At 37.9% G+C, this 72,089-nt stretch overlaps 2 protein-coding genes across 2 annotated transcripts in view; both read right to left on the reverse strand.

Moving 5' to 3' along the window:
• The window catches only part of MCM6 (minichromosome maintenance complex component 6), an 11,451-nt gene extending 5,074 nt beyond the window's left edge, over nucleotides 1-6,377 (reverse strand). Inside the window, exons 1-11 of the mRNA XM_065750292.1 lie at nucleotides 6,266-6,377; nucleotides 5,581-5,727; nucleotides 5,293-5,403; nucleotides 4,563-4,812; nucleotides 3,749-3,914; nucleotides 3,519-3,664; nucleotides 2,824-2,974; nucleotides 2,118-2,259; nucleotides 1,307-1,448; nucleotides 1,061-1,168; nucleotides 282-437 (exon numbers count right to left, since the gene is read on the reverse strand). Of these exons, the coding sequence (XP_065606364.1) occupies nucleotides 282-437; nucleotides 1,061-1,168; nucleotides 1,307-1,448; nucleotides 2,118-2,259; nucleotides 2,824-2,974; nucleotides 3,519-3,664; nucleotides 3,749-3,914; nucleotides 4,563-4,812; nucleotides 5,293-5,403; nucleotides 5,581-5,727; nucleotides 6,266-6,375 (1,629 nt within the window). The 5' untranslated portion in view covers nucleotides 6,376-6,377. The remainder of the gene's footprint in view (nucleotides 1-281; nucleotides 438-1,060; nucleotides 1,169-1,306; nucleotides 1,449-2,117; nucleotides 2,260-2,823; nucleotides 2,975-3,518; nucleotides 3,665-3,748; nucleotides 3,915-4,562; nucleotides 4,813-5,292; nucleotides 5,404-5,580; nucleotides 5,728-6,265) is intronic.
• Nucleotides 6,378-9,758: 3,381 nt separating this feature from the next.
• DARS1 (aspartyl-tRNA synthetase 1) lies at nucleotides 9,759-44,558 on the reverse strand. Its single transcript, XM_065751401.1, has 16 exons — nucleotides 44,475-44,558; nucleotides 43,279-43,336; nucleotides 38,718-38,810; nucleotides 33,744-33,846; nucleotides 26,748-26,850; nucleotides 25,499-25,579; nucleotides 24,986-25,045; nucleotides 18,239-18,350; nucleotides 16,591-16,725; nucleotides 15,326-15,473; nucleotides 14,188-14,334; nucleotides 13,829-13,871; nucleotides 13,082-13,162; nucleotides 12,319-12,430; nucleotides 11,697-11,768; nucleotides 9,759-10,511 (listed from the first exon to the last, which is right to left on the reverse strand). Exons 1-16 carry the CDS (start codon nucleotides 44,544-44,546, stop codon nucleotides 10,420-10,422), a joined length of 1,512 nt encoding a protein of 503 aa, XP_065607473.1. The 5' UTR covers nucleotides 44,547-44,558; the 3' UTR covers nucleotides 9,759-10,419.
• Nucleotides 44,559-72,089: the final 27,531 nt, after the last annotated feature.

Genomic DNA, 72,089 nt, shown 5'->3' on the forward strand with positions numbered 1-72,089 from the left:
TTATAGATGTGATGGAGTAAATTAGTTTTGGAAGTACCAAGTTAATATATAAGCAACTGACACAAACTGAAGTTATGATTAGATCTAACTCATATTTTAAGAAAGAACAACAAAAACCCCACTGTAGTTGTCACACACTACCGCAGTATCCTAAAGAGGCTGCAGAACGCTCAGAATTCACTAGGTAAAGGTCTTGACCACCTACTCCGAGCAAGGGCTTAGTCTAGAGACCTCCAAAGGTCTTTTCTGATATCAGTTATTCTACAGTTGCTCACAGTTACCTCATTACATTCATCCACGAGGATGAAGAAGAGATCAAACCGAGACATGATGGGAGCTGACAGGTTTATGTTCTGTTTCAATGACTTAGACCTGTCATAGCGCCCGCCAACTGGGTTTGCAGCAGCCAAAATAGAGGTCCTGGCATTCAGGGTAGCCTGACAAAGAAACAGAAAGAAAAAAGACATAAATCTGTGACCACTTGCTAAAACAACACACTGCAACTTGAAGAGATCAGCGTAACACCTTCTAGGGGGAATTGTAATTAGCATGTTACAACAAAAGTTCTTCTGAAGAGTCCAAACTCTTCTAACCAAACCTTTCTGATCAGCTCCAATATCATATCATCCTGCCCCGATACAGTTTTATGAACCAGTATTTTAACATCATCACACACCTTCCATAAATACTGAAATTATAAGCCCTCAAAATCACTATTCAAATCACCCTGCTTTCAAATAGTGCGTATGTATAAACAATGCTACAAACAAACAAACCTGTACCACTTTAGGGTTACTTCAAGGGTTAGGATTTTCTCACACTAGTTCCCATTTTCTCTTTCCTGCTCACTACTGTCGTTTTTTCCCTTTCAGTACAATTTCTGATTCTTTATGAGCACAAGACTCGTGAACTTTGCAGGTAAGTGATCTACCTCTCCCTGTCACAGTGAGGGAGCTGCAGAGCTGCCATGAAAATCTGACAGACAACACCAGATCAGTATGTACCATGCACACACTTAGGCAATCTTGTAGACTACAAAGCCAAAAGAATAGCAAAGTACCTTCACTCCAGCTTTAGTAATGGATATAGTCTGCTGCTCCATTGCTTCATGAATGGCTACTTGATCCCGCAAGTCCATTTTGTCAAATTCATCAATGCAACATACACCCTGCAGCAAAGAATACGAAACAAGTGACTCAGTTCAAAATCTTCTGGAGCAGAAGAATCTTTAAGACAGTTTGGGGCCTTTTGTCATTAATTACAACAATCCCAAGGATGCAGAAACTTCTCTAGGTCTTAGACTCACGTTATCTGCCAACATCAGCGCGCCAGCTTCAATGACAAATTCATGTGACTCTTCATCTTTTACAACAGCTGCTGTCAGACCAGCAGCACTGGAGGCTTTCCCACTGGTGTACACAGCACGAGGACTGAATTCATCCACGTGCCTATGAAGAAAAATAACAGTGAGGAACTGTGTTGTACAGACTTAAGCAGACAGACCAAAACCTGCAGAAACAAGGTAACTTGCATGAATCACTGCTTTTGACTCCACAGTCAGGACTCATTCCTTCCTTCAGGAAGCAATGACATTCAGGTAGGTCCTCCTATCTATAATGACTGAGCAAACCCTTGGGAACTAATCCTTGTCTAACTACAGTCTGGTTACACCAGCAGAAAAAGCAATCCAGACCCTCCTCCCACAAGTTTTCTGCTGATGTCACATGCCAACACAGCTCCTCATAGGTCAGGTAAAAGTCAGCAAAAAAAGAAGAGCACAAGGCTGCACAGCAAGAAGCAGCTAGGCTGAGCACCCACAGCCTGAAGCAGCTGTGCTGACCGCAGGCAGCTTAAAGAGCTTTTGGTGTCTTCATATTTCTGAGACGCAGTGTATGCTGCAGGGACCTCAGCCTCAAAGAGACTGCTTCAGTCCTATTCAAATGACTATATCCAAACAATTCCTGGGAAGCTTTCTCAGCTATTTTACTTCCCTTTCCTCTGTTCAATGTACACATTTATGTTCATTATATATGTACATATGTACGTACACAGTATACACTTACAGATCTGGTCACACTGGCCAGTATTTAAATATTGATTTTTAAAGAGATTCTTACTTTAGAAATTGACTCTTGGCTGTACTCGGATCACCAACAACACAAACATTGATGTCCCCACGCAGGGAAGTGCCTTCTGAAGTGGTCTTAGGAACTCCTCCAAAAAGCATCAGCAGGACACCACGTTTCACTTCATCATTACCTGCACCAGAAAAAACACTCAACTAAAAATCCACGGGCAACTCCACACTGTTCCTATTTTAAGGAAACTTCTAAATACATGGGCACATCCACTCAGAGTTTACATGTTTCCTAAGATTCTGTTAGAACTGCATTTATGAACTTAATACTGTTTCAGGGAGAAGGCAGCTGAATTCCTCATGCTACCACAGCTCAGAACATGAACAAAACTCCACTGATCAAACTTCAGACATGAGTCCTCAAACAAGTTCTGAGCCAGAAGCAACGGCAAATACATGCACATACATCCATGTACATCAATATGCAGATTAGGAACTCCTTCGTCTTTTGAAGAATGCAGAGTAAGGTTTTGAAGTAGATGAAACAATAGCAAACTCAATTATTCTGACTCTTCATGCAGGCCTGAATGATTTCATATAAGACTGCAGGAATTTGGTTCTGGAGGGAAGTGTTTGATTTAGGTGGTACTGAGCTTTCAAGAGTTCCCAAAATGATACCACACAGATATCAAAAAGAACTAGCATTTCACAACTGAAATATCTGAAGCTACAACTGAAGTTCTCACCATGGATAGTGGGGAAGAGGCTGGTACACAGGTTATGATAAAGATTTTTATCTTGGCTCATTTCAAACACCTTTTCCCACTCTTTCACCGTCATTTGGTTTTTAATGCTTTCTGCAGTCTGTTCTTCATCACGAAGCTCTTTTCCACCAAACTAAACAAGGGAAATTCAAAAGAATAAAAATAAAACCATGACAAACATGATCATCACTGAACACAAGTGCCTCACACAACGGCTTACACAAACTTGCCCTCTAACCTGAGTAGAAGAATGCACTTTTAAAGACTAATCCGAGACTAAGGAAGCTCATCATCTTATACTTTTAAAAAAACAAGGACAGGAACAATACAGGCAACTCCATAGAGGCAAATGGAGTCTAACCTCAGTCTGTGAGAATAAAGAGAGATGCTCATTCAGAAAGTAAAAATTGAGCAAAAAAAAAACCCAAAAAAGACAGTACAGCTTCCTTTGACTAAAACCTGCCTTCTAAGGTGTCCTTCATTAACCAGAAGAAAAGATCTCTAATTAAAAAGATCTGGAATGAGGCAAGAAATTTCTACATCCAGAAAACTGTGCATTGCACATGAGGTAGGTACACATACATATTTGAAAGATTTATACATCCTCACCATCTAATTTGAGGTAAGAACACGGAGCAGAAATCTTCAGTAATTTTATATCTACTTTCCAGACTCACCCGTGGATTTGTTGGTGCAACATAACAGGCTAGAAAGACCAGTTTGTAGGACAGCTCTCTGATTCCAAGAGCACGAAGTCCCCTGACTCCTTCAGCTTCATAGCCCTCCGTCCCACTAACCCGAGAGCCAGTTTCTGCACGCACACCTGCCACAAGAATAAGAGTCAGAACATCAGCAACCAGAACAAGCTGCATGGCTGGCATCGAGGTGATGAGCAATCACAACAAACCTGGTGTTGACAGCTGAGCCACATCAGGCACAACAATCAGTGATCCTGTGAAGTCACATTTGTCACCTGCCTGAGCAGATTCCACTGCTTCTGCACGCAAGATCACTTCCACACTTCGAGGAATGCTGCCTCGGGGCAGCTCAGCCTGTGTCTCTTGAATGCGAACCTGAGGAGGTACAGAACATTAAGCACTCATATGCCACCAAATCTGGAACTGTTTTTAAAGCTAAGCTGCTAACTAATCCAGTAGGTGGCATTTGCTTGCAATCATCTCGTTGCCAGATGAATCAGCTGTCCTGGGGAAGCTGAAGAGGGTACACAGGAGCCACAGTGACAAATCTGAGGTCAAGGAAGAACACTTAGGCAACTCAGAATCCACTTCATGTGACTGACTTTAACATGGGATGGAATGTGCTGAGGATCTGGCAGCGTAAATCCACGTGGAAGAATAAAACACTGCAGATACAAAAAGACACCCCTTTCATACTTGCATGAAACAATGCTAAGTGACCTATCTGTGACAGGAGACTCAGAAAGGATTAATTATGTGGGTTTTCAGTGGCTTGCTTACATAACAGATGTCACGTAATTAAACTGTTTAGATTCTATTTGTAATTTCCTATGCTAATGATAAGTTTTCATAGAAAGAAAGAAACAATTTGCAGAAACTCCAGTGCCTTCGAGAGATCTTTTCACGATGCTGACAGAACCAAAATCAACAGTCTTCAATGTGCAGCAGCAACAACACCTTTCAAACACCACAGGAACAACACATCATCATTTGTCATCCCCCCACTCAACCTCACCACTGTACCTTTTGGAAGTCAACGAATCTTGATTTGTTTGTGTCCAGCAGGAATCTCCTTCTGTTGGCACAGACTGGGTTTCTGCAGATGTTTGGCTGCGTATACTTAAATTGCTGTTCCACATCCTTAACCACTGTCTGGCAGTCGAGGCACAGGAAGGTTCCACTCACAAGCTCTGGATGAACAGGGTGGGTACGTACCACCTGTCCACTGATACGCATCAGCGAGCCAATTTTGGCTGACGTCAGTTCTCGGATCCTGCATAAAACAGAAATGAATTCCAGATTAAATTCCTAGTCCAGCTGACATTTTAGGCCCAGAGTACTACTCAAGTAGTAGCAATATCTTTTCATTCAATCAGTAACTGAAGAACAACTGTAACAGGGAAAAGAAACATTAAGAAAAGGTTAAGAAAAATATCTTCCCTTTTCATCATTTTACAGTCTTCTAGATTTACATTAAAGCAAAAATTACTTCATTCATACTTCAAAAACAATGTCATCTACATCAGATTTTAAAATAAAAAAAGTTACTTTCCCAGCATCTGCAGTCTCTTCCAGTCCAGCAGTTGTATGATCCAAAAATGAAAAACTGTTTCTTAAAATCGCGCAGCTTCTTCACAACTGTTCTAGTAAACTGTACATTTCATGCTGTATAATGACAACACTTTCAATATCCTTTGACATCCTTTTCCAGTAGTGAGAATATACAAGTTTCTAGTATTGATAATCATCTTACTTGTATCTGGTAGGCAGATCCTGAAATGCAACATAGAAGTCCTTGTTTGCTGGAACGTTTCCATGGTCTCTAGCAAAAGTCCTCACTGCTCGGCAAAGATAAGGATAAACCCTGAAATAGAGAAAATAAGTAACTATGAATTTATTAAGAAATATTCTTTGACGTAGTAAAAATTAATTTCTTAAACATGATGTTTTTCAGGATACAGAAAGAGCTAAATGTCAGGTAAGACCTTATGGGCCTGAGACTGCTGCATTGGTCAGCTCTCAGACAACCCATCCCCTTTACCTGTAAAATTCCTCCTGAATAGTGGTAGAGAGCTGCTGATTGAACTGCTCCAAATCCACAAAGCTCACAGTCAGAGTGTTCCGCTCTGGCCGGATCAGCTCTTCAGCATCACGCAGGTATTTGACCTCCCCATCACTGTTCTGGAATCTGAGAGTGAGCCAGGGAAATGAGAGACAGTTATACACCAGGTAGCAACCAAATACTTCTGGATTCAAGGGATAAGGACTGCATGTCAAAGAAAACAATGGCACAGCCACCGTTCCCTTGTAAATATCTCTCCCTGCGACATTTTCCCCCAAGCAACAACACATAGGACAAGAGGAAACAGCCTCACGTTGCAACAAGGAAGGCTAAGGGTAGATTATAGGAAATGTTTTTCACTGCAGGGGCTGAGAAGCACTGAAACAGACTTCAGGAAGCAGTTAAGCCATTATCCTTGGAGGTATTTAAGAACCGCACAGACGCGCTGTTTAAGCGCACGGTGGGCTTGGCAGTTGGACGCGATGACCTCAGGGGCATTTTCCAACATAAATGAGTCTACCTATGGTCTGGAACCACGCTTCCTCCCGCGGGCGGAAAGCCGGGCACAAAGCGCCTCGCGAGTAGGCCTGAGCTTTCCTGACGGGAAAAGAAGGGCCGCAGACGCTGACCGGACGGACCCTCCCCGCGGCCCGGCCGCACTCACTCCTCGAGGAAGTCCTGGAACAGCTTCTGGCACTTCTCAGCCACCTCATCCCGCACCTGCTGATGCTGCTGCACCGCACCCGCGCCGCCGACCGCCACCGCCAGATCCATCGCAGCCGCCTCGGCCCCAGCCCCGGCCCCGCCCCGCCCGCCACCCTTCGCGCCGCAGCCGCGCCGACCAATGGGCGGCGGCCGTTCCACAGAGCCCCGCCCTCCAGCCTCGCTTTTCCTCTTCCTTCTCGGGCGTTTTCGCGCCAAAAGTGATCGCTGCCTCAGAGCCGTGTGCAGCCGAGGCAGAAAATGGCTGCTCTGCTCCGATTTCCCCTGTCCACGTATTCACAGCCCCAACCGTGAATGAGAGCAGGTGTGAGCCAGCCAAAGCTCGGGCACTCGCCTGCGGGCTGGCGTGAGGCGGAGTCTGCCCAGCGACAGCACCGGTGCAGTGACAGCTGTTGGCAGCTACTGCCGCCAGGAACGGCGCTGATGCCCGTGAAGAGCTGCTCGGAAATGCGCTGCCACCTGCAAAGTCATTAATCTCTGCCTGAGTGGGAAGCGCTCCTGTAATTAAGGCAGCCGAGGGCTGATTTCACGGAATGAAGTTAAGCTCACTGTTCAGATGTGGCGGTGGGCAGGAGGATACCACCCCCTGCCTCAGTTGGAAAGGCTGTGGTGAGAAGCTTGCATCCTGACAGCAGCAGGGCAGCACTTGGCTGAAGCCAGCTGGTGTGCTCCCAGCCCATCTGCTCTCTTCCAGTTCTGCCTCTTTGGAAAGGCAGCACGGTAATGATGAAGGGAAACCACCCACGGCTGAAGCAAGAGACTGAAGGACTCCCCAAGTTTTATCTGGAAACTGAAACACAAAGGGCTCCATATCTTCCCTGGAAAAGATCGTGTGGGAGAAAGCCTGTTTCCTTTTGTTATCTGGAAAGCCTTGAGAGGCAAAAATGAGATGGTGAAGTTACTGGTACAATCAGTGTGTGAATGAAGCATTTTGCCCTCTACATAAAGGAATAGCTGATTACACTTATTACATTAATCCAAACCCTTTCAAGCTTCAGCAGATGTCTGCAAGATTATCAGTTGTTTCTTTATTCCCAAACAACTTGAAAGTAACTACAAAGTTTTATTTGTAGTGAAAACATGCATGATTTTGACTGAAGATTTAAGTACTCACAGATTAAGGAAATTGCATCTGTGTACGTATCTAAGGACAGGAAGCGTAGCAGCCGTTAATGCTGGATGTACTGGAGAGGATGGGGGATTTGCCATATTTTGCTTGGGAACTGGCTGGGCATTGATCTATCACTGGAAGATGGCAAGTGATTACCTTTGCATCCACTTCTTGTTCTCTCTTACTTTACTTCTTCATTTACTAAACCATTCTACAATGCAATATTGTTTTGCTTTACTCCTTTCCTCAGCCCCATCCCATTGGGGGCATGGTGCTTAGCTGCCTCCTGGGGTAAGCCCACAACAGCAGCGCTCAGCCACTGGGCATCAGTCTCACACTTTGCTTCCAGAAAACTGGACAGAGTCTTCTTTCCTGCTGGGCAGATGCAGGCAGCTCACTGAACACAGATGGGTTTTCACAAGAAAGTATTTCAGTTAAGCAGCAGAAATAAACCGAGGTTTTGCGGTGTTAGTTGTTAACAGATGACTCCCTGGCTATTCTGTTGTAGTAGGCATAGTGTTATAGTCCTACTACAACACTATTCCTTACTGGTAGCTTTTATAATTAGCTAAATATTTAAAAATGCACCAGAATAATTACCTTTATCTGTATATCATGAAAGAAAAAATAGTAATTTTAACTGATGAAAAAGCAACAGCAATTTGGACTCCAGACAGAATGCTAAACTTCTGCAAGAGGTGGTAGAAATCAAGGACTATGCAGGTCTTCCTAAACTATGAAACCTGAATTGCTAACTATCAAAACAAGATAAAGCTCTGAATTACTATTTGCTAGGTTTTAACCAAGTTCTAACAATGTGCAGCATACACTGAAGTATCCTCTTCAGATGACAGTCAGAACAAATGCATTTTGCATTTTGATTTACGATCATAATTATTTTTCAGTTCGATAAGAAAAACTGCATGAAAGGATAAGGTGTACATAGGGATAAGAAGGGACAGGGGCCTCCCAGCAGAATTGCAGTTCTTTTGCAGCGACTGAGAATAAATCAAACTAAAATATGAGTTCAAAGTAACTCTTAACATAATTGGGATACAATTGTTACAGGATTGTATGTGTAAAACCTGCTGCCACATTCTAGAGTAATGAACATAGATCTCAGAACTCTGTTTTTTTCTGTTGGCATGAAATGCAAGCCACTAATTTTGCATATTATTAGGAGGAAGCACTTCTGATGTGATGACACATTACCAGCTCTGTAAGAACAATAGAGATTAAATAAAACTCATGGCAGTCAGCTTAGCTGAATAAACAATTGTTTTGAAACTTGGACTCATCAGCAATAAATCTGGGTGGTAGGCTTATATTTTAGAGAGCTGCAGTAAAAATGAGTACGGGATAACATTTTAAATATGAATATATAATATAGGTAAGATTATATATTCAAATGAATTATTAAAGTCTCGTAAACAAAGCTGCAAAGTATGTTATCTTTGTATTGTGTGACTTCTAAACGAAGTTTTACTTTTTATTTTCCAGTGCTCTATCAAACTGACCTTTAATAGTCCTAAAATTATCGTTTTATAATGGAGAACTTGTCACAAAACAAGAAAATTAAGTCTTGTTCAATGGCAGCTGCAAAAGATGATTTGCCCTTTTGTGAAATTCTACGCAACTTAAACACAGCCTCCCTGACTGACCTTTTTGCAGCATAACCAATATGTGACTTCTCTGACATTTAAAAATCAAGGCAGCAACAGAAACAGACTGTCTAAACTATAGCTCTGACTGAAAGCTTTTAGTGTGTAAAATGTTAAACAAAAATTAAGCCAGGAATTAGAAGAGTGTATGAAAATTAGACTAACTCTATTGCAGGGCCAAAATATGGAATAGAATCTTATGTTCTTTGCCATCAACACTTAATGTTTTAAACTTGAAACACAACCATCAAATGTAGTATTTAAAAAGAAGTTTAAAAAACACTGGTTCCTCACAAAATGCAGAGCAAACTCACTGGCTTGGGAAGAGAAAGAGGTTTGTGTACCATTGCAAAATGAGGATCTTCAAGCAGCTGATTCATTTAAGAAAAAGGATGTCTAGAAAGGATTTCAGAAGTACTCTTTCTGACTTAAAACACCCAATTTCTCTAAGCATACAACACTCAGACAGTTGACAGCATCTTTAAATGAAGAAAACTCAATGCTTACAAAACTTTTCTTCCATTTGGAATAGATACATGACATCCTCACTGACATGGTTGGTTAGTTACCATAGAGGAGGTGTCCGGAATACAAACGCATGATGTGCTCTCAAATTCACCATCTCTTTATTTGCTGAGAACATTAGATACCCCTCGTGCATCCCATGAATGTACGTAACCTCCTGTCCAGTCCTAAATTGTTCGATCGGGTTTTGTTTGGTTTTTAAATGCATCATTCCATGATTACCTTGTAAGGATACAAAGCAACAACCAGAAAGACAGCTACTGCATCTAGTTCACTTAGAGAATTTTATTGGCATTTGTCTTTTTGTTAAGAATCATTTGACTTCTCACCTGCTTCTCTACAATTTCACTCACGGAAACTAACACCTGGGTTGATTCTTCCTGCTTTTTAAATTGCGAGCATGCCGTTATTTCAGCTTTGAGACAATTCTGTACTCCAGAATATTCAATCTTACTGACATAAATTAAAAATGCAAGATTTTTATTGCACAATTTATTTGAATGTTTAGAAACATGATACAATTTAATGACATTAGAATAGTAATTTGAAGTATCACATTTCTGTTAAAAATGTGCAGCTGCCAGTACAAAGAGTCTTGATCTGTTAAAATACTAGCTTTTAAATAAGTACCTAAAGGATAAAAAAAATGTTTGTGGCACTTCAGTAAATTAGATCACCTTCTTTTACTGCATATTACAATGCCTAGATCAATACACGCTCATCACTAGCAACAGATATGCTCACAATCGTATCATACTTGCAGGGCAAACCACCTCAGACTTTCATGGACAGCTCATGTTAGGGTGTCAGTCGTTTGGGATCCCGTGGGAACATGGAGGTCTGACGAACGTTATGCAGCCCTAGAAACAGCATAGTTACTCTCTCCAGCCCTACAAGAAATGGAAAAAAAAAAAACCAACCAAGAGTATCATCAGTCAGTCTTCTGTTCAAAACTCTTAAGAAGGTACATGTAATTTATGGCTAAAGCCAGCTTCACTCAGTAGTGTGAGCAAAGATTGATATGTAAGCATGAACACACCTGACTACAGAGAGCAGTTAGAAATTACAGGTTTTACATACTGTACCTTCTGATACCATACAGGTTGCATTGGAACATAATCACTTGAGGCTTTCAAGATAGCACAGAAAATTGAAATGAGAAGGGAGTAATTGGGAGAAATGTATCTTGAATATAGTTAGAGAAGTACAGTCTGAAAAGCTGGTACCAAGTACTTTAGAGGTGCTTACTACCATAAGCAACTACGCTAAAAACCACTCTGGGAAGCTTAGCCCAAACACTCTACAGTGCAAGCATGGAGATTCAGCAGTATGTACACATGTAACTATTTGCTGATATCTTCAAGATAATAAAATAATAATAAATAAAAATAAATAAATGCAAAATGACTGGATCAGAGATACTGTTGTATGTATTATTCAGTACCTAACAAAGTATCCTGCTTCTATATCCGTGAAAACATTTCATCCAGCTAATGAAAGCAATATCTGTTACTCAAAAGTTATTAAGCTATTTAAAAACTATTTGTTCATTTTAGTATATGAAATGCTCACAGCCAAGACAAGAAGCCAGCAGACATCAACGCTTTTGCTGAAATGATTACCATCAGCCCAAGTTGACATTCAGTCAAATCACAGCAAATAAACACAGAAGCAATTATTTGTTTTACCTTACTACACAACAGCTTCATCAGATGCACTGAGATACCAGAGACATCTGGCATTATTAGGCTATGATCTCCATACATACATGCACTATTCTCTTGCTTCTTTAAATATTTGTTTGGTGAAATTTGAAGGGAATCTGCAGGGCTAATAAGTCAGCATGTTTTCTCTTGCTATCACCTACCTTTTAAACTTGTCAGACTGTGCCATTAATATTTTGTCTAACTATTCTGTGATGATCTTTACAGTTTATCTTCTCTCCCTAAACTCCTCAGAATAAACAATTCACACATTTACCTAACAAGGCTTGCAATTTACACTGAGCCCTGCCTGGAACCAAGTAGAAGCTAAGGTCAGGCTAACAGCAAACAAAGTAAATTACACATGCTTACCTATTCCACCACCAGCATGTGGAGGTGCACCAAACCGAAAGGAATCGATGTAAGCCTTTATTTTCTCCAAATCTAGAGAGAAAAAAGGACATGTTTCTCACCTGTTTATTGAACCCCAAGCCAAACATACAAGAACATACAGGACTGCAACACAATCAAACATTTAGCAATGTAATTTAAAAACTGCCACTGGGGTTTTGCTCGTTAAACAGATTTTCCAGAACAGATTTTGCTCTCAGTTCAAGACCTAACAAGTGACAACTACTTCTGCTGAAGTGCTCCATAAAAAGTTTGAGAGAGTACAGAGAGGGATAGCAGAATACAACTTGTCTACCCCCATTCTACGGCAGGCATTTCCTCTTATGTCCTCTCAAAAGCCCTTGGAAACAATACCTCTTCATCAAAGTGCTGTTGGGAAGCTGGTTAGTTTGTTAATACCACCACTCTATATTAAAACAGTTAAACAACATGAGACGGATGAACATTACGCATGAGATAGTATCATAATTTTAGCATTACTGTCACACATTAAACTCTACTCCAAATTCTCCATCTAAGTGAAACTAATCCAATCAGGATTTACAATCTTTTAAACAGAGCTTTATGTTGTTTAACTTGTTACCAATGCCATGATGCTTGGCTCTTTCTGTCAGCAGCTGAGGATCATGAATTCTCTGAGCTCCAGACAAAATCTCTTCCCCTCTCATGAACATATCATAAGAGTTTGAGTTTTTCTGGAAAGACAAATAACAGTTAATTTCTTACCCACAGTTACTCCATCCTTAGGGAGCAAATATATATCTCTCAGTAACTTCAGTTATGATATCCAAAGCTATATAGTAAGAATGCAACGTGTTTGTGAGCTGCCTTAGAATTATAGCATACTGTTTTCTCTCGTTAGCCTAGAGATGATTTGATTTAAAAAATGAAGTTCACCCACACAGACTTTGAAAAAAGGTTAATTTACATATATTTACCCCCACAGAAGATGCTGAAAGGTATTTATGCAGGATTTCAGAATAAACTGGGGAAGTTTCTATCAATGTGAAAAAAATGTATTTCTATTAAAGCATCTGTTGCCCTCAGATAATGTTTTTGTCTTGTTTTAGTGACAGCAGCACAGGAGATTTCTTCTGGTCACCATGGAGAGCTCTTCATAAAGCTCCTTCAATTTCAGCTTGATTTACTTTCTGGTATGTTTTTCACTGCTGAAGGGTCACTGTAAACACTTTACGGGCCATGCAGCACTGACCTACTCTTGTTATTAGCTCAACTTCAATTACAACAGAGGATCATATAAAAAGACTTTATCTACTTTGTCAAATTCTACATCCAGAGAGTAATTTTAACTTAAAAAAAAATCATCAACAAAGAATTTTACTTACAGGATTTACAGGGTCTGGCATTGTATAAAAAGGCCTCACAGCAAGAGGGTATTTGTCAAGAATGTAGAAGTCTGTGTCATACTGAAAGACAATGATTTCAGAAACTATAAGTGAAAATGATGCAAGGAACAAATTACAAGAGAAAAACACAACCAGTGGATCTTGGAAATCGTAAAATAAAAAATTCCGAGCAACTCTGCACAAATTTGACAGCATTATCTTCAAAAACATTATTAAAAAAGCAGTGTATCACTTTTCAGCTTCCTAACATTATCACTTCTGTGAATCTAAGAATTTTTAGCAGTAAAATGTCTTGCCAAAGTTTGTTGTTGTTTTCCTCCCCCCCAATGATGTAATCTCTTCCTAAGATTTAGACAGAATCTGGTTTGCTTTGGTTTTTGTTTATTTGTTTTTTAATTATCCTACAATCTGTTTTTTTAATGTATGATCCTGTCAGGTGTACTCAATAGAAAAAAAAAACAGAAAAGACTGAAAATGGTTTTAAAGAGATTATGAAAAATGAAGATAAAAATGTAGATGAAAGAAGCGACAGTAAAACAGGAATGTAGTCAGCCAATTAAAACATGCTTGCACTGATCACAAACCCTTCACAACTTCTGCATATTGATACTGTTTCCTCAATCACTGCACAGTTGTTTTACATAAAGTAGGCGTTTATACCTACTCAATGATTGCATGACATCACGCTTCCAAAGAGAAAAGTATTTATTATAAAATAACAGTTACCTTTTCCTTTACCAGACGTCCCAGGAGCTTCTCATTGGGTGTGCTGAAAAAGATTCTCACCATTAGAATTATGCAACTTAAGCTCTTACTGATTACATACTTCGTAAAAATAAATGTTTCTTTATCCGCAGGAAGTTCAAGTTCCTCTCACTTCACGTTGTAAATTATTTTCTTTTGACTTCAGAATTTATATGTACAGTCTACAGTAGATAAAAGATCTATTTTCATATCATTTGCCAAGAAATACAGATATAAGTACTGTTGATTCCTCTCAAAGTTAGATTCTTTCTGCACAGCACAAGATTTATACCTCACTATCGCTTCCACAGGACTGAAACATTTGTGTATTGCCAAAGTACCTCAGATCCTCTTCATCACCCATCTCAATGCCTGCCTCCCTCAGCATGGCCACAGCTTCGCGGTATTCCAGCCTCAGGGTCGGCTCCAAAAACTTAAATGGCTCACATGGGAACTGTTTGTTCACTGTCTGAATTTCAGTTTGGAATCTATATTCAAGAAAACAAGAGTAAAAGCAAAATACAAAGTAATCAAGAACTGTACTCTTCTTGTAAGTAATAACCATTTTGCACTGGCAATACAATTCTGCCACTAGAGGTCCCTCTTGCAATATAAAAAACTATTTTAATTCAAATGATCTTCTGGAGAAGTTCTATAAAATCCTAATGAAATGTTTCATCTAAGTTAATGCAATCTACTTCAGTGATATACAGGTTAATATTTTACTACTACTTCTGTTTTATTCCTTTCCTAAGAAATAAATGACTAGGTCAAATTTTCACAGTAAAGCCAAGTAAAAATCATCCCTTTGATTTGTAAAGTTTAGTTAGGTTCTCCTTTGATTTAAGTAATACTTTAGTTTGCATACAGAAGATAAATTTTGTTCCAGACTGATGAAAAGACAGGCATTTCTGCTGGCAAGATACTCTTAACTTGTAAGTAAACAAAAACAACTTCCTAAACTTCTGGCTTGTTTTTTGTTTTGTTTTTTTTTTTAACAAGTTAGGAGTGTGAATAATGGAAAATAATCTTTGCTGCTGTCATGGCAGAAAGCAAGCTGTTACAATACATTTCCTTCAGTAAAGCTCGTTTCAACAGTTAAGATTAATTTCAAAGCAGAACAATCAGCCTACCTGTAGTGGCACAACAGGAAGGATATTTTACACTAATGATGGATCATTTCTATTAGGAAGCCCATTCAACAGTGAACACTGTTTTCAAGATGCAAGCTGGCATACTGCAACAGTTGCAACTTGGGCATAAAATATAGAGTTTACTAGCATAGTAAACTTCTAAAGTCAGCTACCTCAGTTAAAGAGTTAAGAGCAAAGCAATGATGTTTGAAGTTCTCTTGTTGTAAACCAGATGATTAAAAATAATCGGACAGGCTGAGGACAAAATGCTCACCCACTTCATACCACACTGCAAGAGAGCTCAAACAAATGAAGTTGCTCAGGAAATGGAAAATGTTTTTGTTACCTCTCCTGAAGTCCCTTGAATATCTGCACCAAGGTATCCGCAATCTCATCTACCACTTCATGATAGTGGTAGTTAAAAGCCATTTCAATATCCAGACCAACAAACTCAGTCAGGTGTCTGTGTGTATTGGAGTCCTCAGCTCTAAAAACTGTAAAATTAAACGAGAAATTCTAACTGACCTGAAATTATAATTCCATTTTGAAAAACAACACAGACAATCAAACACATCAGCAATTGGACAAGACAGACAACACTGCCTCTAGACATGACAATTATTATTGAAAAACAACAAGAAAGCTCGCTGCTTCAAAGCATCATTCGTAACAAACAGAAACAGCATTATTGTAGCCGAGGTGGTCAAAGGATACAAGACAGACAAGTCTTGCAGAGAGGTGCTATCTCTCATCAAACCAACAGATAGAAGTGGCAAAAACAGACAAGCTTTCAGGAACAAAAGAACTTGCAGATTCAAAAACCACTTTTTCCAGAGGAAATGGACTTAAGCACGTATGAGCTGATTTCTTTTCAGGTGTAAGACTGATACTAACATGCCTTCCTACAAAACCATGACTCACGTGATAGTAATTAACAAGTCATTTAAGGTCTGAGTTATTTGCATCTTTTTGATTTTACTTATAAGCTGTTATTGTGTTTTCCAGCATTTCCACCTTACATAACTTTAAACCTGTTCTCAAGGTCTAAGAAAAAGATGCTGCATTACTGCCTAAAAGGGCAATGTCATGTTAGCTACTGAGAATGGGTGTGAGAGAGGAAAATAATCAATTTGGATTCTTTACTGGCAGCCTGGTGAGACATATGCATTTTCCAAATAATGCTGTTTGGTACTTGAACAAGGGAGAGGAATAAACCCATTGAACAAACACTCTGAAGCACATCAAATTTAGCTTCCCTATTTTAGCTGTTTGCTACTGGGTCACTAAAGCATGCTTAACAGGTAACAGTGGCGTCAGTAATTGCAGTGCTCTTCCAAGTTTTGCTAACTCCATCGTGTTATTTGTTTCCAATGCAACTGTCTCCTCACAGAACTGAAGGCACACTCATTTCAGCCCCTTAGTTTTGTTCCAGCAATCTCCCTGTCTTTATTCTCAGTAGTTGCCCCAGCTGAAGTTCATGTTTATTAAGTGTGGTTATAGTAAGTAAAAGCATTCAAAGCTTTCAAGATATACATTATTTTCCTTTTAGTACAAATGCTAAAAGCTGTCAATGTCATCTTTACAATTTGGATAAAGTAATGCTTTTCTTACCCGGTCCAACGCAGAAGACTTTCTCAAAGTCAGCACATATACACATCTGCTTGTACAGCTGTGGGGACTGAGCCAGGTAGGCACTGCTTTTGAAGTATGATACAGTAAACACATTGGCTCCTCCTTCACTGGCAGCTGAAAAACGAATTAGTAGTTATTAAAATAAAAATGTAAATTTAAAAAAATAAGAGGTAGATTGACAGACTACTGGTCTTGTATTTCAAGATAAGGAGATTTTCCCACATAGTATATTAAAAGAAAAAGATATATTTGTATCATTAATACTCAGGCAAGTTTTGCAGCTTAGGGCTGTCAGACACCTTCTTGAAAACCTTCAGATTGAAGTCAGGTAGCCAAAAACGTTATTATTTCCAGCCACCCTTCACCTCAGGGTGAAGGCAGCAGTATGTACAACCACACTGCTCACAGTCCACCATTTCTGTGGAAACCAATCTTTATCAGTGATGTAAGCTTCAAAGACAGTTAATTGCAGAGACCAACATCAAAGTGCACATCCTGTTTTTCCAGGGCTGTCTCTCTAGCAGAGGACTGGACAAACATCTGAAGTGTCTGAAGTCACTACAGATCTGAGAGACAAAACTGGGTTTACCAGAGGACATTTGCCAAAGGCACAACACTATCTCCCACTTTGAGAGAATTACCATAGATAGTTACCTTGAGAGAATAACAGCCAAGAACGAGCTCCCATTTTGAATGAAGCCCTCACATTAAACAGCCTACCAGAACTCACTGTACATTTCCCAATATACAGCATGATAGTGCTATTTGCCTAGTATACTTATAAAAGAACATCAGAGTGAAACAGTAATTAATAGTCTTGAAAGATTCTTATGATAACACTATGTGCTACTTATAATTACTGACAATTCCACTGCAATTAATCTTTCTTTTCTTTAATTACCACTACTCCCACTGAAATAATTTCATTGACTACTCAGTTAGTTTTGAGTAGAGGTTAGCACTGAAAACTTCAAATCTTAAGACAGCTGCTATATGTAAAATTGGAATTTAGAACAGATTACATTGATTTAACTTAGTAATTTTTCAAAACTTATCAAATTATTTCTTTCAAACAATAGGATGCTTGCTTGCTTTCAATGGTACACTGCACAGGAAGAGTAGCACACTTCCTTAAAAGTGCTACAAAAATAAACTACTTGGGAGTCTTTAAACACTTCATGTTATTTTACCAGCATCTGTAGGAAAAGTTATCTAATCTTACACGTCAGTGACATTCTCCATGTTATAAGAATAGTTGCTTACATGGATTTTGTTAAAAACTCCTAGTTTTTTCTCCATCAAGAGTTATCACCAAAAACATAAATACAGAGGTACAAAATCCTCATTGAAGAGCTAAGTGTATGAGCAAGCAATTTGTGTTTAACTAAATTAAAACTTTAAATGCACTGTAGAGTACATTAATCAGGCATTAATAGTATCTGTCCTGTCATTCTTTTAATATTCAAAGTCAGGAGAAGAACAAAGAACAACCCTGACACTTGCTTTTTTTGCTATGTTATATTTGAATTAGAAATGTTTTTTTAAAGAAAAAAAACTGTGCCAGATAGGTTCACTGAGTAAACAGAAAAGAAGCAGATCTGAAGCTTCTGGATCAAAAATACATTACCTGAAATGATTTTGGGAGTCTGAATTTCCACGAATCCTTTGCGAATGAGAGTTTCTCTAAAAAGCTGACAAATACCAGACTGAAGGCAGAAGACTGCCTGACTGGTGGAAGTCTATAAGGAGAAAAAAATAACAAAACCTATGTTAGTTTAATTTTTTCTCCCACTCCGTTGTTACTTTATGGACAGCCAGAAGGATCAATCTCTTAGGAACACTTGGTTGTTGTATTTTCCTGAACGAGAAAAATGCACACTGATAATTATTTATTTGGAATAATAATAATAATTAAAAAAAAACAGCAAAGGAAACAATAAAAAATCCTCATTTCAATTTGCAGCATATTCAGTTATTAAGGATGTGCTACAAGCTTAAACAGTCACTGACTTTTAAGCTTTGCTTCTGCAAATAAAGATTTTATTGTAAGAAAAATTTCAGCACACTGAACTAGAACCACTGCAATAATATGCAACGCATAAGAGTACAGCCCACAGCTTGTATGAGGTCAAAATGTGCCTATTCAAGCACTAGGAAATACAATGTTTTCCACATAAAAACGTAGCTGTATGCTAACTACCTATGTCAGGGCCACAAAAACAACCTCAGAAGAACGCGTGAACTCTCAGCAGCATTTACAACTGTTCACATCATTTCTGATCATATGAGCTGCAATTTTCTTTTCAAAATTTACACCACAAGTACGCTTAGCTGGAAAGGTGATCAATTCAGGTTTTATTTGTTTATGTGTGTGACACAGTTAAGTCACTCATCTGGTTAACAACTACTTGCACTGCGTGTTCCTGTAAGACACCTGGGTTTTAGCGTGAAGAACTAAAAAACAACTTCAGATCTTTCATAGACGCTGAAAACACTGCAGAACGCCAGCACTGAACCCATATCTGATTTTGTGCTCGCAGTGTTTAAGAACTGGCAGTCAGCAACCTACGACCATACATAAAGCCCAGCAGGTTCTCATAAGGAAACAAAAAGAACGTTTCTTTCTGACAACCTGCGTCACAGCACTGTTTACTTCTCTTTTCTGAAAGGTACCCAACTTTTCTCTCAGGGTAAGGAGAACCTTGTGGGCTTTTTCACACGACTCTTACCAAACCACAAAACAAAAAGCCCAGTCAAAACAAAAGTATATAAGCACCCAAATTTAGACAGCCCATCAGTGCATATGTTGAAATAAAGCTACGTTCAACAACTCTGGAAGATATAAGACATCCCTTAGCTGAAAAACTGAAAGAGAAAACGTTTTTAGTCTTGCAGACTTGTAGCAATTTGGAGTGATTTGCAATTAGAGCAGATAAAGTATCACAGATTGCAAGTGGTTGAGATCAGTAAATAACTGCCAGCAGTTCTCACTGCCTGATAGCGGTAACCACAGCCACTACTCCCACTACTTTCAAAACTAAGGAGAAGAGGTTATGAGCAATAAATACAAAAGTGTCCTTGAACTTTTTCATCATTTTTCCACAGGTGTTGCAGACAAATGCTAGGACAAGAAAAGCTTAGCTCAAGTTCTTTGTGTGATTTGGCAGCATTACACCAAAATATCTCAGTGATTCAAAGGGATATTTAGGTACATAAATATATACACATACACAGATGTATGGTTTTGTTGTTATTTTCTACCCTACTTAGAAATGTTAAGAGAAGGTTATAAGCTAGTTCTATCTAGGTTTACCAGTATGGTTTCTAACGAACTGGACCAACTTCAAAACATGCTAAGAAACAATTGCACAGCATTTGTTTGAAGTGAGATAGTAATGATGACTCCTCACCCCTCCTGATGAACCAACATGAGTTTGATGCCTGAGTAGGTAAGAATGTGGTCCTAAGATACAACACTCTTATGAAAAAAAGAAATGGTATTTCAATCTGAAAGCAATTACTTGCTCTGAAGTCTGAAAGCGTGCACAGAGTCAATAACTAATACATCCCTACTAACAATACTTTCAGAGATAGTAGCTCCCCTCTACTTTAGTGAGGATGCAAAGCAAAGCTGCAGTCTTCCTAACTCTATCAGTAATGATAATTTATCTTTAAAAATAGCATTTATCAGAGAAGCCAAACTCATCGATCTGGATGCTTTTATTTAAGTACAGACCAAGGAAAGAACAAGTTGCCATTCACTGTACCTCAAATTACACCTAACAAGACCACTCTTCTTACTACCAAAGGTAACTGAGCTTCTGTGCCCATCGATTCAGAGACTGCCAACAAGTGCTGAGTATTTGCAACAGTGTGGTCACCTTGTAAGGATTAGACAGGCCCACAACATCTGAGATTATCTCCTACAGAACTCCAACTGTCAGTGTGCAGTGGAGTCAAGTGGATGACCTCAAAAGCTTTACATGCAACTGTAACTTCCCATAGATTTTAAAGTTGATTCAGCAACCACACAAAGTTTTTCAGATTTAATTAGGCCCTTTGCAGTGAACATTTAGGACAAAAAGAGACTGAATGCATCTGAAGAAAATCATTCATGGCAGCAAACTAAGGCAGTTGTGAAAAACGAGTGCATGTTTTTAAACATCTTAGCCTTCAACAACATTTCAGTATGGCACTTTTTCCTGCATTGCTCACTCTTATAAATTCTTCCATCCATACACTGGTAAAGTCTTATCCCAGTCAGCAGCAAAGACTGTAAACTGTCCTTCAAAAACAAAGCAAATACTGAAACAAACAAATGCCGCTTAAATGTTACTAGTTTGAACTTAGTTTAGAGGAAAATTAATTTCTAGCTAACAATGCCAAAATACAAGTGTAACTTCACACTCATCTCACCTGTGTGTTTGATATATGAATGCAACAAAGGAAAATATTATTAGAACTCAGCACTTTAACATTTACAGATTACAAAAGAAAAATAACACTGTTGTATTTAGCAGAATCAGTGGCACGTAAATAGCAATACCCATATAAGTTGCCAGAGACAGACAAATGTATTTCAATAGAACTGAAGGCAGTTAACACCTTATGAGATCATATCTCAAAGAGGTGCGATCAAACGAGCAAAGCTGCAAACTTTTTTACTCCCACATCAACCAGCGAATTAGTTCTACTATAATTCACTTTTGCGTTTTTGTTAAACTGCTCTAATTACCTCCTCTTTCAGCACAATCACTAAATACATAAGATAGGCTAAATAAAAAGGGAAATAAACTATATGACTTTCAATAACACAGTAATTAAATAACAAAGAATTTTGCAAATCCTTTATCACACGTATAAGGGATGAAGTTTTCACTAGGAAACAGGATTTGCCTTCAGTAACAATTTCTGCATCCCAGATTGATTAAAATCAACTGTTTCATTCAAATTCAGCATGACTTTATAGTACAACTTAGAGAAGAACATTAAGTTTGTTGTTGAAATGACTGGGACTATGTTATTTCAGGACACTGAAATCACTACAAACTACAGCAAACTGTAATCTGGTTGTCATTATGGCTTGAAGTCAGTCAGGAGAACAACAGCTTTTGCACCAAGTAAATCAAATTAAACACAATGAAATCAAGCTTAAAGTAATCAAGTCATCAAGAAAAAAACTGCATTAAGATCAATGTACATATAACAATCTGACAGCCATGAGCTACTAAAACTATGGTTTAATGGTTATGCACTACCCTAAGCAGTTTAAACAAGATAATATTGACTCTAAAGGACTATGCTTTGGTCACAATGAGCTGTGCATCAGCAGACATAATTATAGCATCAGGACTGCTAAATGCATATAACTCAAGTCAAATTTGGACAGATACTATTAAGATAAAAACCTTGCTGGACATCAAAATATAAACCAGAGCAAGGACATCAGTCAGGTCCATTTCTGAAACCTGACTGACTTTTTTCTTCAGTGCAAGACATACTAAAAAGCAAGATCTAAATAAAGTCGCTATTTCACATATTGGCTTGTCTTTATTGCTTCACTTTCACCACATCACTTCATGAAATATGGTCATTTAACACCTTCTTTAGGTGTTTTTACATATCCAAAAAGTCTATGCATTGCTGAATACTGCAATTAAGCACAGCAGAGAGGCAGAAACACAATCAGTGCTCCAAGTGATCCAATAAATGATTAGTTAATCGAACAAATCTAGAATAAAACATATTGACATTCATTAAGCCATCACGAAAAACAGATACTTAGGTCAACAGCAGTTTTCTTACAGTCACTTGAAGATATGTGAAACAAAATCTGGTCTGTACAAAGACTCTACTTCACAGCCTCCATTTTTTTTACTCCAAAGGGTAAGGGATCTGTATTTTAGGAATTAACTGACTGGGGAAAAGTTCTTCATGAATTATCATTCCTCAGAAAGATCTTTTAACAAATCCCTACCTTAAATAATAATAGTTTTCTTGAATGGATTTAGAGCGATAACTACAGCAACAGCTTGGGATCTCAGCATTTTAGTACTTCCCATCCCTACCCTCAAAACACCTCTAGGAGATCTTTGTCACCAACTAAAATGCAACATTGTGCCCTCTTAATTTTCAAAAGTACAGAAGAATTGAAATCTTGAGGTCTCTGTAGACTATTATGCACATTACATCCTCTTAAGATATTTTCTTTCATCTTTTTTTCCTTTTTTTACCCCACTATAATTTTCTTGTTATTAACTATACTCATTCTGCTATTTTACAGTTAAACTCTCCTTGGTATCCACCATAGTTGGATGGAGCTATGCTATTTTTGGAAATACATCTTTTTTTATTTATGCAAGAACTGAGTTCCACAGCTCCACTTTATCATGATTTCACCCTAGCCAACGAACTCCTTGGTTAATCAATAAAGTTAGTTAAATCACTACGGAACTACTCTGAAGATTTTATTTAAATGGACAGACTTCAATTTAGTTCCATATTAAGGAATTTTTTTTTAGTCTGAGTCTAGCCAAGTCCTTTGCATTTCACTTGTTAAATCTTTCATCAAAAAAATCATTATCTTTATTTTCAATATTTGATTACCTCTTTCTTCCTTAAAAAACTGGGACACAGAGGAAACACGATAGTACATGAATCTGTGGTTGGTACTTCCTCCCATGCTAGCAGGAACAGATCATCACAGCAACTCCATCTGTTCTGATAACATTTCACCTCAGCCCAGTAGTCTGACAGAGTTAAGGTTCAGAACTCAAGAGGCCAAACACTGCCGAACGAATGGTGCACTGACAATGGTTGGAACACACAATACCCATATACAACTGTATAATGTAGGAAAGGTTATAGCAATATTCACTTAGCTCACCAGCTGTACCCTCCAGCTAGGTTGGTGACAACTTATTTTCTATGACTGCATCAGCAGAGATGCGTATGTGAAGAGTCACACTAAACAAATGGATATGATCGGGCATATCTAGTAGTTGATCTAACACTTGATCCAGCAGCTGGCAACTCTACGTGCAGCGGGAGGGTTGAAATCTGATGACCTCTGAGGTCCCTTCTAATCCAAGTCATTCTGTAATTACATAGGATTCTATATTCTATAAGAATTTTAGTCCATCTCTTTGTTTCGTGTCCTGTACATATTCTGGCATTACAGCTGATTTTGTTTTTATTACTCCTTTACTATTTACCTTCTCATGTTTCACTCCACAGGTGCTCTCATCTGAATTACACTCAACCAAACATCCATGCTATTATTTTCAGGTTGCATTTTAACGATTATTCCCTTTTCTATTACTTCTCTCACCCATTCAGGGTTTGCAGCTCTTTCCAACTTCTTATACACATATTTGATTCATTTTAACGATTTCCTTAAGTTTCTCCAGTGTGCTTTTAAGTATTCTTTGGCATCATCAGCATTTCAAGCAACACTCGAACTTTAACAGTCCAGAGTTCTCCCTTCAAGTTAATATACTGCCTTACCATTACTCTAAGCTGATGATTCTTTAATTCTCACTAGTACAGAATTCTTTTCACCAAAAACTTAAAGATACAGATGAAGAGGCAAGTGAGATGAGATACTGAATATCCCGAAAAGTAATCACAAATTGAAGCTGCTCAGTATTGCATATGATAAGGTCAAGTGAAAAGCCATTATATCTTTGCTCCAAATGAAACAATTTGCACAAGTAGTTTTAATTGCTGAAATAAGGAGATCAAATAGAGATGTTTATAGCATTTTAATGTGCCAGAATTCTTCCAGATTTTCCAATTAAAAATGATCTTTTTATTTTACTTCTCAGACTCATAGCTTGGTTTACTCAGAAACTACCATTATCATAACTTCAAAGGCAGGACAAGATACACAAAAAAAGAGCTAAATATGCTCTTCATTCAATGAAAAACTGATCAACACATTATTGTGGAGAGTCAAATAAGGGAAAAGACAAGAGAAAATAACATCAAAAAGACTAGAGATAGCTGATTACATATTCATCGTCAAATTTATAACTTCCACCTTACAATCCTAAACTGAGCTCTTACAACATTCTCTGGGTGCTGGATACTATACTTGAGAAGAAATATAGTATCTGTAAATTATCCTTATTCAGTCACCTTTCACTTCTGGAAATAAAAAAAGCAATATACATGTCCATAAGGCAAGTTCTAAACGTTCAGGTAAGCCTACTACTATGTGTTCTCTGTGCAGTCACAAAGTGACAAATATTGTCTGGCTTTCCTTTGGCCAGCAAAACACTTCCAACAAATCCACTGCTTTTACTGTTCCATGGAATAGAACAGTAAATAACCAACACTTTCAAGTAAGCAGGCAATAAATCTCATTCCTTACCCTCAGATCAATTACTCTGTTGTCCAGTCTTGTATCTTGGTTTACAGTAGCTCTTCCATCCTAAACAGTTGTGCAAAAACATATAATGAATATATATACACCTAAAAAAAAAGTATTGGAGAAAAACATCCTTTGGTTAAAGGCCAAGAGATGCTCCTAAATTCAGGAGATTTTCTAGATTAGTCTGAAGAACATAAAAGTGGCAGTACAGCAAGACTTAAGCTATAACTTCTCCATGGTCACAGGAAGAAACCAGCTATGGTCTAGAACACATGAGTACTAGCCTGCTGGTTTTGACCTTGTACTGCATTTCAGCAGAGATCAAATCTGTAGAAATTCCTAATACATTTCTGAAGAAATATAATGGAAATCAACATAACAATGGAAACTAACGGAATAATAATGGAAGCTAAACAAAAAAAAAAATCACTGCATGATGGAAGCTGCCAGGCTTTCGTGCTTTTCTTCAATTACAAATATAATAAAACGAATTTGAGTATGCAAAGTTTTCACCTCCTCGCCTTCCACTTCTGGCCGAACAGCATCATCCAGCTGTAAAGGGAGTCGGGGTTCGGCTAAACTGATCACATAGATCTGAAAGCGAGACAGGAACAAAAATAGCATGAGACTCAGTACAAAAGAGGGTGTGATTTACAGTAGGATATTTCTGGCATAAACATGAAACAGTGTTTGCATAGGCTGATAGCTGGAAAACTGTGATTTTCTTCATAAAGTCAATAAGCTTGGGTGCAGTCTCACGATAATATTGGAAATGCTTAAATCTGTCTTCCTTTTTCAAAGATTTTTTTTTTCCTCTTGGAAGCAGAAAAGTATTGAGTTGAACAAGTACAGGCTGCCAGAGGGATGAGCCCACTGGCACGAATGCCAGGTCTGAAACTACTAGATTTCATCGCTTTAGGTCCTGACTGCAGCAAGCACATCTCATTCTTTTTGTTGTTCAAGTACTGTTTTACTTACCATCTGATTCAATCTGAAGGAGCTATTTCAGACCAAGAATTTATGAGATAAAACACACTGAGAATGCAAGACTCCCTGCTCTAAAGTCTAGACATAGCTATAGTCAACTTCATAATCTTTTAGAAAAATCAAGTATTTGACAACCTGTACACCTTCCAGCTAAGATTTCCCTTACTACAACTATCACAGCCACTTTACTGTTGAGGCGACTGTGCTTCAGCAGAATTGTACTTAGTTTGTGTAGTGGCTGAAAACCTTTACAAGCAAACAAAGGTTTAAATATGTATTCCGTTAACCAAATTATAAAGCCACACTTCCTCCAGCCCTACAACAGAAGCTATGGAAATTTTAGACTTCAAGAGCTTCCATTTTGTTAAGCCAGTCTTTGACACTAGCTGAGAGTTATAGATGCCATTCCATTTCACTATGGGGAAGACTGTAACTTCCCAATAATGAAGAAACTTCTCACTTGCACCTACCAAGAGGGTGACTTCTTAATAACAGCATCTGCTGCAGTTAAGAATTACAAGCATTCCTAGCCAAATCAATCCAGTGAGATTAATTTACTCATTAGTGTATATTAAGTGGCAGTTAAAATCAGGAAATACTAAAAATTAAAAACACAATTTTACAAACAGGAACATCTCAAGTTCATGTAAGGTATATAGAAGTGCGTAGTTTAAAGAAGTTTATTTCTATGGTACTGGACTACAAAGTTTCTATATGCAGAAAAACAGACTAAATAGATAATCTCAGATAGTGTTCAGTTTGCTTAAAAAATTACCCTTTGAACATGCAGCTCAACATCTTGCTGAGTACAACCTCCGATGTTCTGATGTGCTTTTCTCACAACGCCTTCTACATCCACAATGCTCTCTTTGTTGATGCTGTCAATAAAGATAGTAGCCTTACTAAATTTCATTGCACACTGCACCAGATTCAGTACTTAACACTAACATGTATATGTACTGCATGGACTGCTGGAACAACAAAACAGAATTAAAAATTTAGATATTTATTATACATAATCAATGAACAAATAAAGGATGTCACTAAAACATCACCAGCCACAATAAATTCAGACTGGGATGGAAAATCAGGAGGGAAGGAATTATAATTAAGCTTAGTAATTGCTCATTCTTTGTATGTGTATACATAAACTGACAAGTTGCGTAGTTCTTTTTCTAGGCCACATACACTCTTGCATGTGTCAGCTGATGCAATTATCTGAAAGATGGGTCTTGAACACCAGAACAACAAATTGAAAGGAAGCCCTAGATCTGGAGGGCAAAAAAAAAACCTGATTCAGCTTGTTTAAACTACATGACTTGTTACTGAAAGATGCAAGATGCTTCCAAGTCAGTTCTTTGAAACAAAGGACATCTTAACTGCTCTCCACTAACAGGCATTCATAGTATATTAAATCACTATGTAACATCTTGAAAATCTTCCAACAGTATGATAGAAAGTATGTGTGTTACAAGCAAACAATAACAGAAGTCTTGACAGTGACAGATGAAAAATAATTCATATAAGCAATTTTCATTTAGGTACTACAGAAAATTACTGGTTTGAAATTCAGTAGTTCATGTAATTGCATCTCTACTGGAGATATGACTTCACTCCAACTCTTTGTCAGCCTACTGACAAAAGACAAAATACCAGAAAACACTTCTTTCCTCTGTATGAGAAGTAAGTTACAACTAACTTGATCTTTCACTTCTCAGGCATTCTGGAAAGCACTTTATGTACATCACTTGACCATGCAAGCCCTTCAAAAGCAGAACAGCAGGCCCATAATGCAACCACAAACATAAGAGACAAGCAAGGACACGTTAGACAAGACAGCCACTACTGATTTTAGTAAATCAAACAGCAGTTAGCAATCTTCAGGCATACAAAATCAGTTTCTAAGTTAGTAAGGCGTCTCTCCACACCCCCAAAAAAACCCCAAACCAACAAACCTCCAATTTTTTCCATAAAGCTAAGTTAGAAGGTAGTAAGATAAATGTTTTAATGCACAGAACTCAAGGCCACTAATCCCCAGCTGAAGTGGAGACAGGCAAAGTTGCAAGCAGGTACAAGCTACTGCTGATGGAAACTACAGTCCTAATCACTTCCACATCCATTAATTTATCTAGCACTTCCCAGAGTCAGTCTTAGAGCTGTGAGTAAAATCTAGACACTCTAACCTGATGATCTTTTTGTACATTTAATGTAAAACCACATAAGAAACTCATTAGGATTGAAAGGCTTCTTTTAGAAATATCTATGTTTAGAACTAGTTTCTCTCTCACTTTTTTTTTTTATCTCAGCAAAACAGTGAACGCTGTCTTTTCCGCTAATGAGAGAAACTTGGCTTTCATCTCCAACAAAGCCTTTGTGGTATGACCCAGAAGGAGTTGAGGTGCTGCAGAGTACGACCACTAGCTTATTCTGTTTTCTACTATGCCTGCTGCATCATAGTCACAGAATGGCTGGGGTTGGAAGGGATCTTTGGGATCATTTATTCCATCCCCTCCTGTGGGGCTGAGTGCCCTCCCACCAGCTCAGGCTGCCCAGGGCTCTATCCAATCTGGCCCTGAGCACCTCCAGATACCTCAAGGAGCATCAGAAGTTAAGTTCCAGGGCCTCACCACCATCCATGCCAGCTATACAGATCTTTGGTCTGACGTGGAACAAACTGCTTTGATTCATAAAGTTAAGTTCAAACTTAAGTTATTCAATAGAATTTTTGAATAAAAGTTCCCAAAATCTCAAAAAATCTGATGTTAAGTTTTAGTAACAGTTGGAAATTCAAGCAATAGAATTCTGAAAACTTTAAAGAATCACAAGAAATGAATCATGAGTAACTGGAAAAAAATGCCAAATTTCAGCATTTTAGTTGATTAGACTACTTCTTTGATGGCAATACTTTGAGGTGATAGAACTTGTCAGCTGCTCAAAAAGGTATACAGACCATGGTGCTTAACCATGAGATAATGTCATAATGTATAACACTTCAGAGTAGTTATCTTTTAAGAGCTGCACTTGCACAAATCAGTACAATGAACAAAACAAAGGTAGGCTTTAAATCAGAACTCATTTAGTAAGAGATGAGAATCCATTCGTCTCAATTATTAAAGAAGAGACAATTCAAGAAAGACATGGAGAAACAATTGTTACGTGCTTAAAAAGAATGCACTCTCACAAACTATTCTGTTTAAAACTCCTTAAAATACTAAGGCATGGAACACATTATGCTAAAACAGTAGTAACTGTAAGTTCCCTCTGCTTTTCAAAGAAGTCGGTGTTTAAAACAAACCAAGCTTTACTCCTGAACAGCTAAAAGTAAATGTGCTGTATGACCAGACTGCTGATCCCACGGCTCAGAACCTGTGTTAATGAAGTCTCTACAAATCTAGGACCAGAGTATGCTCAGAATTCAAAATATGCAAAATTGTACCAAAATTTTGCATTCTTTAATATAATTTCATGTATTTCAGTTCAGTTCCTACCTATACAGATACCCACATCCAAATTTTCCTATTACTGCCTGGGCACATGTAACACTACCAAGTTCTCCTCTGTGTATGAATATCTTTGTGTTTACAAACACTCATAATCTACTCTAAACTTTCATCAACAGAAAATATGCTTTTCCTCATTTGGGCTGCACAGCTAATCAAGTTTACTTGTATCACTCCTATGCAAATAAAAGCCCGTGTTCTGAATTCTGTTTGAACTCAGCTCAGCAAGACCTACTGTTGGAAGAGTCTGAAATCCCTCATCACCATTCATCAAATGAACAACATAAAGCTGAAAACGCTGCTTTGATCTCAACAGGTAATTCTAAGAACATTACTTCAATGGTAATTTCAGCTCAAATTAGAACAAGAAAGGAGATGCTTTAATTGAATAGTGGTAACTACAGCATAATGTTCAAAGCATTCCCAACTATAGCAGCACAATTTTTATTTTTTATATAAAATTCCCCATCGTAACAAAAAAGAAAACAAAAAAAACAAAAAGTGAACAAAAAGCAGAAAAACATGCCAAAGCAACCACCACTTCCATCTCCAATTAATATTACAAAAGACTTGAAAGTAAACTGGAATGCATGAAGAAGACATTATATCTCTATTTAGTCTGATCCTTAAAGGAGTTATTTCAGTAATAGATTCATGATGTCCAAAGCTAAACACTTCCTCTGCATAAGAAAATGCTCCTTTATATTACAATATTTGCTTAAAAAAAATCAAGACTATAAATATTAAAACATCCACTGGAGGCGTTACGTCACTCACATCTATGCACGTCTATTAGCCAAGACTCCTTCAACCACAGGGTTGCACCACTGTGGTTCTTATGACAACACCTTCCTGTTGCAAGCTGAACCCACTGTGGGCCTCTCTAAGTAAATCACAATATTTGCTTGATCAAAAGTCTGAAGAATTGGAAGCTTCATTGTTTATTTCTTTTAAGTAAAAAAATGTATTAATTTGTGAAAGCATCTATTTTTCTTCAGATATTTTCTTGCTTGCTTTTGTCTCCAAGACTGTTTGATGAAATACTAATATTATGCTAAAGCTAAACATATAATAAAAGAATAATCAGTAGCAGTTTATGTGAATGCAAGAGAAAACTGAATGCCATACAATTTACTTTAAAAAAGAAAAGAGTTCACTTTTATATCAATGATTTTATGCACAGGTATTATCAGACTGGGATTTACATCACTGACTTATCTTGGACAGAACAGACAGGTTTCTTTAGCCTCACACGAAGGCAGATGCACCTGACCACAAATTATTTCAGCATGCAACTTCATCATCAGCCTTCTCTCATGTGATGTGTATTCAGTCACAAAGATGACAAAATATTCCAGGAACAATCTAATCACTGGCATATATTACATTAATGGCATTTTATTACTTTTTCAGAACCTAATAACAGAGTAGGATAAAGACCTGCATGAACTCCTGTTAAGCTGGTTATCTATCATGATTCCAAACAGCTAATTTCTTGCATTTCAGAGTATTAATCTTGAACATACAGAAAATCTGAACTAATGTTCAGCTAGCAAATTCTTCGTTGTCAGACTCAAAGAAATCTCTTTAAAACAGTGGTACCAGCGTGAAGGATCTTCCACTACAAGAACTCACATTCTTAGGAGAATGGACATAAATCAGTATATGAATATTACAGTGGAGTATGCAGTGTTGTTGCTAGACCACAGAAGGTTGTGAAAGCTCCATTTCCAGGTGCCAGTATCTAAAAGAGGAACTGGTTTATTATTTACAAAAATTTGTGCACAGTATGTTCATGATTTAATCAGCCTTTACACCACCTTAATTTTTCCTTAAAATTCACCATCCAGAACTTCACAAGCTGTTTAAGTTCCATAAGCACTATACAAATATGAGAAAGCACCACATGAAACAAAGTTTATCTCCTGACAGTGAAAATGGTTCCCAGAACTGAATGAAATGTAAGGTAGTAAATATTTTCTTTAATAAATGTTTATTTCCTTGTGTAATTTGTAGGAAACAAGAGGAGATGAGCAAATTGAGAAAGGCAGAGAAACAGTATGGTTATTTTTAGACACTGAAGATCAGCTTCATCTGCTAATAATAATGGCTTCGTTCCACAGCACATGAAAACGAGCAGGAAGGTGACTGAAGATACAGCACACGTCACTGTGCTCCAGGTGGCACTGATGTGGTAACCACAAGTGCACTTGGAAGTCAGGGAAGAGCAGCCTCTGAAGGGCAAGATGCAGCTGCAACGATGGCCTCAAACAGAACTGAGAAAAAGATATAACGCTGGAAAAAGTGAGAGCGTGGGAGGATATTAATAAAATAGGTTTGTTGGTGGGAAGGAATGACTGCACTAATTGTGTTAAAATAAAACAGCAGCCCTCAAAACAAAACCTAGGGAGGCTGCAGCATGGAAAGTTTAAAGCACATTATTGTTAACACCTAAGCATTTCAGCACAAGCAGTGAGTAAAGCAAGCATGCGTGCTATAAATTAGACAGTCAAAAATATCAGGATTTAAACATAAAATACTACCATGAAAGGGAACAGAATAAGTCCAAACACTGCATAAGCATGAATCTGGCTAGTCAGAGGAAGTTTGGTGGGGAGATGACAGAGAATTGCAAAGAAATTAAGGATAAGATTCCATCTGATGTAACAGCTCATGGCAGCTGAAAGGGATTTTATTAGCTTTGCCCTCTAGTCTTTGTAGATATCACCTCTTGCTAGCTGTGGACCTCCATGATGTAGTTTAAATCACCTAACCTGCCAGAAAAACAAAATCTAGTAAAAAAAAAAAAAAGAAAAAGATGTAAAAAACAAACAAACAAAGTCACAGAGGCTTACAAGTGTAAGAATCAGTTGAAAGAAGAAAAAGAGTAAGGACTGACTTTCCCTCGTGCAAGCTCCTATCACAGATCTCTGCCGATCATGAAACAGAAACATAAGAAATTCAATTGTGGAGCAAAGAAAAATTAAGAAAACTGAAAAATAGAGATGTTAAGAGTTGTTTCACTGTTCTGTAGAGCAGTTTGTCAAGAGAGCACAAGCAGTTAGTAGGTTACATACAGGGAGAGGAAGTGGGGAGTGGAGAAACTAAGTACTCAATTCTTTTCAAAGATTCAAAGTGTTGGAGAGAACAAACTATTTTACAAAGAAACAGAACACTTTGCTTTGGCTCATGAACACCTGTAAACAGCATGCTTTGCATTGCACTGCCAACACTAAGCACCACCCAATAACGAACACTGCTGGCTCTGTTCTCCCGTTGCCTTGAACCCTACCAGCAGAAGCATTATCCTAACCTCCTTAACTTGGCTTCTGGAAGTCTGTACTATAATGAATCCCTCCTCTCCTTGACATATTGAAGGCTGTAGCACTTCTGCAGCTAATTAGCAGAGGCTCCCTTCCCAGGCACGAGAGCAGTGCCAAGGACTACACAGAAGCAACTGAAGTGCCACATGTTAAACATACTATTGCACCAAAATGATCCATATTTCTATTTGTGAACAAGTAGTTATACACAACTAAAAGGTTCTATTATAAAAGCACCTTCATCATGCAAACACACTCAGCACTGGACAACCTGAAAGCAAAATGTCATGGGAAGAAGCAGTGGCAGGTACGTTTTTTTATCCATATATACTTAAGAATACAACAAACCAGTTAATTCAATTCAAACTGTTGCAAATACCTTTTTTTTTTTAATTGGGAAGTCTAAACATTATCATAAATAAAAACATTTTTACAAGTATCTTTAACCCCTACCAACTCTGTAGTGAAAAAAAAGAAGGCATGTAAACAAGGATAATTCAGTGCACAAAACCAACTCTTTTCTTCAGCTCAGCAACCCGTAACATGAAGCATCCTTGCATCTGAACTAGCTACAGAACATACTATTACACTGTCAGTCTTGTAGAAGAAAAACGCTACATGTGCAGACACACACAAACATCACACAAAATGAAGTGCCCCAGTAAGTTCAGCTTGCCAGACTTTTTGTTAGCCAGCTTGAAAGTGAATGTAGGTTGTCTGTGGAGAAAGAATGCTGCTTCAGCAGTTCAGAATGAATTTCAAGCCTGTTCTCTATTTTATCTTTTGTCAGTGTAATGTATTCAATGCAATAGTGAACTGACAATTTAAATAACTACATTTTAAAACAAACGAAGCATTGATGTTAATGTGTGAAAATGGTCCCAACCCTTGGGAGTCCTGGTTCCCACCATTGTTTACTCTGACAACAGGATATAATTGCTTACTTACTTGGCAGCAAACTTTACCATCTGCTTGCTTGCATGCTGTCCCACAGCCACAAGAGCCTGGATATTAAACTGCTGCTGACGCAGGACTAAGAAGCACTGCTTCCCTGAATACAAAAGAAAACAACACAGGTGTATTAAGGACAAGTTACTTGAGGTCTTTGTAAACGAGGAAAATGTAATTCTGCAATTAAGCTGAGCTTTTAATGAGTTTCCCCCTCTCCTCCCACCCACTCTAGCTATATCTACATTCAGCTCTGCAGGTACATACACGCACCAAACCCTGAGATAAATACAACTAAGTCTGACATACAACTAGAAACCTGTGAACAAACGTTTTCTAAAAATAACAAGTCTTCCAAGATAAGTAATACCTAGAAGTTAGAATCTGTAACTTTTAAATATCTATTGTTCAATTGTAGGAAGAAAATCATACTTTAACTTGCTGCATTGTTCACAACTGCATTGAGTTTGCATTGTTTTCAGATAAGTTTTTTCTCCTCTTCTTAAGTGTACTTTGGCACTTATAAAATTAAAAATGTAGAGTTCATCTGACAAAGATGCTGAGAGGAGGCTTGATTTTGCACCACAGGGACTAGACCAACAATGGTCGTTCTATAATACTCTGCACATTCAGAATGAAGGGGAACAAAAGGAGTATTGACTGTGATAAATGACAAGAATCTGAAAGACCCAAGCAAAAACTTCTGTAAGAGCAATTTATTCATGAACAGCTTAGGGAAAAGGAAGTTAATGGGAATTAATAGTGATTTAAAGAGAATATAATGCACTTTGTTGACTTTTAAAATTGGCATTTCCAAGTCAACAAAGCTCCTTCTAATCTGTTTAAGTGACAGTTACAATCATTTCCTATTTCTGCTAACATCTCTAATAAACATTCATTGCTTAACTTACATTTAAGGAAATATGGTAATTTTAAATGCTTCTTCCTCAGAGGGAGTATGAACAAATACTCATTGTCATACCAGCATGTGACAAAACGCATCAATACCATTTCAATTCAAAGTTCTGATTCATAAAGTTATAACATTTTCATTAAAATGGTGAAACTAGGAAGAAGCCAGCTGCTGTCATAGACAGCTTCTTCCTATTTACTGTGACATACATTATAAAATATTACAAACAACCAATAACCAATGTGAACCTCATATAAAAAAAGCCAACTGTGGTTGCTGTTTGTAAATATGCAGACTACAATTCCTGACACATAGCTGCACACAAACAGTACCAAAGATAAACACAGATCATTTCACATACAATCTGTCAGAAACAAAAGCAAACATAAAATTACTATACAATAATATTAAAAATTAACATAATTACTCCAAATATCCTGCTTTCTTCTACAATTGTGATTTCAGAAATGCAATAAAACTAATACCATATTTTTAGAAAACAGACTACAACCATTCCCACACTCCAGAGCCTGCAATACATAAATAAAAAAGCTAATATGAGATGAATTTACGTATTTCCTACTGGCAAACATCAAGTCATAGATTTAAATTAGAAAACTACAGGCTTCAGATATTAAATAGAACCTTGAAGTGGTATATATGCCTATGTTTCACATTTATACAAAAATTGACGAACTAATGGGTTAAGTATACAATTTTTATTCCATAAGACAGAACGTGCTAAGTTTGGAGTAAGCTAGGTGTATCTCACATTTAATATCTCTTTACTTCTTCCTATACCAAGCACAAGTCTGTAAGAATTTCCTTGAAGATTAGTATTTTTCTCCACGATTTCAACACAAAGAATTCAACCAAATATAACAAATTCCACAATGTAATGAGGATTCAAACAAAGTTACACAGCTGAAGACTACTATAACGTTACTTAGCTACTAAATATTTATGGAGGAGTTAGTAATCTAAATGAAAGAACTTGCTATCATACAAATCAGAAGCAAGTCTGGCTGTTGTCCTTAACCACAAACACTAGAAATCTCATCAATACTTCCATCACAGAAGGAGTCAAGAGTAATGGTAATCATTTCTATGAGAAAAGAGGATGTTTTGTAGAATAATTTCTAATCACACGGAAGTTAAGCGATTAAACAAACCTCGCTGATAGAAATAATGATCACAGTTATAAAAACTGTGAGAGGGAACAGAACTTCTCCCAAAAGAGCCTATTATGTGCAAGATAAGGCATCAAAAAGATGAGCCATAACCAAATCTAGTTCACGATTACATGCTTCCTTTCTGCCCTGCCTCTTGATCTGGAAAAGCATCAGAGTGAGGGGAAAAGAATAAGATTTGGGGATCTCTATGTGTTTCAAAATCTTTACATAGCATTTCAGTGAAAAGCCTAAGAACAACTACCCTTTAATTGCTCTTCTTTAACAACAGTAATCTTTTCAGGGCTTCTATAAAATAAAGCAATGCTGTATTCTGTATGAGTCACTCTAAAAAGATGAAAAGTTTCAAAAGAAAATTTAGTTAAGAACTTTTAGTCACAGAACAAGTTAAGAGAATACATCACACAGAATCCCATCAAGTATTCACAGAAAACCAAACAGGAATAGATTTCCCTTCTTGAAAGTACCAAATGACACAAGACCTTGAGAGAAAAGGATGCAGGAAGGAATTTGCATAAGCTGCAAAAAAAAAAAAAAATTGTTTATCATACAAAAGGAATACATTGCTAGTTACAGACATCTGTCAGCAAAGAAAAAAAAATAGCAGTCCTTCTGCACTTTGTGGCAATCTTATTTTCAACGTACTGCTTTATAAAAGCTCTGCATCCATAAAACAAAACCATTTTCTGGTCTAACATATCATAGAAGTCCTGGCTGCCTGGCAGAAAGCAGACTGACATCCCAACTGCTATTCAGTGATAAACGTAATCAGTAGCTTAGGCTGGCTTTAAAATATGGCCAGAAATAACATTTCAACTACCATAAAAAAACAGGGCCCCAAGCACTTTATTTTTTGTACAACTCACAGAAATTTCCAGCACTCCATTCTTTACACATCCTTCAGTTAATTTCCACCAGGCCTCATGAGTGGCTTGCTATATGAAACAGCTGGCTTCTACAGTTGTTCACATTTTTTTTTTGTTGTTTACTGGTTAGAACCAGACAGGGTTAAATAAAGGATACGTTGGTGATTTAGAAGTCAAAAACTCAATCTTCTAAGAAAAAATAAAGTTATTTTTGTGCTAGATTTTCCTGTTTCCTGCAAGATTTTCCTCTCCATAAAGGTAGAAAGTAGTGCCACACAGTGTGTGGGAAAGGCTAACATTACATCTTACACTTAAACATTTGCTTTTGTTCTAAGATTCTTCCCCCCAAACCAAAGTAAACAAGCATACAGTATTCCCTAACAGCATTCCCTGGATGTCAGAATTGTTCTGACCTGTCAGTCCAAGAAGGAAGAATAAGAACAATCAATAAGTTGTGAACATTTTGTACCCAGAATCAATTCCTTTGCTTTTATTCTTCAGGTGGTTTGAAAAAAGTTTTTAAAACAGGCATTATTATTTCATAAAAGAACCATCCAGAGGTCAAAGGTTAAAGGTGAAAAGCAACAGCCTCTTTAAAAGTTGAATGTTGTCATGCTGCATGTTATTCCGACTAAAGTAAACCTATCACATAAGTTATCTTATAAAAAATACAGAAAGTAATAAATTACCCCTGAACCTTCCATTTTGTTTTAGTAGCCTACGTAAAGAAATCTGTCTGTAATACACTAAACTCTGTCAGTAGTCTGAACTTTACCTCCTATTGCAAATGAAAAAGCCATGAGAATGCAGAGAGTTTAGTAGTAACATTTCAACTAGTTTTTGTCTCCTGTCTGAATAATTCAAGTTATGGAACATAAGCAATGACTGAGGCTTCACAACTTCTGGTTTTGAACAATTTCTGTACACAGCAAAGAATGACTTCCATGTAATACCTACCACACTGCAGAACTGCTGAGGAAATCACATAGGTCTCTCTAAATTTAAAGATTATAATACAAATTAAAACATCTATTTATACACAGTACAGAAAGTAATTTAGGGGAATTTATTTATCTCTATATGTAATTAAAAAGAAAATTAAGTCTTAAAAACAGAAATGAATCTGGTATGTGTCTCTAATTTGCATTATTTCCAGTTCTAAGACTACTCATGTTTCATCTGTGAAGACAATTTTCTTATGCTCTCTTCTTTCAACTCTTGGGAAGACAGTATTTATATCTCCCTATCAAGCTGCCAAACGTAACTGAAGCCAGCACAACAGTTGTCAGTGCCTACAATCAACTGAAAAGGCCAAAGCCTGTTTAAGTTTGCATATGGCAAACTGATCTCCAGAGAGAACTTCTGTTTCTGTGAAAAAACATGGCTGTCAAACAGCCAAATATGACAGCTCACGCTATTTAGATCCTACAAGAGGATTCTCCCTGTTTCTTAATCAAAAGTCCAAGCTGAAACAATCAGATAATGGCAAGAAAGTAAAAATCCTGTAAGCTTAATATGGATTTGAAAACATATAGCAAAACTATTTGTACACACCAGAATAAATATGGCTGTCTGAAAATTGCTAGCTCTATCATTTGTTATCCCCAGAGGCTTAAAATCACTTATCTTGCAACTCAAACACCCAAACAAGAAGAATTATATAGTTGTACTTTAAGTTACTTACAGTGGTCCTCATACCATTTTGTAATGTGATAAAAAACAAAAATCATTTTCACTACAGTGTGATAATAAAGTCCCATTTCCCATTCAGGTGAAAACAATATTTCCTCTTCCCTGTTTAGGAAAAGTGGGTGGAAAATAGAGAAAATAACCAGCTGAAGCAAACACTGAGTAACCAGATGGCTAAGTTTTCTTGTATGCAAGATATAATTAGCAGATAGCAATTGCTTTGCTTCCTGTCACTGAAATATCATGGAGTTTAATTAAATGTTCAGGTTACTTTGACAAAATGAGAAAATACACACCCAATTTCTGGAAGCCTCACCTTTAGCTCTGCTTGTATGAACTCTGCCACGAACCCAAACCACCTCATCAGCCTTCTCCTCTGTCAGGTCTTTTATTCGAATTAAAACACGATCTGCATAACAGAAAAAATCATTAAAAAAATCATTAAAAAAATCATTAAAAAAATGGGGGGTAAGGAAAATATTTTTCACTTTAAATTCAAGACATCTTCTATCTCTACTAAATTTATAATAAAATACAAAATAATAATTTGGATCTGTTATCTACAGCATAATCACAGTTTTTACTGAAAACACAGATTCTGTCTCCTTTCTCAGCAAATCACAGTTGATCAATTAGTTTTAAATGGGTTCATGCTTCATGTTTGACTTACACAGAAGGTCAAGCTGCACTAAAACAAAACCAAGATTTATTGTAGTTCATGGATGGTAGAATCCATCATGACTGCAATACTTCTGATGGGGCTTCACCGTGCTGCACTGTACTAGCTGGACTTAGAGGTCTGGATTTCTGCTTGCTAAGGAATAGCTGCCTTGCTCCACTGTGCAACATGAAAGTTGGTATGCTGAATGAAGCAAAACAATGCCTCAGAGAAGACATGACTATTCTCTGTATACATACAAGTAGGGTCAACATCACTGTAAAGTTCTAATTTAAAATTTAAAGAAAAACGCGATGTAATGCACTTTCCAAATGCAAAAAACATTGCATCTATGGATAGAAAAAGCTGAATTTGGATAATAAAGGAAAAAAATATTACGCAAGATATTTTGCCAATAAATCAAGGCTCTACAGATATATACAGATATATTTATAGCACGTTGTAGAACCTCAACAGGTCTAACTACATTTTTTCATTTACAGTTCATACATAGACTTTTTGGTGTAATAAACAATGTTTTCAACTTTTTCAAGAGAAAAATCAGTTCACTCTATCTTACACCCCAGACTTCTCCATTGTTGCTAAACAACACTGATACTAAGACACTTCCTTCCACTCTTTAGATTTCTCTTCTTCCCAGCTGAACTTCTCCCAAGTTTGCCTACCTCAGCTTACCATCTGCTGTTCTGAACTCCCTCCTTCTGCCCCTGCATACCAGTCACAGCTTGCCCTGCAATCCTATTACTCTGCACTGGACTAGTTTTCTGAACTCTACTGTAGACAATATACAAGGGGGTATGTCTACGAAGGGGGGCAGTGGTGTTTAAATGCCTTTTTTTAGCTCATGTTCAAGACAAGTACTTCCAAGAGTTCAATACATAGACAGTTAAAAATTACCTCAGTCAACTTAAAACTGCATTACTGGAAACCCAAAACATTTCCCAGGCAGAAGCATAAAGGCAGAATGAGGCATTACTCCCTCGTGTTTGAGAAAACATCTGCATTAAAAAAATTAAAATATATATTTTTTGGATATTTAACTGTCCACATTTCATCAAGGCAATTGTCATTCAAAAATTTTATGTGATATAAATTGAAAACAATTTCACCTTTCATAAAAAGGGTAACAAAACAATAGCCAAAAAGAGATGTAAAAGTTATTTATTTCTTCCCAATAATAGAAAAAGCAACTTTTACATCACCTTGCTTCCCTATGTTTCCCTGTCTGTCACAAATCTCTTTTTTTTTTCCCTCTATTACTAAGATGCTGATAGCTTGTGGTAATGTCTACACTTGTTATGTACCTCATTTTGTCTTGTCCAGCCAACATTCAGTCTTACCTTCCCTCTGTACTCTCACATACTGCACAGGGAACTCCCTTCAGTTTTTTTTTTTCTTTTCCTTGAGAAAAAGGAAGCTTCCCGTTCTCACCTTTAAGGTTCTCCCATCACACTCTTTAGAGTACTGCCTACCTGTTCTTTCACAAATGCTAGATACATTTACATTCTCTGTCTTATTGCCCCTTCTTCCCACATAAACGTTTACAGATAATTAACTACTGTAAAAATACAAAATATTTTAAAATTGTGCTGCAGTTGAAATGAAGACAAAGGAACACAGATATTAAAGAACAAACCAAACATGTCCAGCCTCTATTCAATATCCATGCCATCTCACCTTCACTTCCATTTTAAATCACGTTTAATGTCTAACTGACTCGGTTTTTTTTAGAGCTCTTACATTTTCATGGGAGAATAAAAATCCAAAAAGTTATAATCCAAAAAATGCCAAATACCAAAACCACTTTTACACATACATATTTCATGCCTGTCTTAGCACTCTTTTTTCTAAGTTCATCTAAGTTACATCACAGAATTTTGAAGGGTGGGATCAGTATTTCTGTAGTCCAGCATCATTACAATACTGGGTAATTTTGAATAAAAGAAGTAGAAGATAAGTTTTTAATTAAACTCTAAAAGCCAAGAGCAGATTAAGATAAAAGCAGCTTTGAGAGAAAGGAAACAAAACCAACAGGGCTGAATGGACAAAAGGGAAAGGCAAACTGAGTTTTACTAGCAATTACAGCCTCAAGAAGGCAAGAAGGACTGTAAAGACATGATGTAATGAGAAATAAGAACTCCAGATGGGTGGGGCAGCCAACATTAGTAGACAGAAGCGGGCCAAGAATGAAGGCACAGATGTGTGTGAGATCAGCAAAGGAGGGTGGATCATCTAAGCAAAAAACTTCTAAGTGAAAAAAGTATTATTTTGCCTGGAGAGAAACAAGAACCCTATGAATACTGTGAAATGACAATAAACTTAGCCCCTGTAAGGTGACTGATGACTACACACTCCCATGAATTCTTTGGTGAGCACTCCCCCTGGCAGGAACTCCTGAATCAACCTCGAGGAAGGCACTGGGCTAATTTGTATTACAGGCATTTTGTTTTTTTATCGTTACCTTGTTTGGTGTTCAGGGTAACGATCTTCTAAAGAAATGGAATGTAGCTTTTATTTTATGCCCAATGGAAAGCCTATTCAACCTTGTCCATGCATTGGCTGAGAACTGTTTTATTAAATGAGGAATTGAGAGGACAACAAACCTAATTACAGCACTCTGCCCTTTTCGTATTATTTCCCATAGCTTTTACCATTTGCCTGCTCAACATATTTTTTTTTTCTGCTGAGCATTTTTGACTGTTTCTTTTGAATGTAAGACAGCTGGCAGGGGAAGACTTTCTCCAAGAAAGGAGGATTTGATCCTTCATTTGAGTCAGCCAGTTTGGGGCTCACACAGAGTTGCTGATACAGGGTGTGAAACTGCACCAGGGACAAAGACCACAGAAACTCGTGTGCCAAATGCCACTGCAGAAGAGTGCAGGGTGAGGAAATCCAAAAGGACTTCAGCTTACAGTCAGCAGTGCAGTTTAACTGGCAAAATGCTAACTTTGAGAAGTTAACCTTTTCCTTGGCTCACACACTTTATGTTGTGACCTGCAGTGCTATCTATGCACACTCAGTATGGACAGCTGTGCTCTTGCCTCTTCCAGCCAACATCCTTCATTTCACTAATCAAGCTAACAACTAATTATTTGGAATTAAACATGTTGAAATGGAGGACCAGAAGACGACAGCAACCAGCAGTTAAACTGGCTAATACTGCGGCAGAATTTTAACCTTAGTTTTAACCATTCTTTGACAACTAATGCATTTTTTATCCATATTTTATTCAATAGTGACTGTTGATGCAGTTTCTAATCATTTTCTTGCTCGGCAACAATACTGCATAATGTTTTTCTTTCGTTGTTTTCAACCTATGATTGCTTTTGAGTCTTCCCTACATTCTGCGTTTCTCTTCCTAAGAGAGGTCAATCCAAACAACCATTCAAAGGAAAAAAAGACCTAGAGATATTCCTTCTTTTTTACATTTCACTATGAAAAAGTTACCAGAAGCCAGCCTGTTACCTTTCCTCATTCTTGTTTCATGAACTGAATAATGTGAAGATTAATGTTTCTTGGGATGTTGACCTGGGACACTGTTCTCTAGCTGACACGTCCTTCTGAATCCCAATCTGGATTCACCGTGGTATGAATAACAATACATAAGTCCATAAATATTAATACACCTACTCAGAATGAGCTGTTGCAGCAAGCCATAGCAGAACTTATTCTAAGAAACAAACTAACAACCTTGACATCTCCAGGACTTAATTTAATACAAGAAAGTCAAACCTGCAGGGACAAACTGATAGGTTGTACAGGGCATGGTCCAGATTGAGATTCCTTACTCTCTCTAGACCTAGCTCTGATATTCAACCATTATCATGACATTTTTGCTACATATAGTAACAAGATCACCACCCCTCAGCTGCCTCCTTTCCAGGCTGAACAAAGCCAGCTCCTTCAGTAACTCCTCACAGACCCAGCACTCAGTTCCCTGACCAATCTGGCAGCACTCCACTTGATTCGCTCCAACACATTAGCATCCTCCTTGCACTGGAGAGCTCAAATCTGGACACGGCACTCCAAACACAGCCTCACAAGTACCAAGTGTATTCAAATAAAGGGAAAGAATGACAGTAGGATCTGAATGAGAAAGTTTGGTGAATGATTTCTCCAGCAAGTAGTGAACATATCTAACAGGTAACTTTATGGCCATCCTCTTCTTTAAAAAAAAATATTTTTTTTTCAAACTGACCTGGTTTCTCTTGAGATTGTATCATTGATGACACTCCATACCTTTCCTTTGCGTAATCCTATGAAAAGGTAAGAAACATATATCAAAGAAGCACACACAAAAGAATGAACAAAATCAGTAGTTAGGTGAGGTAATACAAAACTATTAGCTAAAATATTCAAGTGAAGAAGTTGTGTTTCAGGGATGATGCAATCTTAAAGATGCACACATGAAATAACTATGCCCTGGAAGAAAAAATTCCTAGAGGAAGCACACATTAGGATCACTATTTGCTACACGTAAGTTAGTCCAAATGCCTCTATGAAGAAGAGCCTACTCTTGAAAATATACTGTCCCACAGGAGGACATCCACTGCTGAGAACTTCCTTACAATATTAAGGTACACTGAGAAACCAGCAGTCTGCCAATATGACAGCAGAAGCAAGTTTGACAGACTACTAACAACATGTACTATGTAATACACTGGAGTGGGGCCTATTCATTAAAAAGATCTAGACTACATGTATAGCTTCACAACTAAGCCCACATGCTTTGAAATATTTAAAAAAAAAGCCTCATATTTTGTTCTATGCAGTAAACAAACATAAGTTCATTCTATATGCTTTAACTGGGGATCCTGGTTACCTTACTTCTGATTTACTGTGGTCTATGTATAAACTTTTTACAGAAGCCACCTATAAGGAGAATTCCTTGCTGCTCCAACACAAAAAAAAAAAAAAAAAGCAAAACTGACTTTATAACGAAGTGATTTTGATTATTTTTGCCTTTATTCTTGAAGAAATATGGACCCACAGCTTTTCAGCACTGATCTGGCACCTTCAGGCATCAGGCACAACCTCCTGCCACGCCAGCAGGAGCCACCGAGGCCCTGCAGCAGAGGCCTGCATCCGAGCAAGCAGCCCGGGCTGGTGACCGTCCTGGGGACGGGGCACACGGGCAGGGCACTCCTGCGATGCTTCTCGGCAACACACGTCCCGCCGGCTCGGGACACACACCGTGGCGGGAAAGGAGCAAAGCTCTTCAGCCAAGCACCAGCTGACGGGACGCAGGGGGAGAGAGGACGATAAACAAGCGGCAGCTCTGCCCCCGGGCCCGACCTGCCCACCCCGTGGGACACCGCCCGCGGCCAGCTCCGACTCTGGGGACCTCGACGCCGCGCTCGCCCCTTCCCCCCTTCACTCCCAACGGAAACCCACGTCGGCCGCCGGCTGCTCTTCGTTGTCCAGGCGGCGCTCCTTGCCCTGGCCGCGGCCCGCAGCGCTCGGCATCCTGCTGCACCCCGGCCCGCCTCCCTTCGGCACCACGCCGCTTCCTGGGGCCTCGCTCTCGCGAGAACATGGCGCGTGCTTCTCGCAGTCAGAGAAACGATCGCGAGACTTGAGACGCAGCCGCTGGGAGCTGTGGGCTGCTTCGGATCCCGCGTTTCTGCGGCTGCTCAGGGCGGCCGAGGCGGGGAGTGTCAGTGCTGTCCTATAGCGATTCAGCACCTCCAGCAGCCACAAACAGACCCGAAATCTGTCACGCCGCAGCAGAGGTGCTCTGCCCTAGACCACAGCACTGTGAAGAGGCGGATGTGTTTGACCCCGTTTGCCCTGCTGTGCCGCCTGGCGCCTCGTGCCTTGAGGTGGCGTCGATGTGAGCTGGTGTTGCAGGCGTGCTCGGCTCTGAGCTGTGTTTCTGCTCCACCTTAGCCCGATAGGTCAGTCCTTTCGTGCTGATCTCTATTATTAGTTATCTAAAACTGAGTGTAAGAGCACATCCAGGTGTTTCCCTGCAGCTGGGCACGCAGCTCAGTGCTGCAGTTTTGAGGCTGGGGCTGCCTGCAGGTGCCAGCTTTCAGAGTGCCCACAGTCGGAGCTGCGAGCAGCTGCTGAACGCTATGGCCATGGCGAGGTTACTTCATGCAGGAAAAGAAGGAGTTAGCGGTCCTGATTTCAGCTGCAGCTTTGAACTCGCGCATTTGACTGACTGATCCCTGTTGCGGTATCGATTAGAGTTCTTCATTTCCTGCCCTGCAGTTGTTTATTTTGCAGTGCTCTGTTCTGCATCGGTTCGGCCTTTCTTCTGGTGGGAATCCCCTCACAAAGTTCCCCTTCTGCCTCTGTTACACAGAATTACACACTTCGCTGCCTCAAGACCACTTAGCTTTCACAAAATCATTTCTTCTCATGGAAGGTGCTATTACAAGAGATCCCGTAACAGAAGAGACAAATCACTGTTAGTTCTCATACCCCCTCACCATGTCTATTTAAACAATAACAGCAACAAAGCACGTGGATTTCTTGCAGCATGTCACAAGGCTGAGCAGAACCACTGCTGAACCTTAAGTAACAGATGCAAATCTCGTGCCTCCTCGCTGAGGGATCAGTACCATCTGCATGACTGAGTGCTCTGCAGTCTTTGGTATTTTGCTGCCTTTACTGCTAAATTCAGTAAGAACAAACCAACCCCGTAACACTTGGTTTTATGCTGGGAGGCTTGCAATAGTGAATAGCATAATGAGTATTTCCCCTGTGATCAAATAACCTGAAGGTGGTTCTGAAGGAAAAAGAAAACAAAACCCTTTTATCGTAATGGGGATGTTAAATGAAAATAAAATATGGCCACTTAGGGGGGCACTTAAATTAATTATTCCATTGCCAAACTTTCAGAAGAATCATTTTCCAGAATTCATCTTCTGGGGTCATTTTTGATCACTTTGCCTTGCAGTGCTTATTTATTTATTTATTTATTTATTTTTACAGAATTATACAATATGACAAAAAGAGGGAAAAAAAATTAGCAATTTCCTAACAATGTTTGTTTCAGATTTGATTAAATAAACCCTTCAAAATTCCTGATGCAGTTTGGGTCTGTAGCAGAAATTTGTTTTGCCACATCCATCTTGCTAAGTGTATTACAACTTTTCAGTTATGAGAACAAAATACTACGTGACAATGCTGCAGCTCATCTGCTGCACCTTCTGTCTCACTGCACCGTTATTGAAAATCACTTAATTGGGGCAGTACCTGCAGTGAACCTCGGAGTGGTAAGCAGGAGCCGAGCCGGGTCTAGGGTGGAGGGGCTGGGAGACCCACAGCCGCCAGCACTGTCCCTGGGGCTTCCAAGGATTACCAAATGGAGATGACATCACCCACAGCCAATCGGGGGCCCCCGAGGGGACGGCTGGATGGGAGCCATAGTCCACTTAAGTAACAAGACATGACATACCATGTGCTAATGCTAAATAATTTATCCCTCAGGCATATAGTGAATCGCGAAGCCAAGCTGAGACCTGGTCCACCGTTTGTAGTTTAAATTAAAACTGCTTTTTCCATTTTAAAGGGAGAGAGAAGCTCGTCAAATGTTGTGATCAAAAGTGAGGCACAGAGATTCTGCTCCTCGCCTCTCTCTGTAGCTACAATTCAATCCAATCTTAACGCTTTGTAGTGATTTCTATTAACACACAGGGAAATCTTTAAGTCTTGGTGAATATTCCATCTATCCTTGAAACTTAGGCATTAGCACCTGCAATATCCTAAACTTAAGATGTAGGTGTGTCTGTCTTACTAATGTTGCATGGATGTTTGTGTCTCACTATGGACCCAGAGGCATTTGTACCTGCTTATGCTGAAGATCACTGTCTTCCCTGTATGTTTGAGCTAGCAGTAAACAGGCTGGATATGATGTTAACCATAGCATTTCTTTGCCTGCTGTTGGCTCCTGCAACTCGTAGTGTAGCCTTTCCAGTTCAGTGATCCAAATGAACTTTGCCGAGCTTTTGCCATACGTTTGTTAAAATATAGTGATGGTTTTGCTTAAGAGCTGGATGCCTCACACTAAACAGCATGTTCTCTGAAATCATGAGAAGTTGACAGTAGACAGAACCTTCCACAGTCTATCCTTATGTAGCACTTTGCATAAACGATTGCTCAAGTATTCTTTAATTTTCAAGAAACTGACAGTCAAATATGCTCTGTGTTGATGGGAAGGAGACAAGAATTGAATTATGTTATTTTACATATGAAATTAAGAAAGCTTGTGCCCTACAGACTGAGAATATATTTACCTAGACTGTATGTTGTTTGGCTAGTTAAAATCCAAAGGGCATGAAGTGGTACAGAGTTAACAGGAGCATGTGGAAAAAAATACAAAACAAATTGGTAGTGTCTCTGAGAGGTCTTCTGGGAATTCAGCTTTATTGCCACAGTAGTGTACTTTCCAGTATGCAATTACTCGTTGTCATGGAAAGGGATTTTGAAGATTTCTCTTCTTTTGGATGCTGCAAAGCATGCTTATATTAAGTAAGAGGTTGCACTTGATTTTTCCTTTCCATATTAATTTATGTATCTATATTCTTGTATGATTCTCAGCAGGCCACAACCCATGTTCTTCTTTGATAACAAAAAGAAAAAAATATATAGTTCTCAGTGGTTAAAGAAAGCTCTTCTATTTATAAATTTCAACCCTGGCAAAAATGCATTTTTTTAATTGATCATTCTTTTTTTACTCAAACATTTGTACAATGAGCAACAAAGGCTTTGCATCTAAATCCAAGTAGGAACAGAATTTGGCAAATCTAATTCCTTCCTGGATTTTCGCAGCTCTACTTCCTTTAGGAAGTTTTTAGTCAATGGGAAACAAAGGCTTATTGAAAGGATTAAAGTTGCAACTATTCTCTTTGTTTCAGAGGTTCAATCACGGTTTTCCTCTAGTAAACAACATTTGCAATTAATAAGACTTCTAAAAAAACAGGAACTTTGGGGAAGTACGTGATTCTGATAAGCAGGATTTCTTTTATCAGAACTGTAGACAAAGATGTAGTCGTTTTAAGTTCAGACAATGCTAAACAACTGAGTATCTCAACGCATTTTAAAAGGATTCCTTCTGATAAAAGCAGGGCAATATGCACTACAGTCAGAGGTGGGCAGTACATTTAAATGGGATAAATCTCGTCAACAGTTTATTGTACCCCAAAATGATTCCAAATAGCTGCAAACAACTCACATTTCATATCTTGCATAAACCTGGTAATCATGTCTTTCACTGTGAAATATCTGTGCCCACTGGATATACAGCATTGCGTATATTTATGAACTATTACCCATAAATTGTTTGTTGTTTCCTTTATATGATGCTTGAGAAAGGCGTTTGGATAGCAGTTATCTGTGCATGAATAAGAACACGTGGAATATTTAATCTCTGTAATTTATCTTTTTCCGTTTTTATTTGTCAGGAAATAGCTTATGACTATTTTTATGTTTATGTCAGCTATATTTTTCTTGCTTGTATGTGTATTCCTAAGGAATAGTCCGAGTGAGGGAAACTGAGGGATACATTGTGAGTTTGGTGACAGCCTTCCCTGGAGGGCAGTGTGGAGCTGCAGGATGGCTGGAACGAGCGTGCCAGGAGAAGTTCCATGAACAGCTCATCTATTGTTTTGACCCAAGTGCCCAATTCTTTTTCTGAGGTGGCTCGTGTCCAAACGAGGCTGAAAACAGCAATCTGGAGCATAAAGGAACCGCAGTTCTGACTAGCCCCTGAAGTGCAAGCCCATTGTTATTTCTTAGACCCCATTGCTCATTTACAAAAAGCATCTTGAGCCATCGTCTTTCTGATAATAATTTTTACACTTTTATCTCACGCGTAGGCAGACCTTTTCTATCAGATTTTTTGATAAAGTGTTCCTGTGCCCTGAGCGTCTTTGATAACTTCTAACCCGGAGCTGGCTTTTGGTGAAGCTGTAAACCTTTAGAGACAGAAGGTTTCAGTAGAAATCCTGACTAAGAACTTTCTTTCAGCTGCAGGAACTGTGCTCTGTAATCAGTAAAACGTGAGTCAGGCACCCGCATAAAATCTGATCTTTGAGATCATCCACTAGAAGTTCTTTGTTGCTGTTTAAAACAAACAAGAAACAGAGTCGAGTCATCTGAGTGATTCAGTGTGACACACAGGATGGTAAATACTGTTTTTCTGACATTTTCCTAAAGCAGTGTGAGATAGTTTGTAAACAAAGTGTATTATTGGTTAAAGGTGCTACAACAAGCACTGTGCATGTATACATTGAATCAGGCTGTGAAGACGGACACATAGAAATTCATAAGTTTGCGTAAACAGACAGGCTGATTCCTAGAGGAAATAAACGTTTGCATGAGAACAACAGCTGAACTAAAATCCCATAAGCCAGGAAAAACAGCTACACAATTACACTAACAGGTGGTTGGTTTCAAAACAAATTTCAAGGTCTGACAGCTCTGTGCACCTGCTTTGGGCTGATTTCTTTTAAGAACTTAGATTTGGCATGAGCCATTGATAAAAGCCGTAAGTCTTTGTGTCTGAGAAAAGTCATAATTACCATATAGTGATGATAAACTTCTAAAGCTTGCTAGGAGTAGTACTTAGCCAAAAGGCAATATGGGTCATTCTGCACACTCTGTCATTATAGCTCAAGCTTTTCTCTACCTGAGAGCTTCAGGCAGACACCATTAGGATCAATCCTCTCCTGTAAACTGAGATAATTCCATCTCACCAGGGTGGTGCAATTTGGACTAGGTATGACTTCAGCCTTTTCTTTTGCCTTCATAAGAAAAATCAAATTTTATTTGATAGGGGTTTTAGACGAAGATATTCAGAAAATTCTTTTTAAGGAGTATATTCTGGTCTGAATTTCTTTTAATTGCTAACATTTTATTTGTGGAGGTCCTGCTTATTTATTTATTTACTTATTCTCAGTTTATATGCTTTTTCCCCCCAAGTTTTAAAGTAAAGCAGATTGTTCATTTTAATTTCAAGGGGAAAGAAGATGTGCTTTTATCATTTACATTTCTGTACTATCAGTTGTTTTGGATGGCTTATTTGTGTCAGAAATAGTAGAAATCTTAAATTTGATCAGAATTCACAAATGTAATATTTTGGTTTGAAGTTAATTAGTTTAAATGGAATTTAAATATTATTTTGAGAGCTGTCTGAACACCTAGAAATTAAAGTTATTCTTATTTTCAGATCGGGTCCCTGTTATTTCTGCTTGATTGCTATATGCAATTCAACTGCAGAGATTGTGTGGGTGAACAAATCTGAGGATGTGCACGTTTTCCATAATTAATTAATATTTAGCAGGGCAGTAGCCCTTTCTACCTGTGCAACCAGTAGAGGCTGGCTGTCCAGTGTGCAGTCTAAAAGAAGAAAAATACTTTCTCTTAAAGAAAGCTAGCTACCACATAGCTCTTGTGGTAACCTGCATTTACACCAAGTTCAATGTGAAACCACATCCTCAGACTGAGCTGCTGATACAGATGTACCCCTGTCCATTTCAGATGGAGTCATCCAGGTTAGCAAAGCCCTGCGATGTAAGCTAACCTGGCTGACCTTATTGAAATAGAACAGGAAATGTTCTAAAGAATATAGCATAGATAAGGATTAATAATTTCCACTGGAGTGCTTTATGATGAACAATTGAGAAAGAATTAATAGGCAGTACTTGTATTGTACAGCTGTTTGCAGAGGCATGTTTCTCTATAGTGTGAGTCGTTCTGAGATGTGCATCTGAAGTTTTTTTTCATTTAGAGATGGCCACTGTGCTGCCTGCACTGCTATGATTAGCAGTTATTCACCCAATATGAAAACTACATGACAGTTGTGTTGCATCCTAGTACATGTGTAGATTTCTAACTGCTGTGGGATGATGCTTTGGCTTTTTAGAATGTGACTTTAATCTTTTCAGAAGTTTGGGACAGATCAGGACTTAGCTTTGAATGCTTTTCTCAGAGATCTGACTGCGGAAGAATGCTCAGATTTTAAATGGAAAGATTTGACCCGCTTTGGGAAGGAAGAACAAACAGAACTGGAAGTGGGGAGGTCACCTTTAATACTACACGAACTACTTCTTAACAAGCTTTACAATTACTTTGTTTCTTCCTCTCCTAGTGCTATAAACATGGATAGCCAGAGGAAGACCATAGAAAACAACTCAAGGAAGCTCTGAAGACTGTTGCGAAAGCAAAGAAGCCAGCTGGACTGGTTAGTGTTACACACAAGTTCTAACAATTGTATATTGACACATAGCCTCGAAGGAAATTTGTGTTTTCCCCTCTTTGACATTTTTCTTTTTTAAAGAGGGAAAACTTGTCCTGAATTCTTGTTTAGATGTTACACCAGCAGCAGTTAGATTATGAGATTAAATGACATACTGTGTGCATCTGTCCAGTTTATAATTTTACCTGGGCCATTTGCATAGATACATTTCAATAGCAAAAGCAAAACATTTGACACTGTTCTGTACAACATCTTTGTCTCGTCTTTAAATTGTGAGGCATGGATCTGACAGATGGAACATTTGGTGAATAAAGAATTGGTGGGACAGTTGCACCAAAAGAGTTGCGGTCAATGGTTTGACGTCCAGGGGACATCCAGAGATGAATTGTGTTCATCAGGGCTTGGTATTGGGACCAGTGCTCATTAACTTTGTTGTTGGTGACACAAACAATCTGGCTGAGTGCACCTTCAGCAAATTTGCTGATGACACCAAGCTGTGTGGTGCAGTTGACATGCTGGAAGGAAGGAATGCTGTGTAGGTAGGCTTGACAGGTGGGCCTGTGCAAACCTTGTGAAGTTCAAGGAGGCCAAATGCAAGGTCCTGCACCTGTCTTGGGGCCGTCCCACACACAAATATGGACTGGGCAATGAGCCGAATGAGAGCAGCCCTGAGGGGAAGAATTTGGGAGTGTTGGTTGATGAAGAACTTTATGTGAACTAGCAATGTGCACTTGCAACCCTGAAATCCAACTGTATCCTGAGCTACATGAAAACAGGGAGGGACACTTCAATTGGGAGTGTGGCAACAGGTCAAGGAGTAACAGCTTTAAACTAAAAGAAGATAGATTTAAGTTGGACATCAGGAAGACATATTTACCATGGGAGTGGTGGGGCATTGGCACATGCTGCCCAGGTAAGCTGTGGATGCCTCATCCCTGGAAGTGTTCAGGGCTAAGTTGGATATGGGGACTTAGGCAGGACTGATCTATTGGGCCCACAGCAGGGAGCTGAAACTATATGTGTGGTCTTTCATGTCCCTTCCAACCCAAATCAGCCTATAATTCCCGGACAGAGAAGAGCCAGGAAGTTCAGTGTGTGTTTATCTACTATCTACTGCACTTCTGTCATGCTTTCATGATTGCAAAGTTTATTTGAGGTACTACTGTGGCATTAAATAATGTGGATTTGAGTCACTCTTGGGTACAAGTTGCTTTATCTGATTGGAATTGTTTTTTAATACAGCATTTTCATAATTATGTGGTATCAAACCATTTTGATATCTATCATTGTTCAAAAAACCAGCCAAACAAACAAACAACAAAAAAAACAACACCTTAGTTAAAAAATTTTAACTGAGCATTTTAAAGAGCAGTTTGTTTTGGAGATATCCATATTGATTTTTCCAAGAGCATACAGATGGGATGCAATGAAAAAGGCATTTGTATTAACTTACTGATGATTTTTACCAGCAGCGAGAAAAGAGGAATGTAAGAGTAAGTTTTCTTCTTGTCTCTTTTTTTTTTTTCTGCTGTGATATAGGAAAACAGTAATGCATGATCACTATGTTAAGATAAAGAAAGATGTGTAAAAGTTCTTGCCATTCAAATTATATGATAATTAAAAAGCTCTAAGCATTAGTGTTTTCATTCCTTTATTCTGAGATAGTACAGAGACCACAGCATTGTCTTTGGGGGCATTACTACATTTTTAAAACATACAATGGACCTGGGTAATATGGGCATGGCTTCACTGCTCTAATCTTCACCTGGTATCAGCAGTCTGTTGCAGCTAGTCTGTCTTAACTAGAACCAGGAACATAGACACAAAGCAAATGAAGGCAAATTTAAAATATTTTTTTCTTAAGTGTGCTGAAACATTGTTTGACATTCTGTTCTTGTTCTTTAAAGAAAAGCTGGGATTTGCACTTCAAAGCTGCCTTCCCAGATAAGTTAGAAGAGGGTCTGATGTCAGAAGACGTCCTGATAATGGAAGCATTTAATGTGAAGTGATTTCTCCACATTTCTCAGTAACTTAAAATTGCCTTTTTTGAACTGGTACTGTGAAGCAAGTGAGAGCATTGTCATACATAAAACTCACTTTTTAATACATAATAATGGACTGGATTCTGTTTGTAGTCTTTCTATAGCCCTGGTAAATAGACAGCTACTTAATCCAAGATAGAACAGGAGAAGATTTAATACATCCATTTCCACTAAAGGGCTTTCCACTAAAAAAGACTCATTTTGCTTAGTTTGGGCACAATTACTAGAGGAAGTACATTTGTCATTGAATGGTAAAATACATTTTTTTAGTATGATAACAGAATTCTTAACCTCATGCTTAGGAGGCCATACATACAGTTGAGACATGCATACAGTTGAGAACATTGAATTGTTAGTAGTTTGTGGTATTTTGTATCTGAAGAAGCAAGGAGTCAGGATAATACTGACAGGTCATAGATTAAAACTGTGAGCGAGAGTAAGTTTGTAGATATCAAATCTACCTTTTCCTAGTTTGTGATGTGTAGGTGATGCTTGGTCTAGGTGGTATTGGTGTTGAATGCATGTGGCACATCTGTGCATGTGATTTGAAATAACCATCATGCATTTTCAGACTACCTGTAACCAAGGTCACTGTAATGTTACATAGTGTTCTTGATCCCTGTTCTTTTTTTAACCATGTATGAGTGAAAACAACATGTCCTTGTTGTCCAGGAGGTGTGCACAAGCATTTACACTACGCACTGCCCAGTGCCCTGACTTCTTTTCTTTCACTTTTGTCCCTCTACTGGGCAGTCTGCATTGGTCTCCATAGCAAATTAAGTCTTGCTTGCAGACAGACGTGGCCAGTTGGTACCTGTCAAAGAATGGCTCTAGGTACAGGTGTTCCTCTGTCACTTTGCTCTCCCTATTGCCACAGTATTTAATATCAGTCCCTCAGATTTTCACTACTCCTATTTGAAGTTTTACAGACATCTCTGATATAAATCAGAGGATGTTTTCTTTTCCTGTTTGATCTTCAAGAGCCACATTCTGCTTGCATACACTAACTCCCATTTTTAAATAGTAACTCTGTCTCAGTGGTTGGTTAAGTTACTGAACTACATTTCTCATTTTGGACTTCACTTTTATTTTCAGAGGAACAGTCCAGGAATCTTAGGAATTAGCAATGAAGAAGAGGTTTAAGTGGAATTTTTTGCAAGCTGAAATATTTCTGTCAGTAAAACTGAAATTCTTATATCTGTTAGAGGCCTGGATACATTTAGAAAATGATTTTATCCACTATACTTTAACTTCATTTGTAGGGAAATTTGATTTCTAAGGTAACATCAGGTGTTACAAAGTATGCATGCACAACAGGAGCAAAAAGAGATGGCTCTGTATGAGGGAGAACAAAACTGAGGAAGAAGGAGCATTTCAAATTATGGCCTTGTGGTCAAAGATTGGAAATAGAGATTAACCTAGAATAGCAAAGAAAAGTAATCTTGTTTTAACTCAATCTGTAGTACCTGCAGAGTCATCTACAACATCAGAGAGAGCATTACTCCTGACTTCTCCGACACAGTATTTCTATTTAAAAGCTTTTTATTTGATTCCATGTCTGGAATAACTTTTTGTGCAACATACTGCTTCAATCTCATCTATTCATAGTTGCAAGGGGAAAGCAATGTCGTAAGTCCATTCATGATTTAAATTATGATGGTGGAAACTGAGGAGACTCTTCAGCACAGCAATAATGCTTCTTTTTCTTCACTGCAGTTACAAAAACATGAAAGGATAACATTTTTTTTACACGTTGTTCCAATTTGATTTAATTCAAGCCGTGATGTTATTATGAACTTCGTAGTATTCTTCCTTTCTGCTTTGTTTGTCACAAGCCATTTTCTGCTTAGGTGGCCAATTTTAGGTTTGCTTTGGAAAAGTGGGTGTCCTGGCTTTGTGTGTCTCAAATGTTTTGGCCTTAAACTGAATGGAATACAGCCTGGAATCACTTGAAATCCAATTGCTTCCAGTAACCTTGGAGAAGCTCATGTAAATACAACATGAGCTCTGAAGAAGGACATTGAGAGGTCTGTTTATGTATGAGAGGTGAAACTTACTGTCCAGACTAACTGATTTAAAATTCATGTTTATATTTCATAAGACACCTCAAAAAAAAAAAAAAAAAAAACAGAATAATGCTTAGAGTTTAGTTTATCCACTTAGAATTGATATTTTAGTTTGCTGTCATTTTTCACTGAATTCCAAATAATGTGTATGACACATTTATAAAATGATTTTATTCTTTTTTCCTTCTTTTTGATCTCTATTGTTGTTTTTTTTTTCATTCTCTTTTTCTTTTATTTCTTTCCAGTTATCTCTTGATTTTCTGAGTTTGTTTCACAGTAATGCATAGTTTCTACCAATTGGCAAAATATGTCAATGGAATTAAGTCAAATAGGGTACTTCTAATATTTATTTTTCCCTTTTCTGGCTTTATACATTGTAGCCAGCTTGGTGAGGAGCTGCATTTAAATACAGGCATCATTAGTGAAGATTTGTGTGTGCACAAGTGAGAACAGAATTGGCTTAAAGTCTACGTCAAAAGGAAATTGTGTAGGATCCCGCCGTCCCTACCTGTTTCCCTTTCCAACTGCAATGAGCTGAATCAGAAGGAAACTAATGAATTTTGGTCGATTTCCTTCAGCACACCAAAGCTCTTTAAACACACACACTGAAGAAGGGAAATGAAGTAGGATTAGTCCATTTCCCTTTGAAGCCAGCTGTGTGTTCACAGTGCAAGTACTGGAACGTTATTTCACTTGCCGCTTTCTGGCTGTGGGCCAAACTGTAGTATCTCTTAAATTGATGCAAGAGCTGAAAATACCTTGAGTAACACACAGACTGCCTCTGAGCAGTGAGTCAGAAATTGGTATCTGAATGGCAAATTAACTCGTGTTGGTTTTTTTTTTTTTTTCAGCTCTTTGCCTCTTTGGCAAAAAACTCGTCTTTTTCTTTAGCTTTGAAGTGGCCATACACAGTTCTGAGCCTTGTTTTCCCTTTTAGATTCCCTTCAGGTTTTCACTTTTTGACTTCAAACAGGACTGTGAATTTTTAATGTAGTGTTAAGACATGTTGTTGTTTCTTTTTTTCATTTAGTGCTATAAAGTTATATTTCATCTTATGCAGATTGTGTTTGGGGAGGAAGGGCTTTTGAGGAACTGTGTAAATGCTGTATATGTGTTACTCATGCAATTACTATTGTTCTGCCTCTATATAGGACTTCAGAAAGGACTCCAAAACATTTGATAAATAATATTATGAATTCATAGCACGTGAAACTCTCAGGGTCTGCAATTTTCTTTTTGCACCAAAAGGTTGAGACATCTCAAAAAGTGGCTGTGGTCTCGTGAGTGCTGTGTCATAGCTGTGAAGGGAAGGATTGGAGCACGTGGGCTGAAACTGTTCTTCTAAAGAGTTCTTGGGTCTCTGAGTCCTCACAGAGTCTTAGTTGTAGTGTGCCCATAGTGATTGGCCTTGGCTCTGTTACAGAGCACTGATATAGCAGTGCTGGCAGAAATTTGCTCTGTTGTGCTGACTCCAGGGATCAGTGGATGAGGAGTCTTGGTTGCCCTTAAAGTAGATGCATACTAACCAAATTAGGGATTTGTAGATGAGGACTGGGACTTCAGACTTGGCTGAGGGGTGAGAGGAGAATTGGTGGAATGCTCAGAGCACCAGAGCAATGTTAGGCTGCGTCAGGCTGAGTGCAGCACAGCTTCTCTCTGAGGTTCACCTTTGCTCACAGATTGAGGGAGCTGCTGAATTGGAAACAGAACTGACAAAAGGCAACTAATATAAAAACATGCTAGCAATAAATTTAAGGAAGTTAACAATAAATAATAAGGAAAATTGCTTATTATTTTGACTGCAGTTTCTTACCTAATAATAGTACTGTCTATAATAGACAGTGATGGATTATAGGAGAAGAACTGAGTTCAGTTCTCAAAATCTGAATCTGTATGACCTTGGCTTTTAAGAACATTAGGCAGACCAAACCTAAATCTATGGATAAAACTGATCACTCTTCAGTCTGTGGAAAAACCAAAGCAATTTCTTAGTTCACTGTTCTTTGTTCTCAGGAAAGCACACTGAAGGGAGGGAAAATGAGAAAAGATATGCTTACATTCCTAAAGAGGCCTTAAAAAAAAAAATCTACACAATACCCGGGCTATAAAGAGTCAGGTAGGAAACAAGGAACCACCCTGAGAATTTACATGCAAAATGGCTCTTAAATAAGAGCTACAGGAAAGCTTGGCAAATATCAGTATGTACTGTTAATTCAGCCAACAGAAAACTGTCAGTATTCTGCAAAGCCAAGAAAACAGTCCCAAATGTATGCATGCAGATTAGACATGCATGACTTTTAGGGGCCCTGAGATGGAAGAGGATGCACCCAATCAGAGGAGTGGGGAAAAAACAAACAAACAGAAAAGTGCAGATAATTCAGGACTCCCCAGCCCTCCACTATGGAGATGTTCTCTTTTGTAGCTCATACAACAGAGGTAGAAATTAGGCCACAGCATCACTGGAGCAGACGGGCAGGCTCTGTCTGTGCAGCAGCAGCATGTGCTTCTTTTCAGGGAGTTGCATGGCAACGGAATACTGTCCGCCTGGGTAGCTGCAGGAGCCCATTGAAACCCATGGACAGCCAAGAGAGGAGAGAAAGGAAGAAAGGAGTTGGGGGAGTGAGCTCACCAGTTCAGACATTTCTGGCAGCAAAGTGAGGACGCCAGGAATGAAAGAGGGGAAGAGTAAACTAAGAAAAGGGAGAAAAGCTGTGACTCTTAAAAAGTAAATATCTCCAGAGATGCCTAGTTTTAATTCATACAAGTTAGAGGGATGTAGTATCTTTCATCTGTCAGAACATGTGAGGATAATCATGTCCACAGACTTGTATAAATTGAACAGCCATTCTTCTAAAAATCAGAAAGTGCTTGTGGAAAGCTGGATATGCACACATGAAGTTATTGTAGATATTGAAAAGCATCCTCCAAGGCAGCTACTTGCCCTGTCTGGCACTCCAGGTGATGGGGCTTTCAGGCCAGTAAACTCAGCTGCCACTAGCCCAGCAAAGATATGCAAGCTTCTGTAACGAAGCCATTACATGCTGTGCTGGGGACAGAGTTTATTGCAGTGACCAGTAACTAGATAGCATTGCTATGCCAGATGACTAAATTCTATTAGTTTGGGAAGTAGCTAAATATCACTTCAGCTGGGATTTTCAAGGGTCTAAGGGAGTCAACTGTTTAACTCTCATTGAATTTCAATTGCATACCTCCCAGGGAAAATTAATGAGCTGATTCCTAGGAAACCTTGTCGTTTCCAGGAGAGCCCATGCCTTTTGCTTGCTGTCCGGTTGTGTTTTCCACCTCCTTCATAGATATGAAGTATTCATTTTTACATGCAGAAATGTTTATCAGAAATTTCACTTTTAATAAAAGTTTGAAAATTTGGAGTCCTTCCTCTTATGTAACAAACTTTCAAATGACTCCAGTTAAATTATTCTGCCAGAGTTGTGAAATAAACTGTTGCAAGGACTGACACCCTGACCACTCTAAGTTAGCAACTCTCTGATGTAGCTGGTTAGTCCTCACACACTCATGATCAGATTCAGGAAATGAGCACTAAGTCAGCCTTCACCAGAGGCTGCTGCAGCATGCTTTCTAAGTAAAAACTCCAGCCCTGAAGAAAATATTGGAATTAGTAGAGCATTTTCTGTTTGGTTATTTAACTAAATCAGACCAGTATTCTATCTAATGTGAAGCCAGTCACTGACAGTTACCAGAAGCACTGGAGTGCAAATTATGAGTAGTTTTGAAAAGGATTACCTGTAAGGAGAATTTCTTTCAAGCCATAACCTGTTACTGGTGAGGTCATTTTTTTAACTATAAAGCCTAAAGAAAAAATACCTTGGCCATTCTAAGAACTCCTGGTGATCTGTAAGATCCTTACAGACAAATGCAACTCTTAAGAGTTTGAATTATTGTTTTATGGTTAACAATTTCAAAATTGCATGCTGCAAGGAGCACCTCAAGTTGTTCATTCTTTGGTTTTCCTTTTGCTGTGTATGGGAATTCTGCTAGTATAATGAATGCTCTTAATACCTTCATATTAAGAAAGGGACTGCATAGTCATTATCGTGCATGAGACTGATGAGATGTTAGGAATTAAAGGTACCCTCCAGGAATATGGATGTGGTGTCATACTGTCCTGCTGTGGGAAGGCCACTCTTCAGCAGCAGCCAACTGCATCAGAATTTCAGGAATGACACTCACAGGCTCAGATAAAAGCAGCCTGGACCTTTTCTCAGTTGCATAATTGGATGATTTTCTTTGGCCAAGGCAGAGATTAGGAAGCTCTCTTTGCAAAAAAGATACCCAAAGAACTGTACACGGTATTTCCATTATTTCTGAAAAATTCTGCCTTATGAGTTAACAGAGAATTACAGTTTCTCACATCATGAGATATAAAAGACTGTAATAAAATAAAAGATAGGCAAAGTAAGTAATTGGGTTTCCTTTGAAAACAAGAGTGTAGATTAACTTTTTATTTGTTGTTGCCTCTAAAAGTGTTGTGATTTCTTTTAGAAAGGTGGGTTGTCTGGGGAGAACTAACCACCTGGATAATGGTGGTTGTGATAGCTACAGCTGTAGCATGTGTGGTGCTTGAAGAAGCAAATCTTTGTGGATCGAGCATCCGATGTACTGCATCTATGACATTCATACTTTAATTCATGAATGCAGACTTCTAGGGTCTTTTTTGTAGAGTCTATGTTGCTGCTGTCATCAAGCATATCATTCCTGTTATTCTCAGTTCACTGGGTTGTGCAAGAAACAGTTTTTCTTTCAAAGCCCAGGAAATGAGCCATGTTGATTGTTCATCGGAGAATACAGCTGAAATTTAGCTTTGTGTTTGACTGAAGGAGAATTTTTTTTCTGTAATCAAGAACCATGTATCCATTCTGTGTCTGAAAGTAGGATCGCAAATTCCCAGGTTTTCCAGGATATGTGAATATTTCAGCCATTCTGATACAATAGTACCGAGCTCAGCCTTTACTTTTCTCTTATCAGATTTGCCATACTCTACAATACAATAAAAGCCCCCACACACACACGCAAAAACAATGTTAAAATAAGGTTAAGGTGAGGACACATAGTCACAAAGGAAGGAAGTTCTGAAATACTGTTTTCATTAAAGTCTTCACTCAACAGAGTGTTATCAAAAGCTGAAGGATCTGTGGCTGAGAAGGACTGAAAGTATCCTAACATTTTTACTGCTGCAGTATGAGCTTTATTGTACAAAGTGATTCCTCAGTGATCTGCTCCAGCTTGGTAATCCCATCCACTATCAAAATGAATGAAAAGCTACTGCAGTAGATTAGTTGCAATGCTTGCTGCTGTACATTTTTAATGCATCAGTAGATTTTTTTCTTTGATACCCAGAAAAAAGCTTTGAAAGCGGAGAGCCTATGTTCAAATCTGAAATTCTCCTTCTACAAACATCCTCTAATCATCCTGTTAAGTATATTAAGTGCTGATATTACAGCTTGAGTAGCTGATTTCAGGGCTGGATTTTCTGTGCACATTACTAATTGGCAGTCAATAGGCCATGTGCAAACCCACATGGAGCTTTTAAATTTTGCCCAGGCATACATTTCTGAGCACATTTACTCAATTTCACTCAGATATCACAGAAAATGTATTTGATGCAAATTTCACTCACTTTGATGTAGTTTGCATAGATTTCATGAGTAGGATTTGACACTTAGATATTTCTTTTCTTTATTGACTGCCTCTTATGTTTGCTTGTATTTTGACATGGTATCATTTCTACATATCATATCCTGTATATAATTTTAAAATGACCTGGGATAATTTAAGGAATTTCATGGAATACCATATTTTGGAGGCAAAATATTATCAAAAATTATCAGTCAGCATTCTCAGTAGATTTTTATTCTGTGATAGGAAGAGAAATTTTTTTCAATTAAGTAAATATAATCTGTAAGTGTATTGAGATGATGAAATAGAATCAGCTGGCAATAAATAAATGTCAAGCAAAAGCTGCAGTTTGCTGATTCCAGTAATGAGGATGCATGGAAGCAGCAGAAAGAATAATGACCATGCAAGCATCAAACAGTCATACTTCTTACAAATATCCTGTTCCTTCAAAAGAATAAAAATAAATAGTGTTCACTGAGTAATCTAAATTTTGTAGGAGTGGCTTTGATCAATTTTTCAGAAGGTTTGCACATATCTCACAAGACCTGGGTTTAATGGAGGGCAGTGGGAGCACTGCAGCACTCAGGATCCTGCTGTGGTTGCTGCTCGACTTCTGAACATGCTGTAAACAGTAAAAACAATTCTGGTGCTTTCTAATTGCCTACAAGCATAAAGATATGAACACTTTTGCAACATGGTTTATACATAAAGTAACCAGACGAATCTCAGTGTTATATCTGTTGTTTTGTACCAGGAAAGATTGGGATTAGGACCTCTTCTTTGTTTTTTTGGGTTTTTTTTTGTGCACAGGTAATTGATAAAAACTTAAAGGTCAAAGGAAACAAAAATTTCAAAGGCGCATATCTTTAATTCCACTTCTATATAGGAGACATTGTTAAGTATATCGAAACAGGTTCTGAGGGTTTTATTGCTAGTGTAGGTCACTCATGGATGATTTTATTCTGGAAAAAGAACGTCCATACATTGACTGTTGGTATTTTTAAGAAAGCGTTCTTCAAACAAATATGCTTTATTTGTATGACAAATTGTTTGTTTGTTTTCCATTTATTTCTCTCTTCCCTCTATTTTTAAACATTTCTTCTCATTGACGGACAATACAATCAATGACTTAACATAAATAAAATTTATGAGGTAAATGATGACCAGATATTCAGTTATTGTGAACATTTTGTTTATCATGAATTGGGATGTGTTTCTTTAAATGAACTGTCAAAATATGATGGCTATCAGATTAAGAACAAATCTCAATTAATTTATTTTATATTTAAGTACAGATTCTTGATTGTCTGTGTTGTCACAGTTGATAACTTGTTGAACTGTGATATATTACTCCAGCTGGGGAGTGGCCAGTTTAAGTATATCAATGAATCAATGGTTCCATTTTCCTTTCCTCCCTCGCCCCCCCGAATTTCATCAGTTTTACTCTCTTGTGCTTTCCTTTGGCTTCTCAGTTATTTAGGGAGCAATCCTAGTGTATCTAGGGTTGTTTAATATAATACATGTTTTCACATTTAATTTGCTATAAAATTTACATATGTTTGGCAATGCCATGTCAAATGAGAGTAAATCCTAAGGAGGTGCCCCTTACTTAACCCAGTATCTTGTGTTATCCGAAGAATAACTTCAAAGCTGATTATTTTACTAAGAGGCACCACACAGTGCAACCCTTTGATTCTCCCCTTTTACTGCTCATGAGCTCTGATAAAACAAATTAAAATAAAACTTCTCAAAGACTTCTTCTTTATATTTTCAGTTGCCCCAATAAAGGGGTTCACCTCCACGTTATTGGGTGTGCTGTAAACTGCTTTTCTGTTGAGCTACAGTGATTACCATTTACACATTCCTTAGTTTAAAGGAAAAAAAAGAAAGCTTTATAACATGGAGCCTGTATTACACAGCCCTGTCATTGTGTTTACATGATTCAATACTGCAGCTGTTTATTCCCTTTTTTTCTTTTTCTCTGACAATAATTTTAGATTATTTTTGTTGAAGTGAAATCGTGTTCATGTTATTCACCTACATTAGAAAAATCCTACCACATTTGAAAGTGTCATACTGATTGAAATTGCATTGAGAATTTAATAGATATGAGCAGATGGGTCCCCAGTTCAATCCCTGCACTTGGTTATAGTGAAAGATGTGTACTTCTGAGAACCAGTCTTTAAGTAATGACTATACCATATGTTGTTGTAAAGAAAAACATTAAGGTTTGCTAACTGCTAAAAAAATACTGTGTATCATTCAAGCTCATTTAAAGATCACCAAAGTTATCTCAAAACACAGAATGAGTGATTTAAATCAAGCATTTCAGCAGTGCTGATTAGCATTTAACCTTGTATGTTCTAAACAGCTATGTGGCTAATTGAGAAAAACTTAGAAAATTGCTTGTCCTATATTGAACAGTTTCTTGGCAAATCATTTAACTGGGCTGTCCTCAAGTTTTGTTTGATATGTGAGAACGTAGCCATCTCACACTGTTTTTATTATGAATGCAGGAAGTAATGGTTGTTAGGGCCTGGGAATCCCGTTAAAACATACCCTTGATTTAACATGTTGCCACTGACAGTAGATTACTTATAAGCAAAAGAAAGAGCTTGAAGTATTCAAGTATTAGAGGTTTTTGCAGGAAGTCAAGTAAAAAAATAGCATACTCAAAAATGATATAAAAGATGAAATCAACAACCTAACTCTTAGTGCATTAAAAGTAACCACACACTTAACATGTGAACTCTGCTAATTTGAAATATTTTGAAACAGCAAATAAGAGAATGGTAAGTCAAGGTTATATGCAGTAGTATCTTTTACTGGTCAAACTGACTTAACTGAAATAACAGCTGGACTTTCTGTGGAATTACTTTGAGTAAAGCAACTTCTTTTGTCTAGTAAAAATGCTAGTTGTCCCTGTGCAGCTTAAATCATTTATATGCATGTAGTTGCAGCATCATTGCTACCAGAGACATCATGTACTTGTAAAAATAAAAACTTTTTTTTTTCCTAGTTAGTCTTCATTCTGCTCCACAAAATGATCAGTTCCTCTCTGGAGCAAATTCAGATACAATACAATTAGTCAATCAGTCAGCAACAGTGTTTCACGCCATGTGGCCCCAGTTAGAAGTGGTATGCTTTGAGCCAGAGACCATTAGACAATGCTTGCATGGAATTGCTGTCGGAGTCCATCAGATGTATTCCAAATTGGTAGCCACAGGGCGTGCTAGACCCTGGGTCTGGAGACTCCACTTCTGTCCTTTACAGCTGAGCTTTTATCCTCCAAGGCTGAACCCTTGATAATCTGGTGTTGTTTTAGGTCTTATAGTATTCTCATAGGGAAAACACCAACTGTAATTAATATTTGGTCTTTTGAAGAGCATTCTGAAGTCGGTAGTAAGTTCTGCCTTTAACTAGGATATGAGCTGTGATTAACAGTGGTCTTGGTAATCTTTTCACGTAGACTGAGGAATAACTCCATGCTAAGATTGAATGAGTAGTTGTGTTGAATCACCAGGAAAATGCTGTCTGCATAGTTTTTGTCTTCTGGCTGTCGAGGGATTCTTTAGATTTTGTCACTGCATACTACAGCATTGAAACCAATATAACCTCTGTAGTATAAGTACACTTAGTATTTTATGTATGATTTTTGAGTAAGAATGGGAAGTCTTTCTAACACATAGGTAATAATTAGGTGATGAAGGAATGCATATTTAAGAATGTAATGCAGTGGCACAACCGATGAGTTGTACAAGCACACTCATAGGTAGTGTTGTAGTTGTGGTAATCTGAGAACATGGAACAGGCAACGTCAGGATTCTGGGATGGGACAAAGACTATAGTTCTCAGCTGGAGCAACAGATGTGCTTTTGTAAATGCAAGAGAGAAAGAAATCAACTAGAAGCAGCAAATTTCAAACTTTATTCTGTTTCTGAATAGTTGCTTTGATAATTCGCCTGTTTATGTTAATCTATTTAATAGTTTGAGTGACAAAAAAGTGGCAAGTACTACTGTGGCATAGGGAGAGATGGAAAAGTCATTAGCCACTGGGAGACTGAAGGACAGTGCTAAGAAACAACAACAAAGGGAAAGCTTAAAAGCAACTACTGAAGAGAAAAAACTAATTTACTGAGATAGAGAGTTTTGTATAAACAAAACCCCAGCAATACTCTTCCAAATTAATCTCATGAATTTTAGTCGTTTCTTGTGGGTTTATGTCAGAATTTCTCCACCAGTCTCCTTGCCAGATAGTGATTCACTATCTTTAGTGTAATTGTGTTCACATTTGTATTTAAAGAAAGTAGACTCCTTTGTTCTTGGATTTTCTTAAGATGAAAGTTTTTTCTCTTTAAGTGTGACACACTTGTTCTTTTATTTGGTGAGAGAATCAAAGCAGCTGAGATTGCATAGCATTGTCTCTAATCAAATGAAAGCCGATAACTGTAGTTTGAAAGTAAAACCCAGCAGCAGTTCCAATGAAAACAAATCTCATTAACTGTAACTGTTTTTTTTCTATTTATATTGCCTTGTTTTCTGTCTGCTTGCAAATTGCTGCTTCTTTCTTCTTCTGTTGCAGTTCTAAGAAGCCAAAAAGGAATTAAATGTGCTTTGATTGTATTCACAACATTATCCAAAAAGTCATTGCCTCTCATATCGTGTGGAAGGTACATGATCTGTTTTTTAAAGAATCAATTATTTGAACTTTATAGAAAGTTTGTTCTTTTGCAATATCAATACTTCTTTAATAACAAATTTGACTGAAATGCTTTCAAAGAAAGATTTCTTACAAATTTTCAAAAGAAGACATGGTTGGAGGCCTACTGAAGTCTTTCCTGGAATAATATGATTCTCAAACAAGTGTTGTTTATTAAATGCCTTTGTTAGTGTATGCGTTTTATTTTCAGTAATGATGAACGTAAATGTTTATAAAACCTCTCTTTTTGCATGTAAACTGTCTTCCCAAAATATAATACAATCCTGCTGTGAAACACAGCACAAGACTGATGATGAGCTTTGCTCACTTGCCACTGCAAAAGTCTCACTGAAGATGTACTTTTAAGAAGTCACATCTCACCTTACTGATACTAAAGATACTTAGTATGGAATTGATAGAATGACAAATATTGGTTTAGTATGCAAATATATATCATAGCAAAGAACAAAATAGCTGAACTCTTTTTAAAAGTGGCAATTGTGAATGCAAGCATGGATGCAAGCATTTGCACACAGTATGCTTGCATATGCAAATCCAGAAATTTATGTGTTGTAATCATACCTGTGCCTGCAAAATGTTGAATATGTGAATGTGCAAGTAGATAATTTGAAAGGACTATTTCTCATGCAGCTCAATACTTCTGATACAGGCAAGAGCTGAGGACAGCAACAATTGTGGGCATTAATTCATTTCTGTGGAAATAAAAGGGTTGTATATTTGATTGACTTGTAACATTAGATACTGAATGTGCTTAATACACATGGGAAAGCTAAGGTTATTGTGTGCTTGTTTAAAAAATAATTCCCTCTGGACAGATGGAATCTTCTGAATCAGGTGATGCATGAGCTGCTAGTTCCTTAATGATAACTGTTTCATAAACATTATAAACCATATTAAAAATCATCATCCATTATTCTAATAAGTGAAAGTTCTGTAAGCAACTGTGTATTTTAAGGGAGAACATAGAAAAATGCTTATGATAAAATGTGCAGTTAATTTTTACACAAAAATTGGTGAAAAAAACATTGTCTGGGCAGTTTGTAAGAAGAAGAATCACATCAGAAAAAATATGCTATTTAGAATACTTTTGTGCTCTGGAAAATTAAGGAGGGAGGGAATGGATGAAAGAGAATAGAATAATGAATGATTATAAGTAAACCAGGATAGAGGTAGAAAGATCAAAACTACTGCGTGGCTGTAAAGGGAAGTCTGGGAATCAAAAATACTGTAGTTTCAAATAGAGTATGGAGATGATTCTTAGACATTTGGTGCTGTTGAAAAAGAACTGTTAATGAATGGAAATTTTAAAGAATCACCTGAGTGCTCATATTTTCCACATTCACAGGGTCACAGCGTTACTGACACTGGAAGGGACCTCTGCTGATGGCCCATTCCATAGGCCCCTCTCAAAACAACTACAGCAGGTTTCACAGGACTGTGTCCATTTGAGTTTTCAGTATATCCAAAGATGTCACTTTCCCAACTTGCATGGGCAGCCTGTTCTGTTTTTTAACCAACTTCACAGGGAAAAAAAATTACTTTTATGGTTAAATGGAATTTCCTGTGTTTCCATTTGTTCTCATAGAGAAACTAAACTAAATGCGAAACACATTAGCAGTCTTAAACACTGCATTTTCAGTTAAAGAATGAAGAATTTCTTTTTCCTGTGCTTTCTTACACTGGGTTTTGAGCTAAAAATTCCTTTCTGCATGGAGCATATCCTTAGGTAGATTATTACTGTTTGAGGAAAATCTCCTGCCAAACAAAAGCAAAAAAAAAAAAAAAAAAAAAAGTCAAATAACATGCTATGGCATTACAAGTCCAGCTTTATAGTTAGAGAAATGTAAATCTCTTCACAGTTCTAAATTAGTGCTTGAAATAGATACTCAGACATGGAATTTGTGTGTATTAGCAATATGCAGTATCCTTTCCTGAATGTGGGTATTAATTGTCTGGGAGAAGCTGCTGAAAGGGGAAGAAAATCACATTGTATTTTCACATATCAGGTTTAGTAGACCATCTAATTATAACTTGACTGTCAGTGGAAAAAGTTCTTGGGTAATCTTTTCCAATACTGTAAGAAGAGAGAAGGAAAAAAATCCACCAAGTTTTATCTGTATTCTAGTTGCTGTAAATGTGATGTTGCCCTTTTAGTCACTTCTTTGTGCTAAAAGACTTTATTTTTTTTAACTTGTTCTACCTACTCAGGGTTTCTCATATTTTACTGCTTTTAATAGGGTGATGCCATAACTGTTCAAATTTTAACAAATACCATTGTGGAATTTTGGAAGAATACATTTATTGTCTGTTCCTGAGATGTTTTTCCATTGTCCCATGTAGCATATTTAAAATATAGCCTCCTTTTCTACTAACTGACTTGAATCTGTATATCCCACAGCAGTTGCCCTTACAGCAAACCTTCTGAGTGAAGTTGCTGCTTATACAGTCTAGAAGCTACAGGACATCTATTTTGTATCAAAGAAAATGAGATTAAAAAGATTTATTTTCTGTCATGAAAGGAAGGTTAGGGAGCCACCTTATGTTTTAGTTAAATTATTTTATTATCAAATTCAGGTTCAGAATGATGATGTTGGCCACTAATACTATTGTCCCAAAGGGTAAAGTCGTGTTTCTCACTTAATTTACTTCCATACTGTATTCAACTTCATATGAAATTTCTTCACTTTTTTGCAGCCCCGTATTACTGTTTGTACAGGATTGTGCAGTTTAATCTGTTACCTAAGAGTCCATATCAAAGGTTCTTGCAGTGCCAGTTGCTCATACAAAGTCATTTTCTATGATTTATCTTGGTAGCTGGCAGGTCGAATGTTTTACAGACTCCACAGTCTTATTTTGCACTTCAGCTCATAAAGACTCATGGAAAGTGTGTAATTCTCCTCTGAAGTGCAGCCTATGATGTATATATAGCAATGCATCTTGGTTAAAAATCAAGATCTACCAGATCTGATGTCTGGAATCAATTCCAAATGAAAGGATCTATCCTGCAAATTGTAGGCTTGTCTTGTCATGTCATGGAAGACTTCACTTAGCTTTGGAAACTATTCCCTTCCCTTGAAATTTTGCAATCCAAGAACACAAACATGACTTTGACCTGACCATCTTCAGTAGATAACAGTCAACACAAGGTCTGTAAGAGTCAGTTTTTTCATTTAGTAGAACCCACATAGCAAGGGAATGTGCTGTTATCTTTGTTTGCCCTCTGCATCAACACTTTTAGATGCTTCTTTTGGCTTTGCCACTTGCCAGTACTCTTTATGATACAAGGTTTCAGGTCAGCAGAGCAGTCTTATGCAGTCTCAGCTTATGAAATTTGTAGTACTTTTCTCCTTTTTAGCAGAGATTACAGTAATGGCAAAAGATGTATTTTACATCAACATAGAAACAGCACTCTCTTTGCCTGTAAATGTTTTCTAATTGCAACTGGTGTGTTCAATATAAGGATGTTCTGATTGTACTCTGCTTCTGAAGAGTCCCAAACACATTCATGCGAAATCTGATGAATTACAAAGGAGAGCTGTGGAGGAATTCTCAGATTCCACTTCCAGGATTTGTGGGTAGACCGAATGGGATGTCTTGGGTACAAAAAAGAAGATCCATCCTTTCTGCGAGAAAGACAAGTTGTGTTTGGTTCTTGTTATGCATATTCCAGAGTGCTGAGGAAGAAAGTCTCTTGTATCTTCAGCTCAGCCTGATGGCCCTTTGAAAGATGGGCTGTGATTAAGGCTACGCACGTTCTCCTGGTGTTACAGAGGCCAAAATGGACTCCACTGTTTTGAACAGGTTTTTATACAAACTGATAAAGTAGTTGGGAAGTAGATGTGGAAGGAAATAAATTCCAGTCACTAGGAACTGAGGTGCAGGAGGCCGAGCTCATAGACATGCTGGCTTGGCTGCATGCATATAGATGAGATTGTTTGGGTTTTTTTGCTTTATCCTACTTGTGTGAAGTCTTGTTGTATTAAAAAATGATTGTAAATGGAATAATGCGATAATGTCCTTAGCACTTCTAAACTCACTGCCATTGTTTGTGTCTTATCTCTAATCTGCTTGCAATAAGGTGTCACAAATTTGGCTTTTATGTGCAAAATTCTAATTAAAGTCATGCTTTCCTTTTTCATTTATGTGTTAATGTTTTCAGTTTTCACAGTTACAAGTGTAACTGATTGTTTATCTCGATCACAAACTCTAATAGCATCTAATCTCTATAAGTTTAGGAAAAAAAAGTAGGAAAAACTGTAAGTATAACTAGAATTGTTTTATGCTGCTGAATTAAAATATTGTTGAGTGAAATATGAAGTGCCTGTCATAGCTGAAAGCCGAAGTACATTTTCTCCTGGTGTAAAGTTCTCCATCTGTATGCCTGGTCTTATTACTCTTCATATTTTCTTTTGTTTTCACCTTTGAGTCCAAACCACTGGAATTTATTCTTTCCCACTGATGTTTTCCTACTGGATACTTCTCTTGTTGACTAATCCTCCTGTTGTCATCCCTGTGGCCTTAGCTATGGATACTGCATGCTGCCATAGTCCTTAGCTATGAATTAGTATCAGCTGTGATTTGTAATTGTGGTTTCTGCATGTTTCAAAATTGCGAAGAATACATTTTTAGAAGTGACTGATGATATACATATCCGGACACTTCTGAAATTATTGTTGCTGAAAGTGAGACGCCACTGCTACATCTGAACAGTCTACATAAAGAAAAAGATCTAATTCCCATTGACAAAAGGAAGAGTGCAGCAGCCATGCCACAGTCTCAGTGAAGAAATACATTCTGCTGTTGGTCTTAGCTTCCTTAGCTTTCTGTCTTCAGCCAAATCTGAGAAAGAACTGTCTCCCTGCTGTCAGTGTTTTCTCAATAAACTGTTTCATTTTCTCTCACTGAACTCACAAACTCTTTATGTTGCTTGTTTATATATTTATTTTAATAATCCTCTCTAGCTTCATGAAGCTGTCTTATTTCGTACTTACAATATTGTACACTTTCAGTACCTTTTTCTCTTCCAGTAAGTCACTTTTTCTCCTGCTTGTTCCTACAATATGCTGTGTGATCAGAACGCTAACATGTAAGAGCGTAGGCATCCCTCTAGTTTCAGTAAGTCTTCTCAAAAACTGAAACCTGGACATAGGAACAACTTCACTGCCTCAGAACAAAGTTTCGTCTTAGTCAGTGAGTCATTGTCTTGCCACTGGCCAGCACTAGAATACAAGAGCGTAAGAAGATAGTAAACATATAGTGATATTTCCTCAGTACACTCAGCCTACAGGGATTTTCAGACCAGGAACTACTTGGGGCAAATATGGCCTCTTAATTAATGGCACTTCATTGCCAATATTGAATGGCCAATGTTGAATTTTATTCCATTAATTTTGTGATATCCCTTATTGTATACTTATAAATTTACATCATCTTTTACTTCTGGAAATTAACTATATAGTGTGAAGAAGTGCCTCCTTGTATTGGTCTTGGATCTGATAGCTCCTAGTTTTTTCAGCCTGATTATACATTCTCATCTATTTATCTTCTTTGTCCTTCAGCAAGTTGATAAGCTTAGATGCCTAGATGCTGAGAACTCCTGTATATTTTGTTGTTTCATACCTGAGATGCACATAAACATGTGATGTATAGTTTGTCTTGCTGGACTGAACAGGAAAATAAATATAATCTATCCATTGAGGAAACTGCTGAATCCTGATTAAAAAAAAAAAAAGTATTCTTGGATTTCAATCTTTCACTCTCTCCTTAATCTAGAATATTACCAAATATTTCAATTTTCAAAAGGTTTACATTTTTTATGCCTAATTTGAGACACTGTAGACCTTGAGAAATGGCAGAAGCATTAGTAACCTGAGCCCTTGCAGCTCTTATTTATTCTCTAGTAACAAACAATGAATATTGCTGGAGAACAGCTCCCATATATACCAAACTCGGCACTCAGATTCTGGGTCAAGAGATGTGTTTTCAAATTTTGAATCTTTTTTAAATTCTTAGTCACAGTTGCTTAATTTATGAAACTTGCATTAGGTGTAGTTTATCACTTCAGGGTTCAACTCCTATCAGATATTTTGAAGTAGAGATCGGGTGAGGTGATAACATAAATGCTGCTAACATTCTCTTATCTCCAAACACTGCAGTCTATCTACCTGCCTGATGGGTTACTCACCACTTACCACTTCTTTGTCTCATTAATAGCTTTATCCATTATCCTCCCTTCTCCTAGTCCTCAGCTTGCTCCTTTAGCCTAACACTGTTAGATTCTTGACCAAGCGATTTGTTAATCAGCACCATGAGATTGGC

This window comes from Cyrtonyx montezumae, unplaced genomic scaffold (genome assembly GCF_038088225.1).
Source record: "Cyrtonyx montezumae isolate F1298 unplaced genomic scaffold, pur_monq_1.0 scaffold_7, whole genome shotgun sequence".
NCBI lineage: Eukaryota > Metazoa > Chordata > Aves > Galliformes > Odontophoridae > Cyrtonyx > Cyrtonyx montezumae.

Coding starts and splice junctions, on each gene's coding strand:
- DARS1 (XM_065751401.1), bottom strand. CDS start 44,546: ATGCCGAGCGCTGCGGGCCGCGGCCAGGGCAAGGAGCGCCGCCTGGAC. Junction 38,811..43,278: donor ACAATCTCAAGAGAAACCAG/GTCAGTTTGAAA, acceptor TCTGTTATGCAG/ATCGTGTTTTAATTCGAATA. Junction 11,769..12,318: donor AGCCAAGCATCATGGCATTG/GTAACAAGTTAA, acceptor TTTTCTCTCTAG/ATTTGGAGAAAATAAAGGCT.